Source organism: Pseudorasbora parva, chromosome 9 (genome assembly GCF_024679245.1).
Source record: "Pseudorasbora parva isolate DD20220531a chromosome 9, ASM2467924v1, whole genome shotgun sequence".
NCBI lineage: Eukaryota > Metazoa > Chordata > Actinopteri > Cypriniformes > Gobionidae > Pseudorasbora > Pseudorasbora parva.
In genome coordinates, this window is record NC_090180.1 from 5,559,300 (window position 1) to 5,631,388 (window position 72,089).

A 72,089-nucleotide genomic window follows, 5' to 3' on the forward strand; every position below is an offset into this window, starting at 1 on the left:
TGACAAGATGGCCGCAAGTTGTGGACGGCGACCTCCATTGGCCAACAGCACGCACGAGACATCTAGCCTTTATTATGGATATCTATGGTTGTGGCTAGAAGAGGTACAGCAACGGTCGGAAGTGAGGCAAAATCTACAATAAAATAACGATAAATAAATGTGCTACTCACCACTTATCACCAACCCCAACCCTATCGCTTTGACAATAATGCAAATACAGTAATTAAATGACGCAATATTGATGTGCGCATGCCCAATGCCTGTAGCTGGGTACCTTCTAGTCTTTACCGTGCGGGACGCGGTGTGAGGACATCACCGTTTCACAAAATATACGGATTGGCTGTACATGCGAAAACGCAAGGGTGTCGTTTTCAGATTTATCCACTGGGACACGGTTTCAAAAAATTACCGCTTTCAGACTCCCAAAACGCCGGATCCATCTGGTGAAACTCTGATGCGATTACATTTTATTTTACGTATACAGCTATTTATGGTGCATAAAACCATGACTCTCTAGATTGTGCTCTATTTTAAACAGAGTATAAGATGGAGAAAAATTATTGCATAATCAAAAACAAAAACACAACTATGGCTCCTTTTGTCAGCAAAAAATAACTTTTTAAATTTAATTGGCTATTTATGAGTAATTGATCACAGCATGAAAATAATGATCAGCTTACCGTATCGACCCCATCCCTAATATACTAGCATTTGAGCATTTGACTTTCAATGATATGCCTTCAGCTGTACATATATTTACACTAATAAGCCAGTAAAAAACCTGATCATATTTTTCCAAATTTAGCAACAAGTACGATACAACATCCAAATGGGTTTATAAGAACTTTAAGATCGATTAAAAACAGCCGCTGATGTTAAATGACTCATATGGCCGTGTTTTCAGATTGATCCTTCACCCTGTGTGTGCAGTCAGTGAAAACTAATGTATAAAACATTCTGCTTGCACCAGAGTTAAATAAATAATAGATTCCTTTTCAGTGGAACACAAGCAAGACAAAGAAATAACAGTGTGGGGAAAATGCTGAGAGGTCTGTGAAAGGTCAGTGGTTGCGACTGGCCCCAGCCTCCATTGAGATCTTCAGCAAGCTGAAGGCTGCTCAAGGCATACTAAACAAACCTGGGACCCATGCAGGGTGGCTTATTTGCCTTGAGACCAATGCAGGGATTGGGTCACACTGTGATCGATGCATGGGGCTGGGGGCGGAGGGTTGCTACATGGAACTGACCTTGTAATACAAGGCAAGTAATGTGGTTGCAAACAATTTTTTTGACCAAACAAATAAAATTATTGCGGACACTGGAAACTCTACTAGAATACTTTGTGTTGTGTAAATTGAATGGAATATTAGATGCAACTTAAAGGACTCGCTTGCCGTTAATTATTAGCTACGGTAGTCGTATATAGATAATAGATCATAATTCCTGTAGTTTCAAAGCAAATGGATTAAGTATAACTTTGTTTTGTACATTTAAATAGATTGCAAAGCAATGAGGCTGTGAAAACATTTGCAATAATTGTTGCATATTATGCACATTTTAATTAAAGAAATGAATTGCTAAAGCAGTGTAAATCAGTTCTCGAGTGTGAATGAAGGGAGCTTTGTAAAATCATTGCAAGTTTCAGCCTCTCTAATCTTGTCAGTCGATGAGTCATCTACAAGACACCCATCCATTCAATGCAATCTAACCAGAAAGAGCCAATAAAACACTGAAATAAGCAGCGTCACCTCTCCTCTGAGGGGCCAAAACACAAGACTGAATAAATCACAAATCATCTGCATTTCAATTTTCAGAGCATGAATTCAGCCGTCTCTTGTTAATTCCTGATTGCTCGGGAAGAATTTTAAACATTTCCTCTCTTCTTTAGAAACACTAAATCAGGGCTTCGAAAGCTCAGGGGCCACAAACACGATCCATTTCTGCACACACATACTTTTTACAGTAATTATCGTATGTTAATTAGGCTAGTAGTATGATATGCAGAATATAACCAAACTGTTATATTACAGTATGTAAAAGTATATACGCTATACAAAAAGGTTAATGTTTCTGAAAATTAAACAAACATATTTATGGTTTAAACGTTTCAAAGGACTTTTTTGAAAGAAGTCTCTCATGCTCCCCCAAAGCTGCATTCATTGATTAAAAAAACTACAGCAAAACCCATTATACTGAAAAATGTACAATTTATAAAACATAATTTATTGTGCAACAAAGCTGAATTTTACTCCAGTCTTCAGTGTCACAACATCCTTCAGAAATCATTCTAATATGCTTATCTGATGCTAAAGAAGAAGCATTTCTTATTAGAAAACGGTCTCAAAATAAAATAAAAAAATCTGGATTTCGTGATGAATAGTTTAAAAAAGGATTTGCTACAAGTGGACATACATTTGCAACAATTGTTAACATGCAAAAAACTGAATTCAAACTGCAAGTCTACTTGCCAATCTTGCTTTGCTTGGCAGCCATTAAAAAACATACATTATGAGAAACTAAACCGTCTACATTTAAAATCACATTATAGACCACCATACGAATGATCCAGCAGAAAGAAGGAAAGATCGGAAAGATCGGAAAATCCGGAAAATCCTTCTCAGAGTAGTGCTGCGCTATATCTTTAAAATGGATGTGAACTGAGAATTTCACCTCTCCAGTTTTAAATGACAATAAGTACAACAAGAAGTAACTTGAGGAAAACTGATGTCACATATTTTAGCTTGTTAAATTTTTACTTGGGAAACATTTCACAGCGAGTTGAAAAAGTGCCACAATAGGACATGCTTAATGTCCACAATCCCTTCAGTACGCCATTTTTTAAAGCGAAGTCAAATGTCAGGGTTCCTAATTAGGCCCCAGTATCGTTCTATCGTGCTAATTGGTGGAAAGGCCACTGACATGTGATCCAGTTCAGCAGGGCAGTGGTACCGGGGCTGTGGGGGTCTCAACAGTCATAAGCAGCCTTATCTCTAACAGTAGAGGGTCTCATTTAGCTTATGAACCAGCATGCATCACTGCCTAATGAGCGAGGAGATACAGAAGAGCGAACTGTGACAGCAGAAACAAGCAATTCACCAATGAGATCATCAAACTATTAGAGAGATGATCTTATTGTCTGGATATCTGACGGCAATAAGACCAATTAAGATGATGGCGGATGATCAATACCATTTGCGGTCAGATAGCTGAAACCGAAAGCATCTTTAGGGTGTCAGAAGCATGTCTGGGGCGCAACAGCGGGGCGGATTTTAACATTTCATCCAACATACTGCCTTCGCTTCCTCTAGACAATTTGGCAACAAAATGGGATGTTTATTTTGTTTTCGTTAACAAGAGCCCGCTCTCCCCATTCGCAGCATGCATTACAGAGCAGCCATGAGTTTCAGTCTGACACCCCTGCCAATTATGTTTGTTGGATGACTTCAATATCATCGTTTTATTAGAAGGATGTAATTTGTGCTATGGATTTACAGTCAACGTAATAGAAGTCCTGCCTTCCAGGTCTGTTCTGTGCTATAAAATAAGGCAGCTGTATAAATCTTACTTGCTACATTATTAGACTTGCTTAGGCTGATTTGGGTGAGTGTGGGGACTAAGGTAGAGATTTTCCTTTTTTTGGCGCGCGCTAATTTATTTTGATTTTGATTTACATGGTTTTGCTGCAAGGCTGTAATGATTACCCAATCAGGAAATTATTCATATAAGCAGCCTGTCTATTTTGTCTCCATACCTCCTAAATCGGCTCATGAATGTTGCATTCAAGTGTCTAAAATAAGGAAAGGATCTCTAGAAATATTTCACAGGGGTTATTTCCGATTTCCACACACTTTCTCTGCCTTAAAAGGCGGCCCACTGTGACAAGCCCTCAAAAGTGAAAGTGTCACTTTTATTGGTGAGTCACACTTTCCGGAAGCGCATGGCCCATGCTGACAATTATCTCTCCAAATACCAAGATCTAAATGACAGACACTAATACAGAGACACATTTCAGATTGGGAAGAGGTTGTTTCCGTGTGTGCTGGAAAATATATCTTCTGGCACCTGCGCTTTATTGGCGTTAAGCTATTCGTATGCGATCAGCAGCCTTGCTTTAAAGGGTATTCAAGTTGCCAGAGTGAAGAAAAGTCAATATTGATCCAGATTCTGTGTGCATTTTGTTGGGCAGATGCTAATTCGCAGGCCCTCTCTCCTCTGTTCAGGTCAGGAAGAGCGGCTGGTCTTAGAATAGCACTGAGGATCCAGCTCGAAATGCACACTGGCTATTTTAGTGCTTGGCGTGAAGCCGGTAAAAGAGCACAGGGGTTTTGACAGAAGACGCTGTAATCAATGCTGCTGTTTTTCCAGAGGACTTTGGATATCTGTGCTGGGATAGAAGAGTAGAATGATTACAGTTTTGTAATCCTGACCGCTTGGATGTGAGCCATGAGGCTTATGTGTAACGAATGTGCACAGAGTGACGCTGTCACTAAAATATTGCTCGCATCTGTCTCAGACATATGGCTAAAGTAAATATCTGCTTTCACGTTTGCTGCTGTCAATAAGATGCATTTATACTCGCGATGAATGCAGATGTAAAAGAAATTAGATCACTGTCTACTATAGCCTATGCTGGAAAGGGATTGGTTTTGTTTACGTTGAATAAAAAGTATAGGAAAAAGGATTGATAGGATATTCCAAGGATGTGCACATACTGTCTGAGGGCTAAATCTAACAAAATCTGCCTCAATTGGGAAATGAACTATGATACAGTATGTCCACCATTTAGCCAAGTAAACATTTGTGCATGTGTGAGTGTGCAAGGCAGACTCACCAACCAATGCGTGAAATCCAGCATTTGTGAAACTCTCATCTCAGTTTGGAAGACTTTCTGAAAGCCTCTGCAATCTCTAGAAATAATCACGTTTGAATGGTGCCAAAATAGGATGTTTAAACTTCCTATCATGCTTAAATTATAATATATATATAGCACAAAAATATAAAGGAAGGTAAATGGATACATCAATTAAAATAAAAATGCGTATGGCATATGGCTTGTGCGCTGGTTTGCTTTGTGTGTGAGAGTTTTTTTTTCTCACTCATTCAAAACAATCCACACTTTGGCAGGTTGCAGTCACAAGAGTGAAATGGCATTTGACTTCACTGACATCAAACCTGTTGTTCTGCTTTTTTAAGGTTCAAATGCAAGATTGGGCAGAAGGAATGATTATCAGGGAATAATGACTTTGGTGCGTTCCCACAGAAAGCTCTAATATGTTACCAAAAACTGTTAGGGGTTACAGTTTTGACCCATAGACCAGATATGCGAAATGAAGACCAGGAGTCAGGATGTTCAATCATCGGAGAGAATTTTACTGAAGAATAGTTTGCAGTTTCATCAGTAGAGTCAGCTTTAGAGTCTCCCAGGGCGGTGTCAGGCCAGACTCTACTCTACACAAAATTACCACAAAGTGGCGGAAGACAAAACTTGTAGTCCATTATAACATCTATAAAGACAGCCTTCATGCTTTCAATGTTGAACTAGGCAAAGCTAGACAGACCTTCTTCTCAAATATTATAAACAAACACATAAACAACACACGCACTCTTTTTGCTACTGTAGACAGACTAACAACCCCCCCGAGTCACATTCCCAGAGAAATGCTCTCAGACAGCAAATGCAGTGAGTTTGCTTCCTTCTTCTCAGAGAAAATCAAAAATATCAGAAAGGCGATCAGCACATCCTCTAGTTGCTCTGGGGTCAGTCAGATCAGACCAAACCCTCGGAAAATTACTATGTCTGATTTCGAAACAATTGACGGTAAAATTTTAGAAGACACAGTACAGCATCTTAAAACATCAACCTGCACCCTTGACGCACTCCCCACTTCTTTTTTCAAAAGTGTGTTTAACTGTTTGGAAGCAGATCTCCTAGAAGTGGTGAACTCCTCACTTCTCTACGGGACTTTTCCAACCGCCCTTAAAACTGCAATAGTTAAGCCTCTTCTGAAAAAGAGAAATCTAGATAACTCCATACTGAGCAACTACAGACCAATCTCAAATCTCCCCTTCATAGGCAAAATCATCGAAAAAGTTGTTTTCAATCAACTAAACAAATTCTTAAACTCAAACGGATTCTTTGACAATTTTCAATCTGGTTTCCGACCGCATCACAGCACAGAGACAGCGCTCATAAAGATTATAAATGATATTCGCTTAAATACTGATACAGGCAAAACATCAATTCTGGTTCTACTCGATCTCAGTGCTGCATTCGACACTGTTGACCACAACATACTTCTAGACAGGCTGGAAAACTGGGTCGGGCTTTCTGGGATGGTCCTCAGATGGTTCAGATCATACTTAGAAGGGAGAGGTTATTATGTGAGTATAGGAGACCATAAGTCTGAGTGGACGTCCATGACATGCGGAGTCCCACAAGGGTCAATTCTAGCACCTCTCCTGTTTAACCTGTATATGCTGCCACTGAGCCAAATAATGAAAAAGAACAATATTGCTTACCACAGCTATGCTGACGACACCCAGCTCTACTTAGCACTGTCACCTAATGACTACAGCCCCATTGACTCCCTGTGCAAATGCATTGATGAAGTTAACGACTGGATGTGCCAAAACTATCTTCAGTTAAACAAAGACAAAACTGAAATCATTACATTTGGAAACAAAGATGAAATTCTCAAGGTGAACGCGTATCTTGAGGCTAAAGGTCTGATAACAAAAAATCAAGTCAGGAATCTTGGTGTAATTTTGGAGTCAGACCTGAGTTTCAGTAGTCATGTCAAAGCAATAACTAAATCAGCATACTATCATCTGAAAAATATTGCAAGGATTAGATGTTTTGTCTCCAGGCAAGACTTAGAGAAACTCGTTCATGCTTTCATCACCAGTAGGGTGGACTATTGTAATGGACTTCTCACTGGCCTTCCCAAAAAGACCATTAGACAGCTGCAGCTCATACAGAACGCTGCTGCCAGGATTCTGAGCAGAACCAGAAAATATGACCAGATCACACCAGTCCTCAGGTCTTTACACTGGCTTCCAGTTACATTTAGAATCGATTTTAAAGTACTATTACTTGTTTATAAATCACTCAATGACCTAGGACCTCAATACATCGCAGATATGCTGATTAAATACAAACCCAACAGATCACTCAGATCAGCAGGATCAAGTCAGTTAGAAATACCAAGAGTTCACTCAAAGCAAGGAGAGTCTGCCTTTAGCAATTATGCCAGCCGTAGTTGGAACCAGCTTCCTGAACAGATCAGATGTGCTCCAACAGTAGCCACATTCAAATCCAGACTCAAAACACATCTGTTTAGCTGTGCATTTACTGAATGAGCACTGTGCCACTGTACGTCCGACTGATTGCACCTTATCTATGCATCATTTTTTAAATAATTTTTTATAACTGTTTTAGTTTACCTGTTCTTTTCTTTGGTTATCATCATTTTATTACTTTTAATTCTCTTTACATTGTATTCTTTTTCTTATGCATTTTTAGCCCTATTTTAATTCCTTTCTATGTAAAGCACTTTGAATTGCCATTGTGTATGAAATGTGCTATATAAATAAACTTGCCTTGCCTTGCCTTGCCTAATATGTTCACATACATATTTTTATTTTTATTTTTATTTTTTACAGAAATAAAGCTGCAGTCCTTTAGTGCTTAACTCTTTGTCGCCATCTCAGTTTGAACCCTGATATTGCAGTTATTTGCGGAGTTATCCTCTTTATGTGGGTTGTGTATCGGCACGGCTCCTCAGTGCGGAAGAATCTAACGTTTTGAGGAGTATGCGTGGGTTGTCTATCAACAATGATTGTTGTTTTAAACTTTCTGGATTAGCTGCCATCAAAATGACAAGTTTAATTAAGTTCCAGCTGCTGTAATAAAAGGCCACAAACAATCTGCCACCTGCAGCTTCCACACTCACGATACAGCCCAAACTCCTTTGTGCATACAGACATGATGTCATGATGCAAAGACAAGCAGTGGAAGATCGTATTTCCCATGGAAAGCTACCAGCACCACTCAAATTATAACACATTATTACAAGCTAACGTAGTGAATCGAGCTAAGGTAAGGAGGCCATTTTGAACACTGGCTGATTTTGTACTTGCTCAGAAATTTTAGTTACAGACTGTTTTAATACTTTTATTCAGCAAGGGTGCATTAAATCGGTCAAAAGTGATTTAAAATGTTACAAAATACTTCTTTTTCAAATAAATACAGTTCTTTTGAACTTTCTATTCATCAAACTGCTCTGAAAACTGTCCACAAAAATATTAACCAGCACAACAGTTTTCAACACTTCAAGAAAATGTTGAATTCTTGAGCCCTAAATCATCATAATTAGAAACATTTCTGAAGGATGAGACTTAAAGGGTACATGATTAGATAGATAGATGGATAGATGGATAGAGATAGATAGATAGATAGATAGATAGATAGATAGATAGATAGATAGATAGATAGATAGATAGATAGATAGATAGATAGATAGATAGATAGATAGATAGATAGATAGATAGATAGATAGATAGATAGATAGATAGATAGATAGATAGATAGAAAGAAATTATACGAATAAAACATTTTATTATAAAAAAACAGCCAATCTACGCCCTTGCATAACACACACAGTTTCTGCCAATCTCGTGTTATTCTTGAGTATCTATAGAGTAGTATTGCATCCTTCAGATCACCAAAGATTCTTTAGTTTTATCAGATTTATAAAAGACAGATACGCTGTACTGATTCTTTCTGAGAACAGCCGAGCTTGTGCAGTGGGCGGAGCTAAAGAGTCACGAGCACACACACACACGAAATACATCATGGCATTATCCCTGGATAACTTTCGATTCACTATACGTTTGTGTTGTTTACATGATCTGCACTTACACAGCGATTTCCAACAAAACACATTTGATGCAGTTCCACTCATTGCCTGCATATTTGACTCATGACCGGGAACAAACACACACACACACTTGCAGAACTCCATTGCTGCTCTGGAAAAACAAATCCATCCACTTTTTCCTTAACACTGGGTTATTTGGGAAGCTGAACAAAGTTATCTTTCCTTCACAACCAAAAACACACTTCTTTAGTGACATTGTGTTTTTAGACGACTAAATCAACAATGCCAGCGCCGCCGACGGCTCCTGTAACCCGAACGAAGTTTGCTGATGGTCTTGCTCTCGCTCTGGTTCATGTGTGCACTCACTCATCCGGGAGAAATGCCCATATAAGGAATTCCACCTTTTATGATGTCATACAGGGCCATACTTTAAAAATTAGAAATACTTTCAACTAAGAAAATTAAAATTAGACGTTTATCTGCTTACCCCCAGTGCATCCAACATGTAAGTGTGTTTGTTTCTTCAGTAGAACACAAATGAAGATAGTTAACTCCAACCGGTGCTGTGTGCCAGTCATATAATGGGGTGAATGGGTAACAGGTAACAAAAAAAAAAAAAAAATATGCTTAGGACACGTGCACAAAAACCCTGCTTCTTCCATCTAGTGAGGTCAAGCTAGTGCGATCATAGATATATACCATGTAGATGCCTCATTCGACCGATCTGCGCAGGCACAACTGAGGATTCTCTCTCTCTCTCTCTCTCTCTCTCTCTCTCTCTCTCTCTCTCTCTCTCTCTCTCTCTCTCTCTCTCTCTCTCTCTCTCTCTCTCTCTCTCTCTCTCTCTATATATATATATATATATATATATATATATATATATATACAGTATATATGATCGCACCAGCTTGACTTCACTAGACGGAAGTATTTTTTTTTTTTTTGCTCTCATAGAATTGTTACCCTGTTACCCATTCACCCCATTATATGACTGGCACACAGCACCGGTTGGAGTTAAAAATCTTCATTTGTGTTCTACTGAAGAAACAAAGACACCTACATGTTGGATGCACTGGGGGTCAGCAGATAAACGTCTAATTTTTATTTTTGGGTGAACTAACCCTTTAAAAGACTTGAAAAGCCTTACTTAAACTTTACTTTACTTAAAAAAAAAAAAAAAAAAAAAAAACCTTGTACACATTCCTGGTGTATTGTATAATATAAAATAAATATATATAAAGATTTACAGTGGCAGTTCAGAGATGTACAGTAGCATTTAAGTATGAAATTAAATAAATAAATGTAGGCTGAAATTAAAACTACATAGTCTTAAATATACAATATACATTGATTGACAGCTACTGTATATACTTTACTGAAGAGCAGTGAGTGATTTTTCTCTTCGTTTTTAGTTGCTTTATTTACATAATTTTAGAGGTGAACTGTCCTTTTAAGGACAAGTGTTCACAATCACTAGGCTGCTGCTAAGACCTGTTCACAACTCATATACACACACACACACACGTGCGCGCGCAATTTTACTTTCACTTTAGACATAACTGACTGTTTAAACCGAAATGTTTAACCGGCAAGGCTTTAAAACGCGGCTAAACACCCCTTAACTTTAGTGCATATGATTGGATATTTGCTCATATCAGCGTGTAGACTACAGGTACACTCAAAAAGAGCCAAAATAAACTGAGAAATATTTAAAAGGAGGAGAAATAGAAATAATTAATTAAATGCCCAATTGGAAAAAACGCAATTCACAAGCGGGAATTGAACCGTGAATGCCGTACCGAACGGTTCAATATTATATTGAGTATTGTGACATCCCTAGTACGGACATATTTTAGGATAAGTCTGGGTGCGAGTTACTTTCAGTTAAAACAGCTCAAACATACATTTTAGTCTGGGACTAGCTGAAGCCTTGTGTGTGAAACCGGGGGTGAGTGTTTGAAAGGAGCCTTTCTTGTACACGTCTCTCAGGGCTACCAAAGGCCTTGTTGAGTGATTAGGCCTGTTGTTTAAGTGTGTTGTGGTGTCTGTGCTGCACCCTTAGAGGACAGAATGATGGATGCAATACAAATATCCCTGTCCGGGTGAGATTATCCCAACATCTTTTGACAGAGGAGGAAGAAGTGACTAGAAAGAAGTCGAGAAAGAGAGAGTGGGTATTTATTAGTTGTGTGAACAAATACGCACACCGTGCTTCGTGTACTGAATGGGGTAAGGGAGATGTGTATGTATTCATAGGCTGTGATGAAAGAGGGAGAGATTTGTAACGGAGTGAGAAACTCTGGTGAAGGGCAGAGAACAATTTAAGATATAATAGCCACACCCCCAACCCCGCATTTCCTCCCTTGTTTCAAGTGATTGATAGCACACCTCAGCAGCCTTTCTTAATAGAAAGCTCGTCTCTTCATGAGGGGAACAGCATATGCCTCATTTTACGCAGGAGAATAGAAAGGCTATAAATGGCTCGGCCAAAAGCAAGCAAGCAAATTCGGCGATGATGAGCCTTCCTGTCTGCAAAACATAAAAGCACTTTCAGACTTTTTTAAAGCTGACTTTCACTACAGCACATAATCATAACCAACAAATCAGCACAGACCTTCTGGAAACTGTGCTAAAAATGTTGCTTACCTTATGGGGACTGCTGAATATTCATCTTTTAACACATTTAAACAGTTCCGACCTGGACTTTCATCCATGCAATCGAGTAAAAAAAAAGTTCAAGGGCGCAGTCACTGCTCTAGGCCGTCTGTTGCATGCTGGGTGGGCTTGTGGTGTATGTCATCCTATCAGTCTCACACATCAAAGAGTAAACACCAATGTCTTCTCATTAGCAGCTTCTAAGTAATGATCTCTTTAATGATTAGGTATGCAGAGATGTTAAAGTGTTAGGGCTGAATGTCACAAATGTGTTTTGTTGTCCACGCTGTGCATTAGTCTCTCTGCCTTGCTTTTCTTTATTTGACAAGCTTGAATTAGTGTTCTTTTTTCTTTCTTTTTTTGTATGGATATTTTAAAAAGTACAAATAAAGGAAATTAAAATTAATACAAATTTGAAAAATAATAATAATGATTTTAGAAGTCATGATATCACAATAAAAAAAGCAGAATAAAATTTTAAAAAAAAAAACATTTATTTAAATGTAATATCTGGTATAATATTTTATAATTCCCCTCAAAGTAATATGCAACACTTTTACTAAATTGCAGATTTTGCCATTAGAAAGGTCTAAGGATTTATTGCAACAAAAAAGTATTATTATAAAAATGTTAGCTTTTTATCTGATATCAGTGTCTTTAATATGAAATATGAGCCTTTTATGCATCCACTTTAGGGGGAAAAAAAACTCCTGTACATCAGGGAAATCATGGATTGTCGAGCCGAATCTCACGAAAATGCGTATAAATAGTACGAGTTTGCAATCTCGTGGAATGTATACGCCAAAATGAGTTTTGGCGTGCGTATGGTACGCGGTTTTTCGCGTGCATATGAGATGCACTTTATGGCGTATTATACATACGAACAAAAAAAAAAAAACGAAGATAGAAATGCTTTGACAGATTAAACATTAAGACAATAAACAGTACTGCATCAATATATGGTGCATTTGAGTTCTTCAAGCCTTCTCGGGTATTTTCATAATAATAAAGTATGCAGTGCTGACTGAAATGGACTTTCACTGTATAAAATACTATAAAATAATGCATTGACTGCCTCATTCTGTGATAAGAAGCAACATCAGCTCACAAACACTCAACCGACGATATGAAGTGAGATAAAAATGTGTTATTAAACGTATTTCGTTGGACAACAGGTTTATGAACATGTCACATTGCTAATTTGTGAAGATGTTTGATCTGTGTTGCTCTTTCAAACTCACGATATACAAGCGGCTCAAACTCAAAGAGCTTTCAGACAGAAGAGCATGTAATACAGATCACAGAGATGCTCTTCACTGACATGCTGGGCATATATAAACTTAATTAAAAATCGCAGCCTTTGCGCTTTCATAATCGCAATTCCCAAATCGCAATTGCGGTTCAATTTGGATGAATCGTGCAGCCCTAGCAGAGTGGGAATGCAAACGCAGGTAAGTTAGCAGATAGGGTGGGCCGGTTGGTAACAAAATGTTCTCTCTGCAAGTGATGGACTGATGCGGGACGCTGGAGAACAGGTCAACAGAAGATCCAGGCAGACAATGATTAACAGAAGATGGCAGATAAAAGACAGATCGGGATGAACAGGTATGTTCTCAGGTGAGTAAATAGGTAGAGTCTGTAGAGATTGGCGTAGACGAGACCAGACAATGAAGTGGAGGGATCGGTGTCAGATAAAGGGTGAGTTGATGAGGGTTTGCAGTTGATCAGAACTCTGGTGACTGAAAACGAGTGGACAGACTGTGGTAATCTGGTGTTGATGGCTGGATTGACTGTGTTATTGAATCTGTTATATAGTATATATACAAACCCGATTCCAAAAATTTGGGACACTGTACAAATTATGAATAAAAAAAGGAATGCAATCATTTACAAATCTCATAAACTTATACTTTATTCACAATAGAATTTAGATAACATATCAAATGTCGAAAGTGAGACATTTTTAAACGTCATGACAAATATTGGCTCATTGTGGATTTCATGAGAGCTACACATTCCCAAAAAGTTTGGAGAGCAATGAGAGGCCGGAAAAGATAAATGTACATATAAGGAGGACCAATTTGCAACGTATTAGGTCATTTGTCAACATAATTGGGTATAAAAAGATCCTCTCAGAGTGGCATTGTCTCTCAGGAGTCAAGATGGGCAGAGGATCACCAATTCTCCAATGCTGCAGTGAAAAATAGCGGAGCAATACCAGAAAGGAGTTTCTTAGAGAAATATTAATTGCAAAGAGTTTGAAGTCATCATCATCTACAGTGCATAATATCATCCAAAGATTCAGAGAATCTGAAACAATCTTTGTGCATAAGGGTCAAGGCCAGAAATCATGCTGGACGACCATGATCTTCGGGCCCTTAGACGGCACTGCAGCACATACAGAAATGCTACTGTAATGGAAATCACTACATGAGCTCAGGAATACTTCCAGAAAACATTGTTGGTGAACACATTCCACCATGTCATTCGCCGTTGTGAACAGTGGAAAACTGTTCTGTGGTCAGACGAATCAAAATTTGAAGTTTCTTTTGGTAAACTGGGATGCCATGTCATCCGGATGAAAGAGGACAAGGATAACTCAAGTTGTTATCAGCGCTCAGTTCAGAAGCCTGCACCTCTGATGGTATGGGGTTGCATGAGTGTGTGTGCCATAGGCAGCTTACAGATCTGGAAAGGCACCATCAATGCTAAAAGCTTTATACAAGTTCTAGAACAACACATGCTCCCATCCAGACGTCTCTTTCAGGGAAGACCTTGCATTTTCCAACATGATAATGTCAGACCACATACTGCATCAATTACAACATCATGGCTGTGTAGAAGAAGGATCCGGCTACTGAAATGGCCAGCCTGAAGTCCAGATCTTTCACCCATAGAAAACATTTGGCACATCATAAAGAGGAAGATGTGACAAAGAAGACCCAAGACAGTTGATCAACCATAAGGCAGTATTAGAAAAATGTGACAACATTCCTATTCCTAAACTTGAGCAACTTGTCTCCTCAGTCCCTAGACATTTGCAGAATGTTATAAAAAGAAGAGCGGATGCCACACAGTGGTAAACATGGCCTTGTCCCAACTTTTTTGAGTTGAAAAAAAAGTGTTGATGCCATTAAAATCAACTTATTTTTCCCCTAAAATTATACATGTTCTCAGTTTAAACATTTGATGTCATCTATGTTGTATTATTAATAAAATATTTGAAACTTCGACATCATTGCATTCTGTTTTTATTCCCAATTTGTACAGTGTCCCAACTTTTTTGGGGTTTGTAGAGTGGACACCAGCAGAGTCTCATAATTGTTAATAAATAGCTTTAAATATATATTTATTTGGCTTTTTTATGACAAGGAAATGTTGTAAAATGCAATGCGGTGTGACATCTCAAATCAGGCATTTATTCATGACATTTCTCAAATACTTTTTACTTTAAAAAAACCTAAACTATAAACTTTTTGTAAAATAATAAGTAATGATAATTATCAATTGGCCATTACATCAATGCGTTTGAGCATCTTTATGCTGACACCTATTCTACTCAAAATATACCGTATGCATAAGCAGTGAATTGCTGTCTGTCGATTACAGCTTCAGTCCTGCTGACTTCCAAAAGTGAAGGAGAATCAAATGAACCATGAGGCCCTTCCCTATGCACTCATAGGGATACATTTTTATGAAGTGCACCTTCTAGTGCATTTGGACACATCAAACGCATTACAACATCACTTGTATGAGCACAGCCTTCAAGCAAGCACACTTACAAAGCTATGAGGGATCGATTAGACATTTCACCTAGCAGTCATCTGTTGGCTCTTATGCGCAGAGAAAGAAAGACTGCATTAAATACAGCTCTAGGGGAGTAAAAACCTTGGGTTAAAATGCAAAATTTCTTAAGAAAGCAACCCGAATGTCGATCATTTTTACAGGGATTATATTCTGTATGCAAAGGGTATCCTTTCTAAAAGACAAGAACCAACTAAACCAAAATTCCTTCTTGATTTCTTTACAAGACCCTGCTACACACTATACTACACACAAACTCACAGACATAGTATTTTACACACACACACACACATGTTGGTCTATGTGGTTTACAGGGACTCTCCATGGGCGTAATGGTTTTTATACTGTACAAACCGTATTTTCTATCCCCTTACACTGCCCCTGCCCCTAAACCTACCCATCACAGGAAACATTCTGCATTTTTACTTTCTCAAAAAAACATCATTTAGTATGTTTTTAAGGCAATTTGAATTATGGGGACATTTGATATGTCCTCATAAACCACATTTATAGAGTAATACCAGTGTAATACCCATGTAGTTATACAAATTTATGTCCTCATAAACCACATAAACAGGCTCACACACACACACACACACACACACACACACACACACACACACACACACACACACACACACACACACACACACACACACACACACACACACACACACACACACACACACACACACACACACACACACACACACACACACACAGCAACTTATGGGTGTGACTGCCACATTGTACAACTGTATTGATTTATTTATAAAGCATCCTAGTTGTGATAACTGCATTTACATAAAATCTACATCTCTAATAACTAATAGTACTTTTGTCCAAAATAGCCTCACTAAACAGGTTAAATTGTTGGTGTCCTTGCAATGTTTATCACAACATTAACTGTCATATTTTGGAAGTGATCCTGTTTTCAGTACATTATCTGAATGATAATTTAGGGGATTTAGGCTCAATCGACAACTTTGGAGGCATGAGTAACATGAAAATAACTGAAATCCTATTTAAAAAAAAAAAAAAATCAATGTTACTTTAAGGCACTTAGAATTAATTAATCATTTTTGGAAGCTTTAAAGCCCCACTTGGCTACTTTTGCTCTCGGGGTCCCCCTACAGTTTGGAAAAAAATAATGTCCTCAACTACTGTCGTAAGATCTGTCATCCTACAACAGGGGATGCCATCGCGCGTGCATTTGTTGACATGACAACCCTGATAGCCCTGAGCTAGTGATGCGCGGGTCGTCTCATAACCCGCGGACCCCGTATGTCTATTTAATGGTCGCGGGTGCGCGGCGGGTTGTAAAAATACAGTGGTGCGGTGCGGGCCAAATAACTTCATAAAAGCGTCCCGCGGGTCGGTGCAGCACTAACAGTTCCCCTGAACACTGCAAGAGGATTTCGAGTTCTTCTGGCGTCGCGTGTGAAATGTCTTCATCCCAGGTAACGTTACAGTCAGTGGCATATGCTTCAGCATGTCATATGAATATAATTTCATGGGTTTTATTTTTTTCAAACGGCAAATAATCACCATGCTCACGTTTACAAGCCAGCGTCATTATAGTAGTCTATTGGTTAGCGTTTTACAGAATCTATATGATACTTCAGTTCAATGTTTGAGTGGTAGCTCACCGTAACAAGCAGGACAGCATCGGTCGGGAACGCCTCCTTCAGCTCACGCCGACGAGCAAACACTGGTCACATTTTGATCCTCGTCCTGCCTTTAATCCCATCACTTTTTCGTTTCCTCTTATTGCTTTCCTCCAACAAAACCTTTTATTTCTTATGTGTCTGTGCTGCTTCGGACATGACTATATTATCCGACGAACAAAGTTGGGCTCGCACGTCTGAATGTAAGGAAGTGTGGGTGTTGGTGGAAGTGACGTATATGCCGTAAAGCAGTCGAATTTTGTAGTTCTTTTTGTTCTCGGGTTACTACCCGAAACCCGAAGTTTAAAAGTACGATTAAAAACGATACAGACCCCATCAGGCTATGGCAGACGTGTCATTCAACCTATTGTAAGTTGATTTATCATCACAAGAGTCTTAAAAAATATATTATGAAGGTTGAAAAGTTACCTAGTGCTGCTTTAAAAAGCAGAAATGAAAATAAGCAGACCTTTTACAAATCACTTTAAAATTGTCATTCTAATAGCTATTTTATGGTTTATGGTATTAAATTGTCATGGCAGCCAAAGTTGTAAAATAATATACACAGTTAAGGTCAGCAGGTGAATTCACTTCCATAATGTCTTACAGGATGCCATTTTTTGTGTGAAATAAACAAACAAAACAAGAAAAAAACAGTACAAGTGACAATACCTTTTGTTGACTGTGTTTACCTTGTTTTTTTTGTAGATGCTGTATTCACTCCTAAAATGTAGCAGTATGTACATTACCTAAGGGATCAATAAGAGCAATATTAGAAACATATTACAAACTGCGTTATAAATGCCAACATCTTCACACAAGACCAGCACGGTTGATAATTAAAGACCCTTTTTCTTTTTTACAATATAGAACACTTAAAAATCATTCTCATTAATAATTCACATGTTCTCTCCACCCATTCCTGTGATGTCACACACAGTGAGTCATTCACACAGCTTCTACAGAGAGCATATTAAAAAAAGAAGCTTTTGACACCTATTTTTTCAGCCCAAAAAGAAACTGTTAATTTGCATTCAAGAAATATCAAGTTTAACACAGTAGGCCAGTGTGTTCTTAGCATGATGAAACAAGACTTACACTAACACTTACCCCCGGTTTCACGCTAGTCCCAGACTCAGATGCATGTTTGAGCTGATTTAACTGAAAGCAACTTGCACTGACAGATCTTAAAATAATGTCAATGCCATTGTTTTGTCTCAAGATGCACACCGGTAATATGTTTTTAATGCATCTTTACAAAATCTACTTAAAATGTCCAAATTGAACAAAGTCCAAATCCTGGCATAATCTAAACCCTGTCTGTGAAATCAGGCCTCAAACTATGAAAGCAGATGCAGATAACAAGAGAAGAGATGCGAAAATATATCGGAATAACCTTTGACATACATTGCGGTTTAATGACATAGGCTACCCGACTCATCACTTATGTCTCATCACTCAAACAAACCATTAGTTTGTATAATCTGAATTTAACATTGATTGCCATTTATTTGACAGACATGTGAGGCTTCAGCACAACTAGCTACACAGAGGGAAAGTTTTACAGTAAAGTCTGCTTGCAGAGTCATGTCTCTATTAGACTGACCATGAAAATCCTGAAGACCAGCATCTGTTGTAATCTGTCCGCCAATAACAGGTATTCAGATCTCAGCCACTGAGCGCACACTGTGAATGCCATCTGTAGAGACTCAGCCTTGGACAATATGCAGCCTTGATGTGTGTTGCATCTCATTCGTAGAATCGTTTCTCCAAAAAAGCAGACGCAAACAGCTTAGATAAAAAAAAGGTAACCTTTCAAAACTATTCCATTTATTCTGCAGTCATCTGAAAAGCAAATACTTCATTCGCTTTGAGCGTCAGCACTTAAACCTTTACCTTACTTTAACTAAACCAAAGGATGAAAAGGAATTTCAACTATTTGAATTGCCTTGATGACTAAACATTAAGACCCAAACATTAAGTTCTTCGCTAAAGTGATCTGTTTAAGAGGAAAATTGGGTTACTTGGCCTGAAACCAATTCCTCAAAAAAGCAGCTATGGGAACTAAGGGAAATGCACGCTATGCATGCCATGCACTAAGGGAAAACATATTTGACAGGTTGTGAAGTATGTGTGGCAAACCCGGCAAGGAACTTGGCTTTAAAAAACCTGAGGAGGAGGAGGAAGGGGATGAGGAAAAAGAACTTGAGTGCATCATAATCAGGGATGGGCCGTAAACATGATGTTCTCTTATTTTCTTTTACACCGAGAAGTTTTGTGCACACTTACAACTGGAACTCTTACTCCTATCAAAGTGGACAGAAAGAGAGCGTAGCGCGCGCACGCACGCACGCACGCACGCACGCACACACACACACACACACACACACGCACACACACAATAGGGTTCCTGAAGACAAAGAAACCTGAAGGCGCACCTGTTTCCCGTCTATTTATAGCATTTCACTAGCCTAGAAATCTAGACGCACCCCAGTGGCAGCAAATCTAATCTGCCCGCGAGTGTCGTCTAGCAACTCTCAATCCCCTTCTGAGCTGTATTCCTCTAACTCTTGCCGGGCCAATCGCATCGTGTATAGAGTCGGTGGGCGGGGCCATAATGACGACGGCCGAGTTGCGTTTGCGTGCTTCTAGTAAACACAGAAACTGGTGAACGGCGGTCTTTCGAATCAGCTCTGACCGCGACTCTGGAAGACTTGGAGTTAAGCTTTTCTCTGAGAAAAGAACAAAGAACGGCACTGAAGTCATTCTTAAAAAGGGAAGATGTGTTCTGAGTTTTGCCGACCGGATACAGCGAAAGTTTAATCTATCAACGAGCTCTGCTTCACCTTCGTTGCTCTGGTTGGTGGTAGCGTTATCCTATCGCGTGCAGAGGGAGTTTGAAAGACAACCGTTTATCCCGCCCCTCGGATTGAGCTGTCAACGGTGAGTTTCCAGACCAAACATCTTGATGTGGGTCTGGCTTGTCAGGGTAGCATTTCACAAGCACGCATTCCAATGACATCATTGTCCGAGGTTATTTAAAGTTTTAAAAGTTAAAGTGGCGTGTTTGCCACACATACTTCACAGTCGGTCAAACAAATATGTTTTCCCATAGCGCACAGTGCAGCATTGAGAATAGCATTTGAAAGGGAACAGGATTTTTGATGTAAAAATGTAGGGCAGGACTTGATTGGATCGTAAAAAGTGAGTGTTACACGCCAGCATGAAGACCTGAATGATATTTTGCTAAAACAATACCCATTGGTTAACATTATTAAATAGTTATCTAAAACTACAGTTATCAAACATTTTGTTTAAAGACTATGAACAATTTAGAGCAATGCATTAAAAATGTAAACTGTTGACTGTAGTAAATTTACTATAACGGTTTCAAGTGACAAACTACTGGTCAGTAGTTGTTTTTGTTTTTGAAAAAACATATACTTTTACACAACATTAATGATAAGGTTTTTGTTTTTTGCAAATCAGCATATAATGATTTCTAAGGATTGTGTGACATTTAAGACTGGAGTAATGCCTGCTGAAAAATCAGCTTTGCCATAATATTAATAAATTACACTTTAATTTAGTTTATATAATCTGAATTTTACAACTACAGGGAGTCCAGAATTATTAGGCAAGTTGTATTTTTGAGGATTAATTTTATTATTGAACAACAACCATGTTCTCAATGAACACAAAAAACTCATTAATATCAAAGCTGAATATTTTTGGAAGTTTTAGTTTTTAGTTTTAGCTATTTTAGGGGGATATCTGTGTGTGCAGGTGACTATTACTGTGCATAATTATTAGGCAACTTAACAAAAAACAAATTTATACCCATTTCAATTATTCATTTTTACCAGTGAAACCAATATAACATCTCAACATTCACAAATATACATTTCTGACATTCAAAAACCAAACAAAAACAAATCAGTGACCAATATAGCCACCTTTCTTTGCAAGGACACTCAAAAGCCTGCCATCCATGGATTCTGTCAGTGTTATGATCAGTTCACCATCAACATTGCGTGCAGCAGCAACCACAGCCTCCCAGACACTGTTCAGAGAGGTGTACTGTTTTCCCTCCTTGTAAATCGCACATTTGATGATGGACCACAGGTTCTCAATGGGGTTCAGATCAGGTGAACAAGGAGGCCATATCATTAGATTTTCTTCTTTTATACCCTTTCTTGCCAGCCACGCTGTGGAGTACTTGGACGCGTGTGATGGAGCATTGTCCTGCATGAAAATCATGTTTTTCTTGAAGGATGCAGACTTCTTCCTGTACCACTGCTTGAAGAAGGTGTCTTCCAGAAACTGGCAGTAGGACTGGGAGTTGAGCTTGACTCCATCCTCAACCCGAAAAGGCCCCATAAGCTCATCTTTGATGATACCAGCCCAAACCAGTACTCCACCTCCACCTTGCTGGCGTCCGAGTCGGACTGGAGCTCTCTGCCCTTTACCAATCCAGCCACGGGCCCATCCATCTGGCCCATCAAGACTCACTCTCATTTCATCAGTCCATAAAACCTTAGAAAAATCAGTCTTGAGATATTTCTTGGCCCAGTCTTGATGTTTCAGCTTGTGTGTCTTGTTCAGTGGTGGTCGACTTTCTGCCTTTCTTACCTTGGCCATGTCTCTGAGTATTGCACACCTTGTGCTTTTGGGCACTTCAGTGATGTTGCAGCTCTGCAATATGGCCAAACTGGTGGCAAGTGGCATCTTGGCAGCTGCACGCTTGACTTTTCTCAGTTCACGGGCAGTTATTTAGCGCCTTGGTTTTTCCACACGCTTCTTGCGACCCTGTTGAATATTTTGAATGAAACGCTTGATTGTTCGATGATCACGCTTCAGAAGCTTGGCTATTTTAAGACTGCTGCATCCCTCTGCAATATATCTCACTATTTTTGACTTTTCTGAGCCTGTCAAGTCCTTCTTTTGACCCATTTTGCCAAAGGAAAGGAAGTTGCCTAATAATTATGCACACCTGATATAGGGTGTTGATGTCATTAGACCACACCCCTTCTCATTACAGAGATGCACATCACCTAATATGCTTAATTGGTAGTAGGCTTTCCAGCCTATACAGCTTGGAGTAAGACAACATGCATAACGAGGACGATGTGGTCAAAATACTCATTTGCCTAATAATTCTGCACTCCCTGTATTGCCATTTATTGACATGTGTGGGATTTCAGCATAATTAGCTACATCGAGGGACAATATTTCTGTGTTTATTGTATTTATGACTGGTTATTTATGATCAAATAAATGCAGCTTTTGGGAGCATAAGAGATTTCTTTGAAGCACATTCCAAATGTTGGAATTGTAGAGTGTATACATTCTATGCATGCATGCAAAATCATAAAAGTTATGCTACGAAATTAGAGCATGAGAGGAACATGAGGTCTTTTCCTGCATTTTAGGCTAAATTAAAAGTCTCTGTCATTGAGTTTCGACCTTGTTTAGTCAGCCTCTAAGCTCTGGAATCAATTCATCAAAATTTAGCCAGCCCTTCCCACACAATCACACAAATAGATAACCCAACCATCACTAGATCTGTCAAGCTCAACCACCATTTTCCTCTTTGCTTTAATGAATAATAGCAAAGTTCCTTCTCAACACACACGTCATGAAACAGCTGTAATTTCCCTCAGTATGAAAGCTTAGTCTCTAAAAAAGTTTCCATAGGAGGACTCCCCATACTTTGAGGCATGTGGGAGTGGCATAGGTTAGTTTTCACAATGAGACATGGGGTAGCTAAATCTCAAACCTCTGGGGAATTAACCCATTAAAAAATGCAGAACAGAGGAGCTTCTGCTTGCAAAAGAGAACATTTATTTTAAAATGAGAATCAAAATCAACCTGACGAGAACTGAGGGATTTGAAATGTAGTAGAAGTGATGCAGAGATGGCATTTTTATAACTCAACAGCTATATGTATTTCTCTAAAAGAGTTTATTATAAAGCATAATTAGTTGTGAAGGGTAATTTCCTAATGGTTGTTGCACCACTGTGCTGGAATGTATTTTCAATATATTTTGAGATCCTTACCATCTAAATTTAGCCTAGTAGTGAATGTTTTTGAACAGTAAGATAATCACTCTCTTTTTTTAGGTATGAGGAAGAATCATTTATCCACAAACACAGAACTGAAGCACAAGCAAAACAATGTTCTGACGGACAGACGGACGGGATTGGATGGATGGAGCCACTCTAAAATATTGTGTTGGTCCAATTTTGCTGTCAAAACAGCCCTGCCCCATCCAAGCATGGAATCCACTAGACCCCTGAAGGTGTGCTGTGGTATCTGGCACCAAGATGTTAGCAGCAGCTCCTTTAAGTCCTGTAAGTTGCGAGGTGGAGCCTCCATGGATGTGACTTGTTGGTTCAGCACATCCGACAGATGCTCGATTGGATTGAGATCCGGGGAATTTGCAGGCCAAGTCAACACCATTCACCTGTCATAATGTTATGCATGATCGGTTTGTGTGTATGTTCACAGAAATGTCAACTCAGAAGAGATTCAAATACTCAGGAGTATTTTGAAAGGCTACACAAAACCTTTCTGTTTTTTTTACTGTCATGTCAAACTAGTATACAAATTAAAGCTTGCTTGTAAGGCTATATACTACCAGTTATGAGGAACAATATGGTATGAAATTTAATTTAATCGAATTAAAGGAGAATCATTAGGAATTAAATTTACTTGACACTTAAACGGTTGCTCTATCAACATCCTAAAGAACAGAATGTTTAAATAATATTGGATATTAAGTTTGAACTTGTTGGTCCTGCGCTGTCTATTGATTCAGTTGATTTGAATAAATGGTTAACGCTTAAGATTAATATACAATGAATAATCAATGTAAGGTAAGCACATAACGTATTTGACCTGATGTTACATTTTTAGGGGCATTCAGTATGGGATTTGATTTTTCCCAGTAATAAGTAGTCTATTTCATTTGGATCGTATATACAGACCGTCTCCGGTGGGCAGGGTTAGACTAGTCGATATGTCAGTTGCAAAATTTCAGATTAAACATTAGTGAAATGAATCATTGCGCACATCCCTGTGCACTTCGGAAAACACAACTTTTAAATGGCTGTCGATAGAGAAAAATTGGAAAATCAGTTGTTGTTAGTAACAATGGGGTTAAAAATGGGGTTACCAGGCCGGTTAACTGGACCATCCTAACCACCACCTTTTCCTATAATCTGTCAATGACTTCACACTTACAGTAAAACAAAACATAGTAATGTTTTACACACATTTACTGAACTTTCTGGGGATGAGAGAACATTAGAAATGCTCTGGCTAGAAAGATTATCATCCTTGGCAAAAGGTTTGGCTTTTGCTATTAAAAACTACATTCCTTAAAAGTCTGAGATGAGAACCATCCGGCTAAGATGCCGATAGTGCCAAAAATAAATGGAAAAGCACCAGGAGGATGACTCACACTCACTGACTGACCCCTCCTGAGCTCTTCTCTTTGCGGTGTTATATTAGCCCAGCGCTTCCAGTCAGCGCATTCTCTCATCTCCACGGCTCACTTTGTCTGCTGTTTCATTCCGAACTGCCTGCGGTTTCATTTGTGCTCCACCAATGCTTTGTCACAAAAAAGACAGTGGTTTAAAAATAAAAATTCATGGGGAGGTAAAGGAAGTTGTGAAGTGACATGAAAGTAGGACTGGTGAAAGATACTCGCTCCCAGGCATCCAAAAACCATCTTCCAGAAAATGTTTCGGAAATTGTCTGATATATTGCACTCACAGGGAGTCTCTGCGGTCAAGAGTATATTTTTATAATCTCATATCAATTCTAAAGGGAGGCCATTTCATATTCAGTGTGATGACTAATTAATGATGACTATTAGTTACTTTTATTCATATTAGTGTCCCAAATTGAAAATGAATGGGGATCGTGTTCAAAGGCAGAAGATAGGAGTATTTCATGCCTGTTAAATAAAGATCTCAAGGGAAAGAGTCGGATGGAATTAACTGTGTTCCAGGATTGTAACTAGATACATAACTTCAAAAGGCAAGCACCGCTCTAGCCGTTGAAATGCATTACATTAAGACACAAGGTCTGACAACAACATGCAAACTAAAGCGTTGAGTCAAATTTTGTGAATTGTACAAGATGTCCAACTTTGGCAGTCTTTGATCGCTTAGTTTGACACGCTCTCAAATGCCTGATTAATTCCCTTTGCAGTGAAACTTTGGCCCGAAACATGTATATGAACGCCAATGTGTCTGCGTGCAAAAACAACGCGACTAGTCTGATTTAGGCTTTCTGTGGTAGTCTGTGTTGCACGGTGTTCGGCCGTACATGATTATATTACATGCCCCGCTGTCATTTAGCTTTTTTTATCGAAATAAAAAACCATTCATTTGGACGACGGACTCTACAATTATAAACTGAAAGTATCTGCTCCATACAGCATGGGCTGCAGAGTCATATAAAGACTCCCAGATGTACAACCAGTGTACAACTAATGATTCAATCATCAGAAACTAATGTTTCTTAGCACTACAAAGAACTGAGAAAGTTCTTTGTAGTCAATCAAAAGCATTAGGGCTGTGCAATATATCGAAATATCGCAAATGTATACATCGCAAAGGCACGCAATATCTGAATAATTTTAAAAGGCTACTTCAACATTGTACGTTTTAGGCCGATGCATATAGCAGAGAATAGACTGGGCACACGACTGTTACTTATGGGACTTGCTTGACGTTAAAACTAGTTAACATTTGCACAAGTCACCTCTCTGAAAGCTCTTCAATTCTTTTTCGTGCCTTGTTACACACTCAAATAGCCAAATGCATACAGTTATGTCAAATTGGCTCTCTTGATGAGTATTTAAGTAAACAGTCAATTATGCTTTAAGGGAACAATATTATTTGGGGAAAGAAACTAAATGTGTGTCAATAGGATTTGTGCTTTAGGTCTTAAAGGTCCCGTTCTTCGCGTGTTTTCAAAGCTTTGATTATGTTTACAGTGTGCAATATAACATGAGTTCATGTTTCGCGTGTAAAAAAACAATATTTTTCACACAATTTACTTATCTGTACAGCGCTGCTTTCTCTGTCCTTAAAACGGCCTGATGATTTCCTTGTTCTATGAAGTCCCTCCTTCAGAAACACGTAACGAGTTCTGATTAGGCCAGCGCTTCCCGTGTTGTGATTGGACAGCAGCTTAGCGCACTTTGCCCGGAAAGGTCCCGCCTCTTACCATAACGGGGAGATGCAAGCGCTGAATGCGCGCTCTTCTCCACGTGGGAGAGCATCAAGACCACGCCCCCTATTTTGCGTGTTCTTCAGGGCGGAGGGTTCGTCAACAAACGGTTCTAGTTGCGTCATTACAGCAGGAAGTGCAGGGCTGTAGTCCAAACCGGCCGTTCGCTGTAGGCTTTGAAAGGGAACTTCTGTTAAATAAAATATCTCGCTTGGCATTGAACTTTGAGCTTCATAATTGTACAGGTATTATTTATGCTCTAACAGCAACATTACACACTAACTAAAGTTTGAAAGATGGAACCGCGAAGAACAGGACCTTTAAAGTGACAGCCTGCTAATACAGTAAACCTGCCGCTGTCTGTCAAACAATACAAGGAAAAGAGATGATCACTCAGTGCTCTTGGCTGAATAACCTTTATAGCTTTATCATATATCAGTGTATATTTAATGTGAAGAATACTGTTTTTAGTTCTTATTTTTAAATAAAGATACATTTTAGGTTATATATTACCAAGTCAAGCAAATAGTTTTCGGTATTTTAATATTTGCATACAATTCTTTGTTTGTTAACATTGATGTTAAAATTCTATTGTCAGATTTGTGACATAAATGTTTGCCAAAACACTGCTGGTTACTTTCAGAAGTTACAATATACTATCGCATATCAAATATCACATTATTTAACAAGCTATTGCATATCGCATTTTTCTTCAATAATTGCACAGCCCTAAAAAGCATATAACGTAGCATGACCAGTGTAAGCTGATTCTTGAAAGAAATAACACTTATGAGCTGTTGGTTTTCACTGAATCATAAAACAGAGTACAGTCAGTGCAACTACAGCCGGATTATCAAAACAAATACCTCATGTAAGCCAGTTATTTTTTGTGAATCAAAAATAAACAGCCATTGTCGCCTAATGCCTGAAACAAATTACTTTTTAAGCTGGTTGTTCTGAGTGAATATAGCTTGACCAGTGTAGCCTAATTGCCTGGTTTGAGTCCTTGCTTACTCAGTCTTAAATGCTAATTATTGGGAATAATAAAAAGTGTTGGAAGTATAAGATCCAAATGATTTAAACAAAATGGACCTCATGGTCGAAATGTAGCCTGACGTGGTCATACTCAATTCTAGTCAGAATATGAGTCTGAAACTGCTCCATTGGGCTGTTATTATGGGGCGTGTTTCAACCGAACCAGGAAAGACCTCAATTGGATAGACCTACAACCAATCAGAGCGACGAAGCGACACATTGTCAAATGTCAACAGAACTCAACTGCACTGTGTTGCCAAATCTGCGTTTTTTTCCATGGGTTGTTTTACATGTCCGCGGATTGAAGCGACCTCAATTATGTGATATATATACACATGAACTCTAATTTTAGCAGGCAACCTTGCCAAAATAACACACATTTTAAACTCCAAATGCCATTTTTTTTCAGGAGAACATGATCATCATTTCAGAGAGAAATAGTGAAGGTGAATGCATATACAAACAAGCTCTCCATTTAGGATGTGAACAAATTCAATCCAAGGCAAGGCCCTTTGATGACGTGGATGATTACGTTACTGTTTATCATCTGTCTGTCATCGTCTAAAGCCCGCCCTGATGATTTCATTGGTCTGTACAGTTTCTGTTCGGGCATAATTACTCCTCTATGGATCAAGTCCAGACCGTACTGCTCGAGCTCAAATGTTGTGGGCAGGGCTAAGTTCGACTGGCATCCAGGCTAGTTGAAATGCACTGAAACAGTAACATTTACTCTCAATATCGTAGTCTCATAACTCAAGGCCAAAAATGATGGCCAGGTTTGACAGGTGATAGACAGGTGGCACAACCCCTAACAGAATCCATGTTAAAAATCACTCCTGTTCGTTTCCTCTTTTTTGGGGTGTCCATTACAGGTGAGGAAATAAATGTGTGAAAATCTAGTGGGAAGTGTGACTCCACCTGCCTCCTGTTCTGGATCTCCGAGGCCATCCAGTCCTGCTGTGACACTAAAGTCACACCACTTATCTCCCCTCTGCCACTTTGGCACTGGTGGGCTGGTCCTGCGGTGTTAATGCTCCATCACAGCCTGCTGGTTGTCAGTAACGCTACTGTACTGTCACTCTCCGCACTGCTACCGAAGTACAGTAGCAAGGAGCAAATGCTGATTTTGAGATGATTTTCTTATTGCATGATCAAAGGCGATCCGTTTCAATTGAATGACACGCAGCAGGAAGAGAATAATAAAGGAACAGGAAGGAAGTGACATACAAGTCTCGTTCATTGAATAATGAATGCGAATGTGTCACGGCAACCTATGATGGAAATACTGTTATTTTAACAACGCTGAACAAGTGATAACCTGCGCAAGGATTACTGATATATCTCCCTGCTGAAATAGTCCTGGCTGGTGCTTCCGGAGCTCTGAGAGAGAGGTTGTAAATGGGATCTCATTTGGAGGGCAAGGTGGAGGACCACAGCGTGGCTGTCACTGGCACTGCACCAACAACAACCAACAAAGAAATACTGTGAATAGTTTAGGTGCAAGTCTACAGGAGTCTAAGCTATTAGGATGATAAAATGAAAAGACTTTTAAGTGCTTAGATCTCCAGCCGTCCAACTAATAAGGGCATATCTCGCCCTTAGTTCAAACCTCTGTGGAGGTGAGAGCAAGGAAGACCCATTTAAGCATAGACCATTATGCCAGCTGCTGACTGGCCCATACGTTACACAACTTTCTCGCTTTGATGTCACAGAGTTTCTATTAAAGATTTAGTCGTTTCCCCTCCAGCACTACCCACAGGATCCTGAAGCTGAACCATCTCCTTAAGGTTCACTCTGAATAACAAATCTGCCTGGCAGGGATTCATGTTTTATGTTATGCTTTAAAAATGCAAAAATAAGATGGCATATTGCAGAATAAGAGAAGGCTTTCCTTTTCTATCACCCTTGTCACTTTGAAGTTTGATAAATATTTTACACTTTCATAATTTGTTTTTGTTTCATTTTCTGCAATCATACACTATGGGAGTATTGAAAAGCACATTTTTCTTAGGGTGTGTCTTTAGCTCCCGTTGTACCCTACTGTTTTACACAATTACAATAGTGGAATAATTCCAAAATTTGATAGGTCTAATTGATGCATGTCCAATTTACATACAATTGTCTAAAACCACACGCCTATACAGAGAAAACATCAAACCGAGTAGATTTAATTGCAAAGAGGTGGTCAGGTCTAAAATTATAACTCATTAGTAAGTTCTGAGCATCTATTCCTAACAGGGAAATTATGGATCTAGAGAAAAAGAGTCCAGATGTCATGGAAACAAATCCACATGAACCGATCAAATGGCAGAGACATGAGGCAGCATGAAGCTGCAGAACGCCATTGAAACAATTCCACATGAGCTACCTGATACCATGGAAACAAATCCACACAAAGCTAGCAAATGCCGTGCAAGAAAATCCACATAAAGTCAAGGCGAAATAGAAACGCATCCAGCAAAATGGTTCAAAATTCCAAAAATACAAGTTACTTAATATACAGCCACAGGTCCCTGTTGTATAAAAGAAAACACTGATCAATTCAATACACAATCCCATGGGGAAGGGCTATAAATCTGAAGGCTAACACCTATAAAATAAAATAAAAAAAAAAATATATATATATATATATATATATATATATATATATATATATATATATATATATATATATATAATAAATAATATTCAGTGTAGACATGCTGAGCTCATTATCTTCATATGTCATGGGCATGTTAAATATGTTTTCCTTATACAAGTGGATTAGCTGAGCCAACAGTCACAGTGTCTGATCTGAAAGTGTAAAAACACATTTTCAAGGGTTAGTGTTATACCAGCCACAAAAGACAAATAAAATAGTGTATTCTCTACCTCTCAATCCATGACAGGGTAAACATATTGCTGAATCTCGTCACCACCACTGGAGCTACTTTCTCTTCTATTAACAAGAGAACAGCAGGCGCCATTGACCCAACACCCACTGAGGCTTTCAATGTTGCTTATATTTTTAGTCGTACAATGGCCAAAGAGCACAAGGAGATGTACTTTGCATATGTCAAGTAAGATTTTAATTGAATTGGTGCCCCCCCATGACCCCAGCTATGATCACAGTCTCCTCAAGATTACATTTATTAATGAGGGCTCCATGTGTCACATTCATTGGGGAAAAAACAAATCTCGATTAACCCAGGAACATCGTCGGGAACACTTTTTAGCACAAGCTAAATCATTTTTAAGTGTAATAGATTTCTGATTCTCAAATTTCCAGAAACCTACTCAGAGGGAGGAATAAAAAGTAAAGTGTAGAGGAATAAAAAGAGTACTTGGATATTTTTAGATGCAGTATCTGAACTTTATTGATTTTCCCAGAATCCATTTTAAGACGTCTCCAGTCCAGTATATGTAATAGGACCTATTATAGCAAGGTGCCATCCATCCAAACTCAACGGTGCAAAAGTCTCAACTGTTGGATGCACAGTGTCCAGATAATTTATGTTCTCCTGATACTAGCCTGGGCACTTATGGTCTTAAAATGGCAGCAGGAAAAAAAGTGCCTGGACCTTTCACTATGACCTGATTCTACTGAGAAGTGACCTCTAATTATTTTCTATGCTAAGCCATCTCCTGTTGATCATGCACAGCTTTGCCATATGTCAGTGTGAATGCGACTAGCCGCGAGTTCAGTCAATTGACAGTACAATGATTGGTGTGGCAAACAAACACACGATGGGCGTCTTCACTGCAGCAGATTTTAAAGGAAGGAGTCGTAAAAAGGGGTCTATGATAATCAAAGTGAAATTTCTAGTAACCACGATTAGCATTTAAGTCATAGTATATGAGTTCAATTTGCTTTACATTTCAAAAGAAAAAGAAAAACACTTATATCAGGTGTGGTTGATTTGATTGCTTCTACAAAGAGTAAAACCAAATGTAAATCTCTCTCTCTGTCAGAACCATAGACCGTAAAAAAATATGGACGACTCGACATCATCCGTTTCCGCTTGGCAGATTTTTATATCCCCCTCGCCCTTGCACGGCGCGGACATCTTGGGACCGAGTCTGCGCAGTAGCGATTTCGGGACCGGAGTTGCGCAGTAGAGCGCAGGAAGTAGAGCAGGAAGTACAGCCGCGATATCAAAAGCCCGCCCACACTCTCGCAGATGCAGAACAATTAATAATGTTGGTGTGAAATAAACAGTTATGGAAATGTAGAAATTAAAGCTAAAGCTCTAATCTGCTCCCAAAAATTTCGAAAAAAGTCCGTTAGTGCCTCAGTGACAACTTCACTCAGAGAAGCCGTCAGTCTCAGCTGTCAATCATGACGTCACACCCCCCAGTTTTTATAGCATCAAATAACTAACTCAAAGTAAACTTATTTTTAAAACGAACACCTGAAATGAAATCATCGTGATGATAACTGCCTTCAGTGACATAAACTAACTTTGGGGAAACATTTTTGAAGTGTAATTTTATTATTTAGTTTGCCTCGCGTCCATTAGAAAACACAGAGGGGCGGCTATACTGGGACCGGTCACCGGGGGGCGATCGAGGCGCGAAAGCTTCAGTAAATGAGAGGGAGACTGCAGGCTTGGTCAGAACCCAGAATATGATTGTAAAGATGTTACTTAAAATAAAATGAAATCGGTGTCAACAAAACCAATTGTTCCACTGCAGAGGAAACACTAAATTTCCATCTAAAGTGCCATTTATATGCATTTACACAGATAGTTTAATAGTTTATTTGTGGCAGGCATTTACACTGCATAAATCATATCATGAGATTTGTTTGGGGGGGGGGGGGGGGGGGGGGGGGGGGGGGAAATGCACTAGGTACTTTTAGATATCAAACTAAACTGTATGTGGCGGCAAGTGTCTGTCTTAACCCCCCGGGGCAGACCTCACACTCGCTTTTTTTCTTATCCGTGTGAAAGAGACTCAAATTACTCAACTTTGGTCATAGAGGTAAGTGTTATACCTCATTTAAAACTGTTAAGTGTCTACTATTTGTGTACACTCGCAATAAAACAAAATTTTGTGCTTACAAATAAAGAAAACGATGCACATTCTGCCGTCTCTCTCAGGGAAGTAAAATCTGAAACGCATCAGAGTCCACACTTGCCTCAAAGGCATGAGAGATACATCTTTAGAAATCTTGAAATGTCTTCTTTTAAATTAAGTAATTCGTATATAAAATATGATTTATTTTTGTAATCCATATGAAATCGAACACAGAGGTTATTTTTACATAAACTTCACATACTAGAACTATCACCAGACTAAAATACGTGAAACTTTTTAATGGTTGAACCCCAGTGGTTTGAGACCTCTCTCACTCGTTGTGACAACCTATGTGTCAAAGTAACCAGAGCAACTTTTCTCTATTTAGCGGGGTGCAAGTACGCAATTTCCAGTGAAAAGCATCCCGCTCTGTCTAAAATATACAAACACAATAACCAGGGGTGCATTAAGGTACAGCCTTCCAAGGGCTTAAGATCAGGGACCTATTCCGGCTGTACAAAAATGATACATTTCAAATATTTATATTTATGTATGGAAGTTTGCAGCAGAGACAACAGCATTCTAGAAACAAACTCACACACCCCAAAAATGTTCAGGACCACATTTTCAGTGAAGCTCTGCTGAGTGAACAGAACCAGACAGGAAAACTTTCTGTCACTTCATACAAGTTGAGTGAACCATATTCAAACAGCAGATTTTTTTTTTGTTCTGAATTCGTAGACTGCACATTTTTTAAAATACAGCTTCAAGTTTTCAAGATAAAGAAGAAATTTGGAACATCAAATTGCATATTCTAAAATAGTCTAAAATTCAACACGCAGAAATTCAGATTGTAGATCAGAGGTCATCCGCAGGGAAGAGTAGAGGGTCTCCGATAAGTTAAACGGAGCATTTTGGCCAATTACAGATCTGCCGTAGTTTTCTGGCGTGAGAGTGGTGCTATGATTAATATTTATATGTTAGGTGGGTAGGTGTCTCAGCACATGAAACATTTGTCTAAGCGGTCTCTGGTGTTGAACCCAAGGTTGGAGTCTCAGCACGTGAAACATTTGCCTAAGTAGTCTCTGATGAAAATCCCAAGTGCTGGTGGGCCATATGAGCACTCCCAGAACACCATTCAACCAATACAAATCAAGGGCCAGAACAAATTTTAATATAATTTCTGTTAATAAAAATATTAAGTGAAACTCTCTTAAAGCAAAGAGAGCTTGAAGTATTTACGCACATCTAGCAAGAGGGAATGTTAATAGTAAATGTGAAGTTGATAACTTGCTACTCTTATTATTTATGGCAGCGTTCATATTGCTTATTGGATTGAAGAACTGTCACAGACTGCTAATCCAATATTGAAATGTCAGCTGCTTGATATAATCTATGTACTGCAATGTTTCCATGCAGAATTATGCATTTATGAGAAAAATGTTTTCCAACACGACCAGACATGATTGGTTGAGATGTCTTTACACCTTATGTTCATCAAATCGTGCCAGTTTATTTATGTCACATTCACCAAGTGTGAACTCCCCCTCTAGATCTGAACAGACACCGAGCCAAACACTCTCCTGCTCTCTCTTGAGTAAAAATGCAGACAGTGAGTCGACGTCTAGATCACAGACAAGCAACGATACCTGCATTTTACGTTGCTTAAAGTCGTCAGTGATTTGTCTAGCTGTAAATACAAAACAAAGCACATTGTCTCCAAGGAAAACTGAATGATGCAGTTCATTCTTCAGCATTAGTTGCTTATTAGATGCCAGACCATCAATTCTTTTCCAGATCAGCAGCGCTATTAATTTTAAAGTCAATATTTGAAATCCACAACATATTTCCAAGTGAACACGATGTTCAATAACAAAAACGTAGCATGGGAATATAGGGATGGTGAACATTGGGCATCATATAGGAGAAATAAAGCCAGATCGAATACGAGTTCTCTCAAACAATTCTCAAGATATTTAGCTACTCATTAAAATTAGTCAATATCCTGCAAAGGAAGTCAATGGAAAGTTATTTTATGTTCTTTGGAATAGCATAGGCCGTTATATAACTTGTAAAATAAGACCATAATTGTGCTTTTAGAAAGTAAAAGGGGTCGATTTTGTTTTCATGGTTTTGTAAAACAAACAATATAACTTTGCCATATTAATCTTAACATATCTGAGTCATGACTCTTATATGATGTAGAATTATGAGTCAGCTATGACGATATTGCCGATTTGGTGGCATTGTACATCTAACAAAAGTTCCTCCTCTCAGTGACATCGCAGGTCATAACCCAAGTGCTGTACTTTAAGTCGATGAAAAGAAACATCTTTATCGCTGAAGTTATATCAGTGTCTGAAATATGAAACATCAGTTATCCACTTCAACAAATCACAAAAGACAGGGTCCTGAATGAACTGGATAACCTTGACAGAGCCAAGCGTCATGTTCATGTTTTGTTTTCACCGAGACAAAGAAATGCAGCACTTTTAATAATGTCTAAGGGCCAATATGTTTGAAAGAGATGAAATTCAATTAGTGCAAGCCACATCTCCAGCTCCTCTGACAGGAACTTGGTTGTTAGGCAACACCAAGGACATTCCATTCTCTGAGCCAGCGCAGATACTTCCAAACGATTCAGCAAATAAAAAAAACGTGTCTGTGCGGTGGTAGCAGCCAGTCTCCCCCCAGACAAAAGAAGAGGCATTCAGACACCACATGACTTCACTTGCTGTGCAGCCTTACTTGTTCGACCTAAGAAGTCCAGAAAGACTTTCAAAGAGGAGTCTTTCAGAGAGAAATTGATTCTGTCAATCAAACAGCCAAGAGTGAAAAAACTCCAACAGAAAGAAAAGTTAAGATATGTAAAGCAGAAAGTATGTTTAATCAAAGCTATATCAAATGAAATGTAAAATTTCAATTACTCTATGTAAAATATTGTATGAACTAATATTCAAAAGTTTGAATTCAGGACTTTAAAAAAAAGAAAGGAATACTTTTATTCAGCAAGGATGCATTAATTTGATCAAAAGCGACAGTAGTCTTAAAGTCTTATATTGATAACAATTTTATTTTATTTTTTCAAATAAATGCTTTTTTAAATAAGAACTTTGTTTCTTGAGCAGAAATCTTCATGTTAGAATGATTTCTAAAGGATCGTGTGATACTGAAGACTGGTAGCCTGACGTGGTCATCCTCAGTTCTAGTCAGAATATGAGTCTGATTCTGCTCCATTGGGCTGTGATTATGGGGCGTGTTTCAACCGAACCAGGAAAGACATCAATTGGACAGACCTACAACCAATCAGAACAACGAAGCAACGCATTGTAAAATGTCAACATAGTTCAACTGCACTGTGTTGCCAAGTCCAGCAGGTTGTTTTCTATGTCTTCGGGTTGAAGCGACTATTATGTGATAGACCCATGAGTGCGAATTTTAGCAGGCAAACTTAACACACATTTTACCCCCCCCACCATTTTTTTCGCGGAGAACGGGAAAGTTTGGCTGGCATCCAGGCTAGAAGACTGGAGTAATGATGCTGAAAATTCAGCTTTGCCATCACAGGAATAAATTACAGTTTAAAATAGAATTTTAAAAAGTCATAATATTACTGTTTTTAACTTTTTTTGATTAAAAAAATGCAGACTCTCATATGTTTTTCTCCAATACATTATCGGTACCCCTACAAATTCGAATAAAATGGTTCAACTTTCTGTTTCACAGGCGGTTACCAAAAGGCCAAATTCCCTAAATTATCCATAACAATAGGTTAAACTAAAGAATATAGTTCTGATGTCCGGCAAAAGATTGTTGAGCACAATAAAAGTAAAATAAAAACGCTGTAAGAAAATAGCTAAAGCATTGAGAATTTCCATTTCCACAATCAGGGCAATAATTTGAAATTTCCAAAGTTATGAATCTACATAAAGGTAGACATGTCTATCTTGTCTAAATGTATGGGGTGGACTGTGAAGGATAGTTATTTTAGATAGTTTGAATGGAAAAAGACTTTCCAAGTTGAGTCTTGGGGTCAGTAAAAAAAGAAAAAAGAAAGAAAATCAAGCATCACCTACATCACAAGTTGTTTGGGACTCTTGGGAGGGCTTCAAGATGAAAAATCCTCTGCTCTCATCCAAAACTAACCATATTCAGTCGCCAAACACTGCTGGAACTTCACATGGGAGCAGGTTCTATGCTCAGAATCTAAAAAAAAGACAAAAAAGAAAAAGATGAATTTAAAAAAGAAGCTTTTTGGTAGCAAACCCATAAGATGGGTTTGCTGTCATGGTTAAATAGCCTAATATACTGCTAAATCTATAATGTTGTGGGACGTTGGTCCTTGGACATTATGTTCAGATGCATGGCATCATGGTTTCTATCAAATACCAACAGATTTATAAATAAATAATAACATCAAAACCTGACTAGAAATCGTATAATGGGCCGTGGTTGGATCTTCTATCAGGACAATGACCCAAAACAAACATGGCCATCCCATGGCCGTCTCCTGACCTAAACTCAGGGGAAATAGAAAATGAGTTCTGAAAAGTGCTCCAACATGGACCTGGGAATTTGAATGATCTGGAGAAATTCGATCATGGGCAGCATTCAGTCTTTCGGCAATTTTGAGATCCGACTAAACAGGCAAGCTGTGCCTTTTTATGCATCAGTGAGCCTTGGGAGACAGCGACCCTGACGCCAGTTCAACATTTTTCCTTCCTCGCATTTTGTAAGGCTAATCATTGCATACTGGGAACACCCCACAGGTCTTGCTGTTTTAAAGATACTCAGTCATTACTATTTAGCCCATTGTCAGAGTCACACTTTTTTCTTAACCATTTTTCCAGGTTCCAACATATGAAATTCAAGAACTGACTGCTCACTTGCTGCCTAATATATACCACCCTGTGACAAGCACTATTGTAACAATATAATCACATTACATTCACTTCCCCTGTCAGTGGTTTTACTGTTGTGGCTGACCACCAGTGTATACATGCACGTCTTATTTGTTTTGTTTTTTTAGCCGTAAAACATCCTGGAATGTAGAATATGCAAATCATGTGTCATGCTAATCTCTTTTGCATTTAAAGGGCACCAGGATTTAACTTTAATTTCCTGCCAGTTCCACATGTTGATGATGGACTGTCTGTTTCAGCATAACCAAGAATTCATAAGCACCATACAGTGTTCTGACTGTTAAGGCTGGGTATGTTTTTCTTATTAATTATGCTAATGTGTGACAAGCCTCCTTTCTAATTACTTCACTGTTGGAGGAGTGGGTCTATGCAGCGAGTCGGGGGATAAGGAGGCTGGGCTGTGGGTGGGTAGACAAATAGATTGTTTTGATCATGCATTTTTAGCCGTCTTCACTGCGCAAGTTTTTTAATAGCTGGAAAACATGTTGGTACATCTAAAGCTGTCGACGGAATAAAAACTGCAAATTAATGACATGATATATGTGGATTAATGACAGTATTTGTCTATGGTAACAGCTGGGCATAGCTGAGTCACAAAAACATGAAAATCAAAATGCTCTGGTTGAAAAATGTATAGCCTTATAAGACAATAAAGAGGAGATAGGAAAAAATAAGGAAGATGGGGAATGGAATCAGCACATGACACTGGCCAGGGCGGTATTCCAGAAAGTAAGGTTAACTTACCGTCACATATACCCTGAACTTTCTGTTGATTAACCCAGTCTTGCTAACCCGAGGTATGCAGGTTCCAAACCCATGGTCTGGAGTAAGTTCAGTCAACCCAGAGAATGTAACTAAGAGTTAACGATGACCACATAAAGACATTCTCAGTCTCATCCGAGCACCGAATCCAGGAGTCACCATGGAAACGGACGCAAAGGCCGTGTTCACGTCCAATTTTTTTTAATCAAAGCCACTTGAATTCAAGCATGCAACCTTTTGCAAGCCGATAAAACCTTAACGCTTACTAACGCAGTGGTACACAGAGAAGGAGACAAGAGCCTTTATATATATATATATATATATAAGGTCAATGGAGAAGGTTTACTACACTAAATAAAATGCTTTTGTTAGGAGATAGCTTATCATTTGACGAATCGACAGCCCATGGGCTAATATTCAAAAGTTTTGCTCTTAAACATTAATTTCGTATTGATCAATTTTTAGCATTTACACCAAAAAAAAAAAAATACTGTTTCCTTAGAAAAGTCAATTGTGCAACAGGTATGATAGAGTTTACAACACTTTTCATTCATTTCTATAGAATGTGCAAACAGTGATTGGCTGTCGCACAACTCCAAATCAATGACGTCAAAGATGTAAAAGCTATGCATGATCATGTTAGCATGATCTGTATTTATGCTTGTTGGAATAAATACAAATTAAAAAGAAAATGATAACAATACAATAAAATAGTCAGGTTAAGGTTACTACAAGAATCATGCGGATAAATGTCAAATTAACTCCAATATAATACACTAGTTGTGTGGGGGTGAATTAAACTAGATTTGCTGTGACGTCACCATCGTGTTGCATTGTGGTCTATGGATCTGCCTGAATTGTAAATATTGAGTAGACTCACTCCCTTTACCAAAATTAAGTTGTCGAAGGTCTGTCCAAACAATCTTCCCTTACCCACTTGAAGTTGAATGGACTTTGTAATTTCCCCCAGGGCAAGTGCTTAGGGAAGTCTGAGAGTGTATGTCTAAATGTGGAGTTAAACGCAGTCGGGCCACACTGCTTTCTTCTTTTGTTTAATGGCAAAATCGTTCTTATTAGATAGTTTCAAGGGCAGTAGTGCAATCTTAATCTTATCTTTAATAAATCAATTATCAAAGATAATATGGCTGTACAAGGTTTTTTGTTTAGCCATTTTTGTTCCACATTTCTTGTAAGACAAGCTGTATCACATGTATTTTTATTAGAATACGTTCTATAGAAAACATCCCAATGCCAAAAAAAAGAGTACAAAATTAATTCTGTATTATTGTGCTTATATACATTATGCAAAAGCAGTCACACCCACTGGAGCTTCATCAATAGGGCTTTGAAGTAAGCAGGTTATGTTCAGAGAATAAAGTTGCTATGGCTACTTGCAGACCCTGAAAGTTTCCTAAGATTTTTGAAACTAAAACTTGAGGTTATCCACTAACATTGTAGGAACAGAAACTTGAGGTTATCCACTAACATTGTAGGAACAGAAACTTTTGCTCAGAGTAAACTTACTCAGATAAATTGCATAACCTGCTTTCTGGAATACCTCCCAGAACCGAGCCTGCCTTGTTGGGAACAAAACAGCTCATGTCTTGCCAGTATGTGTGTTACCCAATGCATCACAGTGCAGACAGAGCAAACAAAAGGCAATGGACACAATAAACAATCTACAAATTTGTTGTGTTTCTGTGTATCTATAGACAGTAGCAAGTCCATACTTGCTCTGTAGCAGCGTAGCAGATCTAGTCCACTAAGTATGTTAGCATTGCCATTTTCATTAAAATGCCAAAACTACTTTGTTGTCTTGATTGAAATATTCCCAATTATTAATTTCAGACATTAAAATAAAATTAAACATGCCCTTCTGGTGGAGCGGTGGCCCTTGTCCATAACAGATGAGATAGCCCTGTCACTATATCCTGCATGCATCATCCTGTCATATGTCTGCTTGTCAATCTGGTTATGTTCATGTATGTCATTCTTATTTTACGACTCATGGTACCACAACATGAATCAGCCTGGCAGATGGACAAATAACCCACTCACTGGAGAATGGCACATATCAGACAACCTCAACAAGGGATATTACAGGATTGTGTTATAAAATACCCTACACTTAAATAAACCAATGAATTTTTCTTCATGAAAACAATTCACCTCTGTGTAAATTAAGAAAAAGAGAGAAGAAAATCAGCTAAGAAAATCAATTCATCAACCCTAATTGCAAACATGAGGCAGTCCAATATTGTTTTTGCAAACCCTGGACAAACCCATGCAAATTCAAATCTCCCTAGGGGCATAAATAAATAACTATGCTGCTTAATATAAAGTCTCAGCATTTGAACTGGTCATAAATAATGTATTAAATATAAAGTTAAATGAAGAGGATATTAAATTAATCAGACTGAAATGACATGCCACAACTCCTGAATATTCAGTGAGCTGCTTTGTCACTTGCTATGACTTGTGTGGCAACACCTGCCAACAGACATTTAGTTTATTTCAGGTAAATGTCAGACTAATGAATTTCCTTAAATACATCCTGATTAACAATTTAAGTGAAAAATAATCCCTCTAATTCACCTATATTTACATCTAATTTTCAGTCTGAACTGCCAGATCAACGTAGTTTCCTTCAATCATTCAGTTTTTCAAATCTATTTCCGAGCTGAATGCCAATATGGTTAGCATTATTAATGTGAATAGTAAATAAAGGTGTTAAGCCCTAAAAATGGCAAAAAGGTACCAATCTCTTAAAAATAAAGGCTCCAAAAGGTTTTTTTTCACAGCGATGCCATAGAAGAACCCTAAAGAACTTTTCAGTGGAGAACCATGCATTTTTGTCTGTGTGAAAAAAATCTAAAGAATCTTTTTCCATTACAAAAAAACCTTGAATAGAGAATTTGCATAGATGTGAAATGCTCTAAAGTGTCTTCTAAATCCACATAGGGTATCTGTTCTCTGTTAAAACTTTAACATCTTAGTCTTGTCTGATAGCAAAAAAAATGTGTTGTAGATTTGTGTGCTCCACCAAGAAGTCCAAGTGAGCTTCAGATCCCCCGGTATATGTTGCTCTCTCCCCTTCTGCTGCTGTGGGCTGCGCTCATTCTTTGATTCCATAATGCCTTACAGGCATGTTTCACTCCATGAAAGGATTAACACTTGAAAGTTATGCTAAGACAACATTCATGGTCAATATTAATGTTTTCATACATGACAAACTTTACAGCCTTCAAACGTGCTCTCATGAGAATGTGTGTGTATTTTTACAAAGAGTGTAGTTCTACCTCACGTACATTTACATTTTCATACAAACTAAAACAGTATTTTTTTATTGACAGCACTAAAATGTGAAATATTTACCTATTTACAGCCCTAACACTTAAATTATTTATGTATGAACAAATTTGTACGCATTCCTATTTATGAATATTAAAATCGTGGCATTAATGCTTCGACACTTTTGTATTAAATTGTCATATCAATGAAAGGGAAAAAAAGATATCTTTATGATATGAAAGATTCGTAAATATCTAATGTTTTGTAGCTGTAAAACATAATAATGCTACATTTATTGAACGTTTCAACATCTAGCCAAACCATTGACTGTAAAAAAATATGGACAACACACCTTCACTCTCTTCTATTGTAGAGAAGTGTCCAATGTCCAAATATGGCACTGACATCTTGGAGCCCAGGTTTGCGCAGTAGCGAGCATGAAGTGGAGCTGCGGTATCCAGGCCCTGACCACATTCCAGCAGAATCGGTTAATACAGTTTACTGCAGAACAAATCGTGAAATAAAACAGTTATGTAGATGTAGAAATTAGAGTTAAATCTCCAATCTCTTTCCAAAACCCTGAAAAAAAATCAGTTGGTGCCTCAGTGACTACTTTACTCAGAGAAGCAGTTAATCTTAGCTGTCAATCATGATGTCACACGACCATTTTATAGCATCAAATAACTAACTAAAACCAAACTTCTTATTTTTTCAAACAAGCACTTGAACTTACATCAGTGTGATGTAACCTTTTTTTTAGATGGAATTATTATTTTTCATATTTTTACCCAAAATAGTGTGGTGTGAGACAAAAAAAGTGTTGCTGAATAAAAAGAAGATCAGGCCATCTTGGGTATTTTCATAATAAAATTATATTTATAATGCAATGCTAATCGACATAGCATTACAATACTGCAGAATGTTTGCCTCATTCTGTGATAAGCATCCCAAATGGAAGTTATTTCAAATACTCGACTAACGTTATAAAGTGATTTTCTTTTTAAAAATTATAATAAAAAGAAAAGTTTCACAATTTGAGTTTTATTTCGATTAATCGCGCTGCCCTAGATTATGTTTGTGCAGAGCATTTTGTTTTGTCAGTGAGGCACAGTGTAATGGAGAGTTGAAAGAAACATGTTGAAAGATGAAGCTAACTGTATTGGATCTGACAGCAGCTGTGGTTTTCCACATTATATATTTTTTCATGCAAAACACTACTTTTTTTTAATGATGTGTGAGATGTCACTCAATACTCAAGGTATTGTTGAGTATGTCACTCCGTTTGCAAAACAAAACAAAACAAAATAACACTATTAGAAGAAGGCAGTTATAATGCCCCTAAAATTCCAGATATAGGGGCAAAATGCCTTTGAGCTTTTGTCTTCTAATATAGTATAATTAAGCACACAAACAAGAGTGCTGTTTTTTGCACAATATTCATTTTATACAGATCAATAAACAAGAAGTTAATATTGTGAAATATAATTAGTCAATCATGTACTTTTTTTTTATATTTCACCAACGAAAATAGTTCCAAACAAAGCCATAGCAAAACAGCTGTGCATCTCCCGAGCAACACTAATGCTTCCTGAATGAATCGTTTAAAGACTAATGATTAATTAAGGCTATGACTAGTTTCAAATATATATATATATATATAGTATAATTCCATTTTAAAATAATTTCATATTTCAATATGCAATTAAACTAAACATTACTCTCATAGCACTGTAACTGCTGTGTGAATGCATTGTGTAAATTCTATTTTCTTGCCAATCGAAACTTTGGCCTTTTCCTAAGCCCTGTTTGAACAGGATTAGTTTAACATGGGGAGATGGGGTAAAATAATTATTACCAGAGGTTCTCTGTGATTTTAGTCCCCTCTGAATGTGCCATCTCCGTGACATCTAATTACGGACAAAGTCAGTAAAGATTACTGAGACTTTTAACTTCTGTAAAAAGGTCCAGAAAAATTACCTCGGATAATACTAATCCCGTTCGAATAGACCCGCTGGGAAAATGTATGGAAAAATTCCGTAATTTCCTGTTTAAAAGTTTTTAAAAAGCGTGTTTTGCGAGCATGGAGGCGCTTGAAGCATTCGGTTGCGTACAGGTGGCAGGGACAGGGACAACTCTGTGGCAAACCTCCAGTATTTTCCTCCAGTATAAAAGTGATCAAAGAAGATTAAAGATGAGTTTACGGGATAAAATGATTGACTACAGGGGGACTTTAACTATTGTAAAACTTCAAAACACAAGAAATCAAGTTAGTTAATTAATAATGCTAATAATGAAATGTACTATTGAATAATCTTTTTTTTTTTTTAAATCTAATATTTCTAGGTTTTTTAAAGGGGTGGTTGCTTGGATTTCACTTTTTTAACTTTAGTGTGTAATGTTGCTGCCTGAGCATAAACAATATCTACAAAGTTACAGCGCTGAAAGTTCAATGCAAACGGAGATATTGTCTTTTAAAGGTCCCATGGCATGAAAGTTTTATTTTATGAGGTTTTTCAACATTAATATGAGTTCCCCTAGCCTGAATGTTGTCCCCAAGTAGCTAGAAATTTTGATCAGTATAAAACGAGTTCAGGCTGTCTTTCTCTGCCTTTGAGAAAATGAGAGCTCAGACGAGCTGATCTTGAATTCTCCTGTTATGACGTCATACCAGGAAAGGTTACCGCCCCTTCCCCTGTTTTCCCCACCCAACGAATTAGTAGAGAAAGGAGTTAGTTTTATCAGTGAATGTCAGCAGCACAGGCTTTACCATACGGATTCAACAGCACCACCACAATCAGTGAGTAACAGTGTTCATTAATGCCTGATCTTGGATCAGTGAGTTCTGATGTGTAGCTAATCATTCAAGTTCATACTGACTTTCTTTCTAAATCGCTGCTCATTATGCTCACCTAAAGCTCTTACTGTATTCATGTCGATGTCGTGTTTGTTGTTAGCTGTGGTGAAAGCAGCAAAGTTCACTCGTGTTTATTCAGAGCTCTCAGATACAAACAAAATAAACTTGCAGAAACAGAGCATTCTAAACTGAGGGCTAATATCAGTATAGAAAAAATGCCTTTTATTTCTAAATTATGACATTTTTTTATGTAAAAACCATTATATCAATATAAGTACACCCCAGGAAACATTATAAAAAAATAAAACAACCCATGCCATGAAACCTTTAAAGTTATGGCAGTTTATTGCCTACAAAAACGGCCGGATTGGACTACAACAAGCTTCTTCCTGGTTTGGTGACATCATAAACCCTTGCTAGTCTCCGCAGATGTGACTGCAGGCGTTTCCGGCAACCTGTGCTTGGCACTTCAGCCAATAAAAATACAGGAAACTACATTTGGCCATCTAACCAATCTAAGACCATTGTGTTTTTCGGAGTGATGAGCTTCATAGAAGCAGGAAGCAAACGAGCCGTTCAAAGGACAGTGGAGACAGCGGTGCGGAATAAAGGGAAAATATAAGAAAAATAAGGTGTTTAAAAAAATAAAAAAAGAAGTATTAAGACATGTTATACTGCGCCTCATAAACACAACCAAGCCTACAAAAAAACCTCAGAACCACCCCTTTAACTGTAGAAGCTGCTATAACCGTATTCAGCCAACACTAGGGGTGTTCAATTCCAGGTTTTTTGGAGTCGACTCCGATTCCCGACTCCCACTATGGGAGACTATGGAATCGACTCCTCGACTCCAATTACTTTACATCAAAACAGGGTTAGAAATCAGACAAAATTGGTGTTTTTAAACACTTAAATTGATGACACAAAGTTCTAAAATCCTCTTATTAAAACCGCACACTTTTAATGTGGCCGTCCAAATTAATCATATTAAGCGATGACTTTCTTGGCTATAAACATTTCTGTCTCTACTGCCAATACATCATTTTACATAGGAAAAGTCACGAAAAAAGATGTCGAGTGAACGCACATGATCATTGTCTTAAAAGGTGAGTTAAATATACTATGCATAAAATAATGCACACTATTGATACGTTTCTTCTTGATATTTTTATGATTTATTAGTTTAATGAACACATTAACCATGGGAAACAAAATCTATACTCAATTAACATCAATTAAACTAAAGCTAGCATGGAGGAAGCCTATAATTACAAACTAAAGTCGCTGTGATTGTTTTCTATTTCTAATACGACAGCTCTCTGACACGGTGTATTAGGCCTACGTCAGTGTATTACCTCGCGGATCGCTTCATTTTATTCCTTGCTTATAGTGCACTCAACTGCCATGCACTTTAGATGAGAGATTCAGTGAACAAGAGCAATTTCGGACACAGCAACAGAGTCCACACCAAGAGTCGATTCCTGTACTGGAGTCGACCCCAACTCTGGGGCTATTCAGAGTCGAGGAATCGACTCTTTTGGAGTCGACTCCCCATCACTAGCCAAAACCGACTTTATGTCTTTATGTAAACAGAAGTTATGTTGCAGGTCTAGTCTGCATTTACACTATAGCAATTAAAGGATTAATTCACTTCAAAATGAAATGTGTTCATGCCTTTCTTCAATCAAAAAAAAATTACATTTGTTGAGGAAAACTGTCCAGGATTTTGCTTCACATGGCAACAAAAATGTTGAAGGTCCAAATCAATGCAGTTTCAAAAGTGCTTCAGAGGTTCTGCACTCTCCGAGACAAGGAATAGGGTCTTATATGGCGGAATGATCTGTCATTTTTAAAAATAAATAATAATAATAATTTAAAATAAATATATATAGGCTACTTTTTAAACTAAATTGCTCATCTTGCGGTGCTACGCTATGATGTGGAGAAAAATACTGGAATGTTTTCCTAAAACTTTTCCTAAAACTTAATTTTAGACTGAAGAAAGACATGAACATATTGGAGGAGATGGGGTGTGTAAAATATCAGGAATATTTAATTTTTAAATGAACTAATTCTTTAATACAAAGGTATATTTTGATATAGGCTTGTCAAAATCATAGCAATTTCATGAGTGACTCTCGGACTAAAGTGAGAAAAGAGATCTTCTTCAGCCTTTAGTCCAACTGAGCTCAAGTGAAAGCTTTTATACTGCACAGTTAATCTCTTATTTAGCCTACATTATAATGAAAGGATTTGCCAGAGAATTTTGGTTAGTTTTAACTTGTGCTAAACAAATATTAAAGGATAAGCGCCATCGATTAAACTCATTTCATTACAAGACTCAAAACTGTATCGCACCTGTTACATTTATTCATCGCGATTTCTTCTCTACAGAATCACAATTAAGACTTAGCCTATTTTTGGTCCTGAAAGGTGACACGTTTGCATCAAGCTGCAGTGGCAGTCCAAAACCTCTGATGAACATTAACATGGCTGTCCACAAACACAACGTAGGCTACACGCCGTACCATTCAACATTGTTAACAACGACAAACTCCAATTGAAGAAAATATCAGTCATAAATACATGATAAATGTACGTGGACAGATTCTCAAACCTCGACCTCGTGCTGGTCCGGGCCGCTCGGCGCTCTGTCTGTATCTCCGCGATAATTCTCTGAACATTCAGTCCGATCAGTGGGGCCTACCGTTGGTTTTATGAGCCTCACTGCTGGTTAGATAAAGTTATTAAAGCAAATCCTAAACGTCCACAAAACGTTTGTGTCTCATGCCCTGCATGTCGTCGTTCAAATAGTGTTAGTGAATCGTTAAATGATTAGATCTCGAATCGAACTGGATCGCCGTAAATCGGACTCAGTTCTGAAGTGAACAACTCACCGACTCATTAAACAGACTTTTTCCCCCCAATAATACGTCTGGAGATCAAGAGAATTTTGGAGTGAGCCGAGGATCTGACTAATGGTAAGTAACTAAATCGAATAGAAGAAATGTTACCATGAAGCATGCGGGAAAGATATGTGGATTTGTTTTTAAACTGTAACATATTTAGATATAGCCTATGTTTGGCATGTTCATGTCATCAGCCACTGTGTAGGAAATAAATAAATAAATACCGGTAATAAACATTTGCTAATTTAGTTGTTACCGCAAACAATATATTATTAAAAGAGGGGTAAGATTAGGTTGGATTAGAATGGGATATGGGATAAACTGACCAGTTTTTAACCAATTAAAATATATTAATAAGAATTATATATAAAATATCATTCTTAATAATATATTTAAATTGGCTAATAATGTAAACAAAACTAAATTAAATATTTTAAATAAAATTTGATAATTCAGTTGAATAATTAAATGACAAGCAAAGCAGTATATTTACTATATTTCTATATTATTATATACAGGCATGTTAAAATTTGCATATATTAATTGAAGATGTCATAATAGAAATGCTGTGAAATCTAATTAAATGATTTCACTCAATGAATCTACACTGTAAAAAATCCAACTTATGTTTTGTATGACAAATTCAGCTTTTAAAGTTTTTTCATGAAAAAGGTTGAGATAACTATTTGACCCTAAGTTGAGAAAACGCAAAAATGTTCTGCAGCTGGTTGCCTTAAACTTTTAAGTTTTCTCAACTTTTTTACCTCAATTAACCCAATATTTGAATTTCTTGCACTGCTCTGCTGCACTCCATTACTCAGCACTCTGTATGATTTTTGGATGACAAAAGGGTTTAAAAGTTACATTTTTAATCTGGTCTGCCTTAGCAGTCTAATTAACAGCACTCATCCATGTCAAAAGAATTGAGATGGCCAATCAAATCAAAGTAGGTGTCAATTAAGCATTAAAAGAGAGTGAGGTAAGACTTAAATAGCAAATAGAAATGTTAAACAACCAACCATAACATCCAGTGATGCAAATATGGCCATTTTCAATTAATAATGTACATGATGTAATTCCTAACTGAGTGTGACAAGACAGGAAATGTTTCACGTTTTCAAAATATTAGACATCAAATAAAAGTAGTCCTACATGCATGGGCGTCGGAAGCAAATAAAAAGTGGGTGGGTCTTCTCTCAGATTTTTTTTTTTACTGGAGTAACGTTAGATGCCATTTACATTAAATACAAATATACCGACATTTACTAAATATTGATTGGGACAGGCAAAATTAAGGAAATCACTGAGTTATTGACTGTGGCTATATTGTAGGGGTAAGACACATGTCATCAAGTTTTGACCAAATCGGTGGTTCGAATCTGCCTTTTGCCACACTCCCTTTACTCCATTTTCCCATCACATATCAGATTGGAAAGGCATTTATTTTTAATCAAAATTCACCAGCCTTGGTGAACTAGCACATCAAATGCCTAAATGATGGCAGTGCTTCAGGTTTTCAAGGAGTTCTAGTCAACTCACGGGGCACCATGTCCTTGTCAGATCGGACTGCATGAGAGTGTAGTAGCCTATATAAATCACCAAAGGGGTCTCAGGTCTAATCCACTAAACAAGCTGGTGTGCGCCTTCTTCTGTGCACAGTACAATCTTCAGCCAGTGAGAGCAGTCCACATGCCTGCTCCATGATGAACAGATGCTGTCCCAGAATGGAGGGGGAGTGAGTGGAGACTCCAAGCCCAGACGGTCCACATGATCTGGAGCATTTTTGGGCAAGCATAGGTGGACCTCTTTGAATCTGATGACAACTCCCCCTTCCCAGTGATCTTTTCTCAGATGGCCCTCTCTGCGCCCTCATGCCTTCAAGTGTACAAGATACAGTTGCCTCTTGTAAATGTAGATAACTGCAGTATTATACAATACAGCGTTTAACAGCACAACGGCTGCTAAAAAGGACCATAAAGTCAGCAAAGCATGCAGTTCCTTCTCCGTGTTATTGTCAACACGGTCATCAAGGCTGGTTATGTTACAAAGCCATCGAGAGAGAGACTGCTCAGGGCTGCGTTCCCCAAAAGCACTGTAATAATAGCCACCTATGATAAACTTAGGTGTAAATGGGCCTAGTTCTAAAATATTTACAGTATAAATAATTTGTTAATTTTCCTGGTTGTTACCCCTTTATTCCCCAAACTTTTCAAATTGTTCTTTTATACCTACACATAGCCTACTGTACGTACTTGTACACTATAATTACTTTATAAGGTACGCTTTAATACTTCTCACAGCAGCAACTGTTCTCCTCTCAACCATATTTAGTTGATACACCCAACTCAAGAAACGGGAGTATCAAAACGATCCATCCCAGAGGTAAATATGAGAGGGTGTTCATGTCCGGTTTTTAACTAGGAAACTTTATGATGAAGTATTTATGATAAATCCAATAAGACTGCATCAGCTTGAAGGCCTTGATAAGTCAAATCAGATGTGTTTAATTAGGGTTGAAGCTAAACTCTGCAGGGCTGTGGCCCTCCAGGAAAAGAGGGTACATCTCAGTCGGCTCTCTAGTTATCAGGGAGCATTTTATAGGCTGTCTTAATCACAAAATCCAACCAGTAAAACATTCACTTCCTGAAATGTACCACAATGCACAGGGAAAACCAGGAGCATCGACGTCTGAAATCACACACCCTCTTCGGTACTTATTTTAAATAAGTCAATACTTCACAACCACTAAAACAATACGTTCTATATAGTGTGAATCTGTGCAATAATGTAATCCGGACGTACTACATTCACCACGCTAATCGTGCATTATCAGCGGCAGCGCCAGTTGCGTAGTTTCACTGCAATTCACAAATCCTCTCCCCTGACCTTTTTTGTGAGTAGCTCCCAACCTGATCTCACAGATTTCCGTGAAATGAACACGGACCCTTAACTCAAAAATCCATGGTAGTTTTACGGAATCGCCGAAAATTCCGTGATGGGTTCACGGAAGTGATGCCTATGTAAGTCAATGACAGGCAGCATCCGTGGTCCACACACGGATTCCTTGTTCCAACACCTTATATTCGTCAGTTTGATTCAGTCAGCATCATTTTTTACATTTATTTTCTTTTTATTCAGACACGTTTTGAACACGTAACTCCATCCCTTCCCTGAACCTACCCATTTGTGTATTATAAAAAAACTGGATATAACAGGCAGATACACAGATACTGCGGGCACAATTTATTCAGAAACTACAAATATTCCAAGTGTTCTGAGGCCAAACAAATATTAATACATTTCAAATATTGCCGCCGGAAGAAATGTCACATCAGCTTTGACAGCATTTGTATGTCGCGTTGTATGTCGCGTGACCAATTGCGTCATTACGTCAGCCGTCGTCTGTATCATAACGAGTGCGTGTGTGGAGCGTGATCATCATTTCAACAATTAAAACATTAAGATCAACTCTGTTCTTCACATGAAGATATCGTATGACTTCAGAAGACTTGGAATGCAACATGAATTAACACTTCTATACTGTTTCTGGTCCGTTTTTGCAATAAATAACTGTGACTGTACATTTATTTGCCTGGTATGTGTTTTATATTGTTGATAAATGGGTAGGATTAGGGTTGGAGTGGAGTTAGTTGCTCCGAAATATAAAAGTAGGCTATAAATATTCATAAAATCATGTCTACTTTTACAAATGCAAATAATTAAATGTGTGTTGGTGTAACCCCTTATGTTTGGACCAGGACTCGAACCCGGGTCCACTGGCATGAGAGTCAGACGCTCTAACAAGGAGGCTAAAGGCTGCAACCTCTAATATCAGTCGCTAGTGCGTCTCTTGAGGTCAGAGGAGTGAGGTTTACTCGCACAGCAACTACTACTAGCTGGCCTCTGTTACACTGGGAATCCGTGTGTGAAACCACGGATGCTGACTGTCATTGACTTACATAGGCATTACCTACCTGAACCCATCAACGAATTTTGAGTTAAGGGTCCGTGTTGATTTCACGGAATTCTGTGAGACCAGGTTGGTAGCTACTTTGAATTGTGACTTCTTTTGACACATAATGTAGGCTACTGTTATTATACTAAATAGTAGGGCATTATGTGATTTTAGACACAGCCAGTGAATGAGCATTTGCGCACGAAGGTACCTCACAAAACTGATTTCGGACAGAGATCTGAGTAGTTTTTATATCATGATCGATCATCAGGACGTCCACAATCTACTTTTAAAGCGATTTGTAGAGATTGTGATCTTTTATGTCCTTGTAATAATGTTAAAATACAGCAATGGCCAAATTAGCAATATCATGTGTCTCTATCATGTGTCTTTAGTGCATGGTGAAGCATTTAAAAAACAATTCAACAGCAGTAGGGCTGTGCGATTAATCAAATTTTAGTTTAGGTTTTGATTTTGGCAATGATTATTAAAATGTTTTAATCAGGATAAAATCATTCACCACTCCTTAAAAGCCTAAACGTGTCTAATACAGGACGTGCTTTATTTTAAAAAGTTGCAGTGAGACGGAGCAGAGCACGGACAAGGTATACTAGGGGCTTCAGGCACGTGCCAAATGGTCAAATATACATAAAAATATGTAATTTCCATCTTGGTGAGTATTTACATAAAGACGGTCAGTTATGTCTTATAAACAATTGGGAACGTTATCGTATGTGTGTTATTATATTATATCCTATTGTAATGCTCTTCTGGCTGGGCTTCCAGCATGCACTATCAAAACCTTGCAGCTGATCCAGAATGCAGCGGCAAGAGTGGTCTTTAATGAGCCGAAGAGAACGCATGTTACGCCTCTCTTCATCAGACTTGCACTGGTTGCCAATGGCTGCTCGCATCAAATTCAAGGCACTAGTTCTCGCCTACAAAACAACCACTGGCTCTGCACCAATATACCTAAACTCACTTGTTCAGACTTACACACCCTCCAGAAGCTTGCGTTCTGCGAGTGAGCGGCACCTCGTGGTTCCATCCCAAAGAGGCATGAAATCGCTCTCACTGTCATTTTCCTGGACCATTCCCACCTGGTGGAATGACCTGCCGATCTCAATTTGTGCTGAATCTGCATTAACGACAACAGCTGGGGCAACAGCCTTAGTCCTAATGGGTTGTTATCATAGCTATCAAAATCCAGTGTTCTGTATTTTGCGTCCGTGAGTTTTTTTTTTGTAGGTGGCTATTGTAGATGGCTATAAAAAATAAAAATAAAAAATAAAATAAAATAAAATAAAAAAGTGTACTGTGCTAATTAATTGAGACTTCTTACAGCTCTTGCAGGTTGTTGGCCTTGTTTGTTTCGTTGCTTCTATTGCTCTCCCCTTTTTTGTAAGTCGCTTTGGATAAAAGCGTCTGCTAAATGATTAAATGAAATAAAATGAAATATCCATGCATTCTGTCTTAAAGTTTGACTGTTTGCTGATTGTTTTATATAATACATGATGCAGTTTTAAATTGTGCAACTAATCTTTAAATGTAAAAATTTACTCTAAATCCACAATGGAACTTTATTTTAGCTTTAATATATAAGTGCCCTATAGATATTTCAGCTGGATTTTCAATTATGATGGCATTCAGTCGATACAAACTGTTGCTTTACTCTGAACACATGAGTATATTATCTGTGAAGAGTTGAGTCACAGTAGTTTAGCACTTGTAGGTCTTTTGGTCTATTAGTGTGTTATGTTAAGGTCATACTCGTACAGCAGGTTATGTAGTTGTCATGAAACCCTATTTACTGTATTATTGAAACTTCATGATGTTATTGATGTCAGCTATGCTCAGTCAAAACTTTGTCATCTTTGCCATGTCTGTCAAGCAAAGGTTAAAAGCACAACAAAAATTGACAGCCTGAACAGATCAATTAAACCCTTTCTGTTCACTTTATGAATGCAATACAATTCATTTAGCTTTAAGTGAGGCTTCTTTGAGTGACTGACTGTCTCAAGAGAGCTTTTACACACGTCTTGTATTGATAAAGATCTCAAAGATCATTTTTGTCCCACACATCAAACACGGTCTACTCAAAATAATCAAAAGAATAAACGTAAGAGTTGGCTTCTAAGTCTAGCCTTAGGGTCTCATTAATTATCTATAGCTGCCAAAACAAACCTGACAACAGCACTATTCAAAACCTGATTCATGATAGAGTTGGATATCCTGAGTTGCCCTCTAACCATGATGTATCTTAGGCATGTATGTCATTCACTTGACTGAACCATGCATTCTGATACTTTTTTGTTTTGTTTTTAACTCGCATTTTAAATGAGCTGAGTTTTTTGGACATTCAAGATCAATTCATTTTGGGTGGAAAAGTCAAGAATCTTCATGAGTAATTTAGGAATGGGCGATAAAGTAGTCATGGAGGAAGCCAGAAGCCATGACAGACGTGTGGACCAAAGTCATTTAAAGGCCACTGAGGAAGAACCGGAGTGGGTCATCGTCAGACACCTGCATCTCTTGCAATGACATATCAAATCTGAAATTGTTTTTCTTTGATAAATGCCTGATGTTATTTCTCCTTCACTGAATGCAACACCTCAAGGGCTGTTTACTTGGAGATGAGTCATGTGGCTTATGATTTTGAGAAAGAGTCAGATGAGGGCTTTGTCAACAAGGGAAATTATGCTGCTTCTCCTCTTCCTTTGATTAACATGAATAACCAAGGAAGAAAATAATGCAATATTGGCTTTGTGCTATTGAATTAATATTTTGCAGTGATTTATGAGAACCGAGGCAATCCTATGGTATTTCAAGCGTTCTTGAATAAATAGCAAAAAAAGAAAAGAGCAGAGCAAATGCAATATTGTGTGAATGACATTCTCTTAAGAACAATTTCAATAAATCGCTCTTGCCTTGTGTATTTTTTCTTCAGTTGCAGATCAATGACTGCATGCTAGAAGTGGAAAAAGAGACTCATGAAACAGGATTTCCCTCAACTTAACGAGAGCGCGCACTCCAATATCGAGCTTTCCACCTGAGCCTGTCTTATTATAATGACTAAAGTGAGTAAACTATTTCATACCATTTGTTTGCTTTCTTAGCCCACCATCGGCTGTGTGGAACAACACCTGCAGTGAAATCTAGTCATCCCCTAGCTCACCTTTCTGTCAAAACTATGCCCATTTCATCCCATGAGTTATTGGATTCCGTACGCTTGGCAGTTTATTAAAGTCAGCAGTGTTGGTCAGGGCACGGACTTAATTGACTCGGTCATAAGTTGACTCATAAGCCTCTCGGTTTTCTCGCTCAGCGGTCTCTCTCTTGCACCTCTGGGCCTGTCAGTTCCTCTTAACAGGCAGGAGTTTTGGGCTTCTTTTCGTCAATTGTTGATTGGACTGAAAGCATCCTACACCAGGTCTCTGATTGAGTGTCTCTTCGGAGCCCAGAGGTGACACTCTCCCCTTACTGCGCTGTCTAAAACAACCACAGCTCTCTGTTAAAACGAAATAGAAGTGTTTGAACGAGGAGAATATAAAGAGCTGTTTTAAGAACCGGCCAGAGGTGACGGTCACCATTACAGTCTACGGAAGCCTTGTTGTTTATGTAGTTGAGATATCTTTAAAGTCCTTTCAGTTCATTTACTTAAAATTGTCTGCAAGGATTTAGAATTTGTGTGTTTTTATCAAATGTGGTGTGAGGCTGCAAATATAACTTAAAGGGTTAGTTCACCCAAAAATGAAATGTATGTCATTAATGACTAGGAAACTTTATTTACCCTAATGTCATTCCACACCTGTAAGACACAGTTTAAGATATTTTATATTTAGTCTGAGAGTGTATGCAAGTGTATGCACACTATACTGTCCATGTCCAGAAAAGGACTACTTTGGACTACTTTGATGATGTTTTTATTCCCTTTCTGGACATGGACAGTATAATGTGCATAGACTGCATACGCTCTCGGACTAAAATATAAATTAAACTGTGTTCCTATGATGAACAAAGGTCTTACGGGTGTGGAACGACATTAGGGAGAGTCATTAATGACATCAATTTCATTTTTGGGTGAACTAACCCTTTAACTCTGTGGTAAAACGTGGCAGGTGGCTTCAAGCTTTCTTCTATCCAATTAAATGTTGCTTAAGTTTAATTGGCAGACATGAAAACGTCTCAGTGCCATGAGGGTGATAATTGGAGCTTCAGCCGAAAAGATCAAGTCAGTTCTGGTTAATATTTCTCAGATTCATATGAAACAAGAGCACTGATGCCACCGCAGTGTGGAGTTGGCTCCTGCGTCTGTGGGAGTGGGTATTCAATTATTAATGCCTTATAATGAATATTTGTCACGTTTGAAATGGACCTCAGGCAACATATGAACTCTTACTCTGCGCATCACCGAACCGTAGTTGTTCGCAAAAAAGAATACGGATATCCAGGTCTAATCTGACACGGAAATCTTTTACATCAGAAACTGGCTCCTAACCTGTCGTTTCCTGAAAACTAGCGACAGTTTGACAGAAAAGAATAATGTTGTTGTCAATAAAGTTCTGATAGGCTACTAAATATATTGTCTAATTGGCATTCTGCCGCTTGAGTGTGAAGGGGAAGCTCCAATTACTGCAACGAAAACAGACCGTTCTTAGAAACAAAACCTTCTACTCCCAGAGAGCGTTGGTAAGGTATGAGAAAGACAGATTTATGCCTCTTTATGTTTCTATATTCCTGGATGAGTATGCATTTGTTATCCTGCCTCATTTTACTTTTGATTTAGAGTGAACTCTAGTGGCATTGCCTTGAAACATCAGCTCCTTCGTGTGAGTCGGCTTGATGTTTTTCATGAGAATGTGAAACCTAACATGGGAATTTTGACGCTAAGCTTTCATTCTTGCTTTTGGACACAGTTAGGGGGATCATTCAAAATGTGCTCATGCTGCTTTAAAGAATTGGCATTATTTCTAGAAAAGCAATAGGCCTATGCATCTAATTCTAAAATTAGAATAGCCATAAAAAATCACACACACACTCACACACACGCATGCGTGCGTACCACACTATTTCTGCATCACTATAGTAACATAAATTGCTATTAACTCCCCTGCGTTGTGAAAAAGGTGTACAATAAAGGTTTTCATTTTATGATGGCGCTCTGAATACTGAAGCAGAGACGCTGGGACTATCATGTATCATTTCTTCATAAGGCAAGTTTCAGTGAAGGGGGAAGGGGTTGCTAATGAGTAAAATTCATTTACAAAGCCACAAGGAATAGGGTGAGAGGGGGATCATGCCGTATGAGCAGCAAGTAAAGCTCTAATAGGTTATTATATTGAGAAATCATTACGAGACTGCATCCAAAACAGTCTTTGGACTTACAATATCGGGATTTATCAGCAACATTTATAGTATGTGAACAATTATAGTATGCTGTGCCACCAAAGATTTATATTAATATATATTTTTATATAGATCTTGCTAGCTAAAAGTGTTAAAATGTCTTCATCAGATCCTTATTTAGTATCCCTGTATTAATATTACATCACCATTAATTATTTCAAGAATTTGGTTTTAAAAATAATCCCTTTTTTCCATTTATAACACAAAAAATGTGACGTAAGAAGGAGGTCATCATTTTTAATATTTTTCAGGGCTAATGAGAGGTTTCATCTTCCATGGCGTTTACTGACTGCTCTCATCTGACTAGCACAGGATGATATCTGTCTAAATAAGTAATATTAATATACGTGTGTGTGTGTGTGTGTGTGTGTGTGTGTGTGTGTGTGTGTGTGTGTGTGTGTGTGTGTGTGTGTGTGTGTGTGTGTGTGTGTGTGTGTGTGTGTCCTTGTTTATATTACATTGTGGGGACCAAATGTCCCCATAAGGATAGTAAAACCTGAGATCACCAGCCAGCGGTCCCCACTTTTCAAAAGGCTTATAAATCATACAGAAGGAGTTTTTTTTTGAGAAAGTAAAAATGCAGAATGTTTTCTGTGAAGGGGTTGGTTTAGGGGCAGGGGCAGTGTGTGTGTGTGTGTGTGTGTGTGTGTGTGTGTGTGTGTGTGTGTGTGTGTGTGTGTGTGTGTGTGTGTGTGTGTGTGTGTGTGTGTGTGTGTGTGTGTGTGTGTGTGTGTGTGTGGATTATTTTCTTGGAGAAGTTGTCATCATACTGCTGCCAGTGCATCCAACCTTCCCCTAGTAAAGCCATTATTCTCTATAGACCACCAGCAGAGAGAAACACCTAGAATGGCAGAGGGGGTGCGGAGCGGGTATTAGGGGGGTTGACTGCACTGTCAAGTGATCTGTCTGACGAGGGAATATAAAGGCTATTCAATGCTTGTCGAATCATCTATCAACCATTCTTTACAGAATGTCACCAAGGACAATTATGAATAAGGTACGGCATAAAAACCCCTCTAACTCTCTTGGTCTTATACGTTTTTTTCCCTTCTTTATCTGAATTAATTAACCACAAATGGCTTTTGTGTGAGTACAACAAGAACAAAAGCTTTCCTCAAATCCTTTCACCAAGGTGCAGTTGCAAAATAATTAATGCCAAAGCGAAATATTAAAAGCAATAATTAAGCAGCTTGACGATACATTCCACAAATAAAATGGCTCACACCTAATGTTGCTGAACTCTTTGTGCCCATTGCATGTCATGAACTGTCCGTTATTCACAGCCACCGCTGATGTACAACAGAAGACAATCGCATATGAAGGCATTTATGTAAACTCGTCTGAGTCACTTGAACTCAAATCAAAGCTCAAGAGAAACAGAGCCCTTGAGGGTTAGCTCAGAACACTCTTGTCCTCATGGGGATTTGCCCGAAGATTTTCCTGAACCTCCAAATCCTTCTTGAACTGTTCGAAACACTGCAGGTTACTTAGTTCCAAGCATACATTCTTTAAATAAAAAGTGTTTACTAGTTAGTGTATGATTCACATGCATCTGCATGTCTCTCATTTGTTATAAATAAAGAGGGAAAAAGCCAAAAGGCGATTTTTAGAAAGTGGAGTGAAAGAGTTGATGGGGATTGAGAATAAATAATAAATGACCGACTGACATCATGCTCCAGTCCGCCTAGACCATTGCTCTTCTTGATGTAGGACTGTGATGTCATAAGCACTTTTTATGCGAGCAATGTTTCCATCATCCTAATGTACTGTAGCTTCTCTTTTCTGTGCTTTGTGTTCTCTTCTGATGTCAGACAAATGTTCACAGGCAAAGTGACAAAAAAATATTAGGATATACATAGACATTCGCGGCTGACAGAGTTTGTCTGTCTGGAAATCTATCTATCTATCTATCTATCTATCTATCTATCTATCTATCTATCTATCTATCTATCTATCTATCTATCTATCTATCTATCTATCTATCTATCTATCTATCTATCTATCTGTCTGTCTGTCTGTCTGTCTGTCTGTCTGTCTGTCTGTCTATCTATCTATCTATCTATCTATCTATCTGCCTGCCTACCTACCAACCTACCTGTCTGTCTGTCTGTCTGTCTGTCTGTCTGTCTGTCTGATTTTTTGTGGGGAGGGGGACATTTTGACTATAGCTGCTATACCATCCTGCCCTTCGCCTCACAGGAAAGCATTATTAATGAGAGGGTCTGGAGATGCTCAAGTTTTGATATGTGGTTTTCCTCTCTGCCCAGGACCGGCTCTGTCTCAATGTCAAACCCTTCAGCCCTGAAATGTACTAGCCTCTGGCATGCAGAGAAGCACAGCCTCGGGGGACAGAGGTGAGAACTGTCGTAATCCCAAAGTGCTTCTGACAGTGGCTCAGGAGTTACTGGAGGAGTCGTTATCTGTCATCAATTCATTTCCCATCAGTCAGTCATTCAGTCACCGGCTCGTGGGTCCTAAGAGTTCATCGTCAGACTCACCCCATTCCAGTTATTGACGAGTCGGGCAAAAAATGCTCTTTGGCCCTCTAACCCTTCTGAAAGGGACAGTCATAGTGGTCTCATTTGACTCATTCACCAGCAAATGACTTGTTAGTGTGAAATAGGTGACATGTGTTATCACTTCCTCCTCATTAATGTGACCTCCTGATAAAGAGAGTGGTAACTTGATGTCGTCCGGCTGTGAGTGTAAAGTGCTTTACAATTAGTTGTTATTTTAAGGTATTTTTAAACAATTACCGCTTTATTGGGAAGACCATTTATATCGATTAAGTTTAATGCTGGCTAAGTAATTATCTTTGACAAGCAAATTAGATGACATAACATATTTAGAAAGCTTATCTGGTCATTTCTGTTAGCATTTGTAGAACAGCGGTTGCCAATAATGTCAATCAGGAAAGCATCAAACCCATTACAGAAATGTTTCAAAACACTTTCTAGCATCTATCTGTAGCTCACTGCAGTCATAACTAAGTTTCTCACTATCATATATAACAGGCAGGACAAGCAGATGAGTCATCACAGGGAGTGTGCATGGACCATGACGGATTCGCTCTCGCGCGGTTGGATTCTTTCTCCCCTGTCTTTCCCATTTTCACATGCAATTGTAAAGAGTATAGTTTGGTTTTTAGTGTTCTTTCAATATCTCATATAGTTTGGTAGCAATGAAAATAAATATATGAAATACATTTATATATACTCTTATATAAACCATGGGTAATACTTTACAATAAGGTTACATCAGTTAACATACTTTAGTTAACATAAACTTAACAACACTTAACATGATTTCAACACTTACAAATACATTATTAAATTCAAATGTTGTAGGTTAACATTAGTTAAAGCACTGTGAACTAACATGAACAAACACTGAACATTATTATTATTATTATTATTATTATTATTATTAAAAGTACTGCTCATTGTTAGTTCATGTTATAGTTAATACATTAACTAATGTTAACAAATTAGACTATATTGTAAAGTGTTACAAGTAAATTAATTTCAGTAACAAGATTAATAATAATCAAACATAATACATTATATAAAAGGTTGCGTTATGCACATTTGAACAGTAGAATAGAAATAGTAATAAGCTGTCATGTGAAATATAGCTTTGTTAAGCTAAACTGCTGCTGGTAGTCCTTACATACACCTGTAACAATAACTCATGTATTCATAATGAATATTTTTTGTCTCATTTTTAGTCAAATCAAAGCATAAACAAGTTGAAATAAGTAAAACAAAGTGCAGTAAGATGTTTTGTTATACAAGAATTAAATGAAGAAATCGGTTTTTTAATGCAGGCACAATTAAATTGTAAGTCTAAATGTTTTTTTCATTGGAAGACAGGAAAAAGATGCACACTCCCAAAAAGAATCCTCCGTGAGACTTATTGTCTTGTAAAAATGAAAATATTTAAAAATCCTCTAAACAAAATTGACTTCTAAAGCAGCACTGCTCAAGATGTTTGTTTTCAGGCAAATTCATTCTTTCTTTCATGTTAGTGTATTTTTTTTCATACTGTACTGGCAGATTTTTAAACTTGTTTTTCTTTTTTTATGCTCTCAATTGTGGAAAAAAAATCTGCCTGTGTTAATGAAACAATCCAAAGGATTTCAAGTGCATTGTTTACCTTGAGTTATCGAATGGAATACATTGCAAATTACATTTTACAGGTTGTTCTTTTATGTAGTATGTTTTAAAAGTAACCTTCCTATCCCTGTAAGTGGACATACACACACACACACACACACACACACACACATACACATACACACACACACACACACACACACACACACACACACACACACACACACACACACACACACACACACACACACACACACACACACACACACACACACACACACCGGTTCAAGGCTCTAGGAAAGGATTAGTTTGAAATCTACCGCCCCCTTCATTCTCACAGGGTAAAGCAGCTGAAATGAGAGATTGAGTCAAAGGAACGTTCCTGCCAGAGAGGTCTATGGGGAAAAAGCGGCTGACGGGCTGAGAAATGATATTAAATACATCCCTGTCATTTATTGATCTTGGGCATTGACACTGGCCTCATCAGCCTCCTGAGCTTTAGAGCTGCAGGCCAGTTCTCCTGCTCAGCCTCCCACTCTTATCCACACTAATGATTGCTTAGCTCCAACCCAGACCGGATGATTTGTAAATAAGTACGGTGGACGATCCATTCATTTCGGAATATTCATGGAGCAGTTGATTCCCACGGGAGTGCTAATGATGTCTGTTCTGGTTAAAAAAAAGGGCTGTTAAAAATAGTAAGTGCCTTTCAAGGAAGTGATGATGCTTACAAATCCTTTAAAATGCATGCATGAATTAGGTAAATGTGCAAATGAAGTTGTTTGATGCCTGTAAGAGTGTGTAGTAAGAGACAGAAATAGATCTTCTAAAGGCAGTATGTCATTAAAGGAATTTTTCTCCCCAAAATGCAATTTCTTTCATAGCTTATTTATTCCTCATGTTGTTCCAAACCTGGAAGACTTTCGTTCTTCTACACAAAAGAAGATATTTGAAGAATTTTCAGCTGTATTTGTCCATTCAAGCTTCAAAAAAGACATAAAGGTAGCATGAAAATGAGTTGTGGCGAAGGTAGTCAAGCGAGAGACATGGGAGGAGTGAGCAAGACCGGTACGCGATTGAAGATGAGCGTCACCTCTCGAGTCCTTCACTGGTGTCGCTCGTGCCTCTGAGCTCCCTCATGAGAGGACTCCTCTTCAATCACATACACCCTTAAAAACAAAGGAACCAGGAAGAACAAAAAATGGGAAAAAACTTTTTTTTTCTCTCAAGGCATTTTATAATCTAAAGAACCTTTTTGGACTACAAAGAACCTTTTGTGCAATGGAAAGGTTCTTTGGATATTAAAGGCTCTTCATGGAACGATACACCCTGCCAAAGAAACCATTTAAGAAACTTTATTTTTAAGAGTATAAATGTCTCGCTCGCCCCTCTCGTGTCTTTCGCTTAGTATATTCTCACATTAGTGTATTCCAAGTGTTATGAAGCGAGACTTTGTATGCACACAGACTACTTTAAAAATGGTGACACAAATGTTATGTGATGTGTAGGAACTAATAAAGTTTCGACTTTAGATGACATTTAAGGTTTGTGTTGCAATAATTGATGTAGACTGTGTGTACGTGGATTAGCGGCTTTTTATTCTTTGTTGAACGTTTTGGAACTTGTTGACTTTTATTGTACACTGTAAAAAATAAAAAGTTGAGTTAACTTAAAAAAATAAAGCAACCAGCTGCAAAGCATTTTTGAGTTTACTCAACTTCAGTGGTTGAAGTTATGCCAAATCCTTTTTGAATGTTCACTAAACTTATTTGATTAAGTTAATTATACTTTACTCAGTAAGTCCATCTAACTACCAGTCCAACTCAAAGAAACAAGTAAGGACAACTTCAGAGGTCTTTTACAGTGTATTGACGGCGTTCTACAATTTAGTTTTTTTGTTTTTTACATATTAAAGTCTTACAGGTTTGGTACAATATGCATCAATGATTACAGAATTTTCATGTTTGAACATGAATAAACCAAATTACAATGTGCAGAAACAAACACAAATGGATGAAACCCCTCAAGAAAAGCTCTACACAGCAGATGATCATCTAAAGTATGTGTACCGGAAGTTGTCCAAATTCAGAATTGTGACGCATGAAAAGAGTGATAAATAAATAAATAAATAGAGTTTTTTTTTTTGTAACAAATTGATTTTGACTAAAGATTACAGAGACAAATCCAATTATTCTATGTATTTGCACAGATAATTTGTTCACCAGAAGTTATTTTGTGCCAACAATGTAATTAGGGTGTTTTTGGATTTCATGCTGATTTTAAAGATATGTACTGAGTTGAAACATCTGTTCTGAAAAGGCTCGTAACAGGTGTAAAAGTCAGCGACTGAGCCCTCTTCGCATATGTTTTCTCAGAAAGTGTTAGGTACCTTATCCGTGAGGTTTTGCATATTTATAGTTGAGGCATATGAATCTTGGCTCAGTGAAACCTATCTTTATCTTCGGCTGCTTTTGTACATGCTTCCTTTAAAATGCTCTGATTATTTCCTGTCGCGAAAGCTAAATTCTGCTGAATCCCGAGTTTCCAAATGTGGCATATCAAAACTGCCTTAGGCAAGTCTGGCAGAAAGACAAAACAGGATGTAAGCTTTCAGCACTCTCTTCAGTGCATGATGCACTGCTTACAATAAGATGATTCTTTCCAATACAAAATCCCATTTTACAGATTCATTAGATTACACAGCCTCATTCCCTGTGTCTATTTTTGAAATGTCGTTCGCTGCTGTCACACAACGATGGTCCAAAACACTCTCGTGACATTTTTGCCAAATATCAGAATGCAGCAGGATGAGGTTATATGGCGGAGACCCAAATAAAGATCCAGGTTTGTCAATCGCGCCATCACCTCTCCTAATGCCACTGCCCTCCCTAGAAATTAATTAAACTCCCAGTCCCTCTAATTCCTCTTGACGTCTTTAGCAATGACGAGGTGGAGACGAGGGATACTTGGGTTCCTGAAATTACTGGAAATGAATTGTCTTTTTCACCCAGACTAGAGCCACTGCTGGCGACCTTATAAGCTAAGCCAAAGGGGAGTCGTGTCTGCCTTTGTATTCTGCCGCCGTGCGAGCCATCCATCAGATTTTAAGGTCACTGTCGATTCTTAGTCATTCTAGTAAGACCGAGACACTTGTGTACACAAACCTACACACTTTCTCCCGCACACACAAGCACGCATTAGGTTAACACAATGTGCAACCTCGCACATATAGTGGGATCCAAAAGTTTGAAATCAATGAAAAAATGCTTATGTTTAACACTTTTCAGACACCTAAAACGGATTTAATTTGGATTACATTCTCCATTATATTATAGCCTACATCAACATGTTTTTATGCAAACTTTGGGATATTGATGGAAACACAAAATTTTCAAAATGACCATACAAAACTTGAAGTGGATGGGGGGTTTTTTTGGGTAAGAAGCCAAATCTCATAAACTAGAAATATAAATATTTAAAGCCCCCATTTAGTCAATAATTGTATCCCTCAAAACTCATCTTTCACCAAATGACATATAAAAAAAAAAAAAAAAAACTCCTGTGGAAAAAATTCTATTCATGCCTTAAAAAAGCTTATTACAGGGCTCTGTGAAATACTTGATTCTGATCATTTGAATCGCGCATTCCAGCGGTATGTTATTTCCAGATAACACCCACTCATCCGGGTAGTACGAGTTATCTTGACCGGTACTACTTCTGTGCTTTACACTGGCGCCATCTTGTGGCTTAAACAGCCGTGGGTTACAATGGAAGACTTCAAGGTGGGTTTCCTTTATAAAGTTTTAAATATGGATATTCTTCTCACACAAACGCATCGATTCGAATCAGAAGGCTCTATTAACCCATCGCAGTCGTGTGGAGCACGTTATTTGACGGACAGCTGTATTTTTTGTGGACTTCAAAAACAGCTACAACTACTGCTGGGATTAACGTTAGCCTGGACTTTTTAAATATAACTCCGATTGTATTTGTCTGAAAGAAGAATGTCATATACACCTACGATAACTTGAGGGTGAGTAAATCATAGGCTTGGTTTCATTTTTGGGTGAACTAACCCTTTCAGCATTCATTTTCAACATTTAGCAGCAATAGATAAAGGCTTAAAGCAGTTTTGAACTGTTTTTCTTCGCGGAAGCTTTGCGTAAGAGCTAATAAAATATTTAATCTCAAGACAATATTTTGTGTCTAATTTATTTGAGACTTGTAGCCGTGTAATAAGCGGGATAATGTACACCCAGCCGGGTTGTTATCGCAGAATAACCCCCTTCAGAGTGATGCAAGACCACTGAAGTGACCACCTGATCACTCTGTCTGGGTTTATTCTGTGATAACAACTGGCTGGGTGTACATTATCCCTTACCTGAATCTAACTCTACACCTTTGCTTTATTTAGTATATGCGGAGCAATGGATATGCAAATTAGCCCCGCCTCCACTCACTCACACAGGCTCGTCTACGAGCTGATGTATCAGAATGGTAAAGAGTTTTATGTATCGCGCTCTACAACATCGGACACATAATGATAATTAATATGATTAGCCTTTAGCTTTACTGTGTTCAAACAGCTAATAATGTGTTATTAATGCTAAACAATGTTCCCAGACGCCATCTCAGTCTCTAAAAGAAACGCTTTGAACAACTCAGAACGTCAGTGGAGAGAGGCAATAGTTCATCATAACATCGTAATATAAATCATATACATGCAGTTCGCCCACTATATTAATAAATGTACAATTTTTCATATCAACAGTCTCCTCTGTTTCAGAGCGTAAATATGATATGTTAAAGCCCGCCTACACATTGACGTGATTGGTTAAGGTAGTCCTAGCTGTAGTCCTCAAATCACGTGACTTGATCAGACAATTGGCTGATTTCACGTACAAAAGCTATGAACGCATCTGAAATCGCATAATCTCTTGAGTAGGGACTTTTTATTTCCGTAATTACTTTGTGACTATGAATGATTGAGCTTTAGCCAAAATACTTTCTTGTTCATTGCAGTCTGCTCTGATACAACTCACTGCATTTATTACATTGTAGTTAATATGTAACAGCGCATGTATAGTTGATTTAGTTTTTTCTACTTTCCAACTCCTTGATATTATTTTCATAATTAAGAATTTAAAAAGTACGAATTCATATAAATGTGTGTAGTATGAATGCAATCTGGATGTACTAACTAGTTGCATCGCTTAACTGCCATTCACAAATCCTTTCCTGTGACCTGAAGGAGTATCACCATATACACACTTCAGAATCTCACCATGAAAAGTAGGTTATCAGGTACTTTTTGCCTTCTTTTTTACGAGTACTGTGAATTCAGACATACTGGAGCCTGTGTCTCATTTCGGAGGCTAATTACTGCTATGTTTGCTTCACAGGGAATAACGGTAAATTTAAAAATGGTTTATTTTCTGAAATTAGTCATTGTAAGCCTTCGAAATGAGTCACAGCTAAGTTTGTTTTCAGATCATCTGTGTGCTTTAAAGTAGTTTATTTATCATATGATTTGTATTACAATATTTCTGTTTCTGTCTGTCATTTCCCCAAAAGTGATGTTTTTGTTTCCCTGAACACTTGGGCTGCAAACGCTGCTTTATTTGCAGATTGTTTCTGCATATTCCGGTTCGTTTGCATAAACTAAATGGGCATCTTAAATGGAAACATAGCTAATATGGTCTAATAGGTTTGGATCCCATGGTAACGGCACACAATTCAGAGGTATATATGTAAACGTATTGCCCAAAGAACTATGCAAAAAAAATCCAAAATGCTCAAAAACTGGGAGGCAATGCATGTGTCACTGACTTCTGTGATCAAAGTTGTGCAATTATAAAAAGCTGTATATGGGAGCTATTTCTGGGGATGCTTGCTCGGGGAGATCTTTACCTGTTTAGTGACAGACTGAGACGCTGAGAGGTTCCTTTGGTGAGCACAGAAGCAGAGAGGAGGAGGATAAAGAGGAAGATGCCAGCACAGGCTTCTGATGAAACCAGAACAAGGGATCCCTCTGTAGAGAACCCATGAAATCTCACAGTATGCTCTGAAGTCCCACTCCTTACTCACCTCGGCAGCTCCCTAAGAAAGAGGAGAAGAAAGTGGCTCTCACATTCACAACAACAAGTGACAAGAGCCACAGAGTTTGAACAAAGTATAGTGCCAACACCCCCTACAGAGTGTGAGTTGGTTACAAAGAATGTGATATATGTACAGTATATCAGCCTGCTTTATAAATCTGATCTGGCCATCTCATTTTGAGGAGTTTTCTATATCAGCGTGACAATAAAAACAGTGACTTTTTGTAATTGCGACATTATTTGTCAGAATGTGACTTTATATATCTCGCAATTGCATCTTTGTTCCTAATAATTTCACCTTTATATATCACAATTGCATTTTTTGGCAATTGAGAGTTTATGTAATTGCAAATTTATATCTTGCAATGTGACCTTATATCACAATTTATTCCCGCAAGTGAGACTTAATCTCTCACAGTGTGACTTTATAGCTCATATTGCACTTTATTTCTTGTAATTGCAACTATCTCACAGTGTGACTTATATCTCACAATAAGACTTAATTTCTTTTTTTATTTCTTTTTTTAAATAAAGGTGAAAACAGGCTTCCATAGAAAGTGACTTTCGTTGATATAGACACGATGTGAAGATTAGAGCTGGATTTGATGTTGATTTCATTTCTCAGTGGCTTGTCTAATAACACTAACACATTAAGAGAGAGCCATCAAATTATATTCACTACTAAATTGGTGGGAGTGGGAGGGAGCTGATATATGATTATTAAACAAAAATCTAAACTCATCCTAAGTGTGTGTTTTCTGATCAGGCTGAGAACATGGGGTATTTCTCTGTGCTGTGTAATGCGGTGTGAGGGAACTATTAAACAGAGTCGTGTCCGGTTATAAAGCAGGTAATGGCCAGCACAGCATGTAAGAGTGTGTGAGAGACATGCTAGTTCAAAGTCTGAACCCCACTGCTGTCTGTGTGATTGATGGATGACCATTACAACCACAGCCTGTTATCCTCACCGCCTCCATGAGACACGCCGATTTATACACCCACATAACACATAACTTCACAAGCAAACAAAAAGTAGTATGCGCTATCCGCACAGAATTTGATTATTAAACATCATTTGAGTTATAATTATTGGCACTGGATGTTTGTGATCTCATGTACTACTTTGGAGGGGACTGGTTCTCTGTGATCTAAATAAGGTGTTTATTGTATGGAGATGTGCATCATGTGTTCTGGATACATGACGAAACCTGGCAAAATATGTTTAAATGTTATATAGTAATTTAAATATTATGTATGCAGATGAAACGAATGAATTAAGGTGAAGATTATACCTTTACTGCTACAGGTATTGCTTCTATGGAGACTGTGCTTGAACAAAAAATTATAATATTTTACTCAGAAACTTGGTCAATATATGAAATGACAGGGTATTCTCACAAAAATGCGTATAAATAGTACGAGTGTGCAATGTCGTGGAATGTATACGGCAAAACTCATTTTGGCGTGTCTATGGCACGCTGTTTTTCGCGTGCATATGATACGCATTTTATGGCATATTATACATACGAACCCCCCACCCCACCACCCTAAACCTACCCAAGAGCGTGTCATATATACGCCCCACCACCCTAAACCTACCCAAGAGCGTGTCATATATACGCACCTCAACCCTAAACCTACCCAAGAGCGTGTCATATATACGCCCCACCACCCTAAACCTACCCATGAGCGTGTCATATATACGCACCTCAACCCTAAACCTACCCAAGCGCGAGTCATATATACGCCCCACTACCCTAAACCTACCCAAGCGTGTGTCATATACGCCCCACTACCCTAAACCTACCCAAGCGCGTGTCATATACGCCCCACTACCCTAAACCTACCCAAGAGCGTGTCATATATACGCCCCACTACCCTAAACCTACCCAAGAGCGTGTCATATATACGCCCCACTACCCTAAACCTACCCAAGCGCGTCATATATACGCCCCACTACCCTAAACCTACCCAAGCGCGTGTCATATATACGCCCCACTACCCTAAACCTACCCAAGCGCGAGTCATATATACGCCCCTCAACCCTAAACCTACCCAAGCGCGTCATATATACGCCCCACTACCCTAAACCTACCCAAGCGCGTGTCATATATACGCCCCACTACCCTAAACCTACCCAAGAGCGTGTCATATATACGCCCCTCAACCCTAAACCTACCCAAGCGCGAGTCATATATACGCCCCACTACCCTAAACCTACCCAAGAGCGTGTCATATATACGCCCCTCAACCCTAAACCTACCCAAGCGCGAGTCATATATACGCCCCACTACCCTAAACCTACCCAAGAGCGTGTCATATATACGCCCCACTACCCTAAACCTACCCAAGCGCGTGTCATATATACGCCCCACTACCCTAAACCTACCCAAGCGTGTGTCATATACGCCCCACTACCCTAAACCTACCCAAGAGCGTGTCATATATACGCCCCACTACCCTAAACCTACCCAAGAGCGTGTCATATATACGCCCCACTACCCTAAACCTACCCAAGAGCGTGTCATATACGCCCCACTACCCTAAACCTACCCAAGAGCGTGTCATATATACGCCCCACTACCCTAAACCTACCCAAGAGCGTGTCATATATACCCCCCACTACCCTAAACCTACCCAAGCGCGTGTCATATATACGCCCCACTACCCTAAACCTACCCAAGAGCGTGTCATATATACCCCCCACTACCCTAAACCTACCCAAGCGCGTGTCATATATACGCCCCACTACCCTAAACCTACCCAAGCGTGTGTCATATACGCCCCACTACCCTAAACCTACCCAAGAGCGTGTCATATATACGCCCCACTACCCTAAACCTACCCAAGAGCGTGTCATATATACGCCCCACTACCCTAAACCTACCCAAGAGCGTGTCATATACGCCCCACTACCCTAAACCTACCCAAGAGCGTGTCATATACGCCCCACTACCCTAAACCTACCCAAGAGCGTGTCATATATACGCCCCACTACCCTAAACCTACCCAAGAGCGTGTCATATATACCCCCCACTACCCTAAACCTACCCAAGCGCGTGTCATATATACGCCCCACTACCCTAAACCTACCCAAGAGCGTGTCATATATACCCCCCACTACCCTAAACCTACCCAAGAGCGTGTCATATACGCCCCACTACCCTAAACCTACCCAAGAGCGTGTCATATATACCCCCCACTACCCTAAACCTACCCAAGAGCGTGTCATATATACGCCCCACTACCCTAAACCTACCCAAGCGCGTCATATATACGCCCCACTACCCTAAACCTACCCAAGCGCGTGTCATATATACGCCCCACTACCCTAAACCTACCCAAGCGTGTGTCATATACGCCCCACTACCCTAAACCTACCCAAGAGCGTGTCATATATACGCCCCACTACCCTAAACCTACCCAAGAGCGTGTCATATATACGCCCCACTACCCTAAACCTACCCAAGCGTGTGTCATATACCCCCCACTACCCTAAACCTACCCAAGAGCGTGTCATATACGCCCCACTACCCTAAACCTACCCAAGAGCGTGTCATATATACCCCCCACTACCCTAAACCTACCCAAGAGCGTGTCATATATACGCCCCACTACCCTAAACCTACCCAAGCGCGTCATATATACGCCCCACTACCCTAAACCTACCCAAGCGCGTGTCATATATACGCCCCACTACCCTAAACCTACCCAAGCGTGTGTCATATACGCCCCACTACCCTAAACCTACCCAAGAGCGTGTCATATATACGCCCCACTACCCTAAACCTACCCAAGAGCGTGTCATATATATGCCCCACTACCCTAAACCTACCCAAGAGCGTGTCATATACGCCCCACTACCCTAAACCTACCCAAGAGCGTGTCATATATACGCCCCACTACCCTAAACCTACCCAAGAGCGTGTCATATATACCCCCCACTACCCTAAACCTACCCAAGCGCGTGTCATATATACGCCCCACTACCCTAAACCTACCCAAGAGCGTGTCATATATACCCCCCACTACCCTAAACCTACCCAAGAGCGTGTCATATACGCCCCACTACCCTAAACCTACCCAAGAGCGTGTCATATATACCCCCCACTACCCTAAACCTACCCAAGAGCGTGTCATATATACCCCCCACTACCCTAAACCTACCCAAGAGCGTGTCATATACGCCCCACTACCCTAAACCTACCCAAGAGCGTGTCATATACGCCCCACTACCCTAAACCTACCCAAGCGCGTGTCATATACGCCCCACTACCCTAAACCTACCCAAGAGCGTGTCATATATACGCCCCACTACCCTAAACCTACCCAAGCGTGTGTCATATACGCCCCACTACCCTAAACCTACCCAAGAGCGTGTCATATATACGCCCCACTACCCTAAACCTACCCAAGCGTGTGTCATATACGCCCCACTACCCTAAACCTACCCAAGCGCGTGTCATATATACGCCCCACTACCCTAAACCTACCCAAGCGCGTGTCATATATACGCCCCACTACCCTAAACCTACCCAAGAGCGTGTCATATATACGCCCCACTACCCTAAACCTACCCAAGCGCGTGTCATATATACGCCCCACTACCCTAAACCTACCCAAGAGCGTGTCATATATACGCCCCACTACCCTAAACCTACCCAAGCGCGTGTCATATATACGCCCAAGTTTTGGCGTATACATTCCACGACATTGCACACTCTAACTATTTATACGCATTTATGTGTGATCGGGTTGGAAATGAAGAGATGTAGAAATGTAGCTTTAGGGTGTGTTCACACTTGGTCCAGACCCCAAAAAAGTAATCTTAGTCCTGTTCCACTTAATGTTCACATTGGCATTTCTAAAGGAGGGCTTATAAAATTTGTGAAGGAGTCAAAACAGCATCAGGAATCTTACCGTCTCACACACACACACACACACACAAGCGAAGATTTGCTGCGAGAAGATGCGGTTCTGCTGTCAGTATCGAACTGGGATGGTGACATCACGACTATGAGAAAAAATGCTTGAGCATTCTGTCCGTTTTAGGGTCGCATCTTGTTACATCATATCCCGTTTTTGGTTTGTTTACACGTCTTTGGTCCATGTTGCGGTTATATTTCATTCGAACCTCACCAGAGTTCGTTTGGAAGCGGACCGAGACCCATCTGCTTGTTCAGTGCATGCTAGGGTTCGGATGGCAGCATTCACACTTATTCAAATGAACCGCACTAATAGAGCAATTGCACCAGGGTTTGTTTTAATTTAACCAAACATGCCAAGTGTGAACACACCGTATACCAACATGTCCTCCAACAATACGCCCATATATGGTCATTTATCACCTTGAAATATGACCCATGGGAGTGTTTACTAAAGTTTCGCCCCTATCAACAATATTTTAATTTATGAAATATGACACATAGAAGCGTTTACAAAAGTTGTGCTTCTACTGACAGCAGGACACTTTCATTTTAAAGCATTTTTCC

The 72,089-nt window shown here is 38.7% G+C and overlaps 1 long non-coding RNA gene across 1 annotated transcript; it reads right to left on the reverse strand.

Moving 5' to 3' along the window:
• Positions 1–17,617: 17,617 nt before the first annotated feature.
• Positions 17,618–47,027, reverse strand: LOC137089436 (uncharacterized). The gene is made up of 4 exons (XR_010907686.1): positions 46,732–47,027; positions 41,613–41,761; positions 36,362–36,491; positions 17,618–17,754 (listed from the first exon to the last, which is right to left on the reverse strand). It is a non-coding gene; the product is annotated as an uncharacterized lncRNA (long non-coding RNA).
• Positions 47,028–72,089: the final 25,062 nt, after the last annotated feature.